Source organism: Notamacropus eugenii, chromosome 5, assembly GCF_028372415.1.
Source record: "Notamacropus eugenii isolate mMacEug1 chromosome 5, mMacEug1.pri_v2, whole genome shotgun sequence".
NCBI lineage: Eukaryota > Metazoa > Chordata > Mammalia > Diprotodontia > Macropodidae > Notamacropus > Notamacropus eugenii.
The window spans coordinates 171305023-171377111 of NC_092876.1; the positions used below are offsets into that span (position 1 = coordinate 171305023).

At 37.1% G+C, this 72089-nt stretch overlaps 3 protein-coding genes and 1 pseudogene across 4 annotated transcripts; 1 reads left to right on the forward strand and 3 right to left on the reverse strand.

Annotated features, from left to right (window-relative positions):
- Positions 1-31336: 31336 nt before the first annotated feature.
- On the forward strand, positions 31337-32260 carry LOC140509040 (olfactory receptor 8G50-like). Its single transcript, XM_072616950.1, has one exon. It carries the CDS (start codon positions 31433-31435, stop codon positions 32258-32260), a length of 828 nt encoding a protein of 275 aa, XP_072473051.1. The 5' UTR covers positions 31337-31432.
- A 9919-nt stretch (positions 32261-42179) lies between these two features.
- On the reverse strand, positions 42180-43145 carry LOC140507753 (olfactory receptor 8B8-like). Its single transcript, XM_072615693.1, has one exon. The coding sequence runs from the start codon at positions 43113-43115 to the stop codon at positions 42180-42182; it is 936 nt and encodes a 311-aa protein (XP_072471794.1). The 5' UTR covers positions 43116-43145.
- Positions 43146-50721: 7576 nt separating this feature from the next.
- Positions 50722-51327, reverse strand: LOC140507754 (olfactory receptor 8B8-like; annotated as a pseudogene).
- Positions 51328-68391: 17064 nt separating this feature from the next.
- On the reverse strand, positions 68392-70100 carry LOC140509041 (olfactory receptor 8B8-like). 2 transcript variants are annotated; one of them, XM_072616951.1, is made up of 2 exons: positions 70087-70100; positions 68392-69325 (listed from the first exon to the last, which is right to left on the reverse strand). In XM_072616951.1, the coding sequence occupies exons 1-2, from the start codon at positions 70098-70100 to the stop codon at positions 68392-68394; spliced, it is 948 nt and encodes a 315-aa protein (XP_072473052.1). The 2 variants fall into 2 exon arrangements, with proteins under 2 accessions (XP_072473052.1, XP_072473053.1); XM_072616952.1 differs by lacking the exon at positions 70087-70100 and having other exon boundaries at positions 68392-69333.
- Positions 70101-72089: the final 1989 nt, after the last annotated feature.

Here is a 72089-nt window from a genome sequence, read left to right on the forward strand (position 1 = left end):
TTGATATTCAGGATTGTTTTTTTTCCATTCCTTTAAACAAAGTAGATTGTCCTCGGTTTGCTTTTACAATACCTCACCCCAATAACGAAGGACCTGCAAAGAGGTATCAGTGGAAGGTATTGCCCCAAGGTATGAGTTGCAGCCCCACCATCTGCCAGTGGTATGTTAATCAAGCCTTAGAAAGCCCCAGACAGCAATACCAATGCAAAATCATCCATTATATGGATGACATCCTTATAGCTGCACCTCAGCTCAAGGAACTGGAGAAGTGTTTCCAAGCAGTAGAAAGGAACCTTTTAGGACTAGGATTAGTTATTGCTCCTGAAAAGATACAGAGAGGACCCAATTACAAATATTTGGGATATCAGATACAGGGCACCATCATTCGGCCGGAACCCCCAAAATGGGATATAAAGATCCAAACACTCAATGATGCTCAGAAACTAGTAGGAGCTATCCAATGGATAAGATCAAAGGTGCCTATACCTTTACCTCTCATGCAACCTTTATATTCACTATTGACAGGAGACTCTGCTTTAAATTCCCCACGAACATTGACTCCTGAAGCAGCCAAGGCCATAGAGGCAATAAAAAAACAATTTTTAGAGTCCACCACATTTCGGTGGGATCCAGGAGGAGATCTGGAGGTATCTATTATCTCCACCACACCTCCCTATGCCGTCATACATCAAAAAGAGAAGCCCCTAGAGTGGGTATATTTAAGTAAAACAGGAAGCAGTTTACTAAACAAGTGGGAATTTCTAGGACGGTTAGCACTAGAGGCAGTAAGAAGAGCCACCCACATATACCAAAAACAGCCAATTCTTTATGCTACACTCACCACTAAGGATGTAGAAGAGTTAGCTCAGAATCATGTTTCTTGGGCCACTATACTCCACTGGGCCCAGATGAAACCAAATTCGACTTTTCTATTCAAAGAATTATTACAGTGGGCCCCAGCACCAGTGAAAAGGTACTCACCAAACCCAGTAGAAGGGCCTAACATTTTTACAGATGCCACGAAACATCACAAGGCATCTATTTATAATTCGGCCTCCCAAGAGATATATATAGTTAACACACCCTACACCTCTACTCAACAGAACGAATTGGAAGCTATAATCCAAGCTCTCCAAATATATAGTGACATACCCATTAATATTATCACTGATAGTCAGTATGCATCTTTATTAATTTCACGGATTGAGGACTCTATTGTAGATTATCGGTCCAATATTTTTTCACAGTGTGAGCGGCTATTGACCACCATTAATAACAGAACACACCCTTTTTATGTTTTACATGTGCGCTCACATACAAATGGCACAGGACCAATTTTTGAAGGAAATCAAATAGCAGACAATTCACTATACCTGGTAGGGCACACTGTGGAACCACAAGAAAGGGCCCAAAAGGCTCATGATAGGTTCCACCTAGCCACAGAAGCCCTCTGCAAATTATATGGGATAACTCAGGAACAGGCCAGAAAAATTGTTAAGAGCTGTCTCCAATGTATCCCATTCCACCCATCTCTAGACCAGGGTGTCAATCCTCGTGGCTTGGCACCCAATGAAATTTGGCAAATGGATGTCACCCATCTTAAGGGCCAGTGCATACATGTGACAGTTGACACATGGTCCGGATTCCTTATGGTGACTTTACAGCCAGGTGAATCAAGTGCTAAAGTAATTCAACATCTTTGGCACTGTTTTTCTGTTTCAGGCTTACCCTTAGAAATAAAGACAGATAACGGCCCTGCCTATACTTCTCAAACCCTTACACACTTCCTCCGCGATCTAGGGATTCGACATGTTACAGGAATCCCCTACAATCCACAAGGCCAGGCCATAGTGGAAAGGGCCAATCTCACCTTGAAGGCGATCCTCGCTAAACAAAGAAGGGGAAAAGGTCGCCTAATACAATCAGAGCTTGATACAGCTGTCTCAGAAAACTCACATACTACTCCAGCTATGAGACATTTTGTGACTTTTCCAAGACAACCCCGCAAGGAAAGTAATACCCAGGCTGGATATAAAGACACATGGGCCATGGTAAAGGATATGGCCTCAGGGAAATGGAAAGGTCCGTATAAGATACTAATATGGGGTCCAGGGTATGTTTGTGTCTCCACAGGAAAAGGTGATGCGTGGATTCCCATTAGAAGGATCCGTAGGTGGGAACCGAGGTCGGAGACGACGGAGACGCAGGAGGCGGAGACCCCGGAGAGCCCAGAGACCCCGGAGAAGGATCATACACCACCTGAGCCTGCTGCTGACAGCTTTAACCTTGCTGCCCAGAGAGGAAGCAGCCCTCATCACAACCGCAGACACTGCTGCTGACAGTTTCCCATCTAGGCATCCTTTTTTCGCCAGCTGAATGAGGACTTTGATATCACAAACCCAGGACACTTGGGTGGGGAGGAGGTGACCAATTTTCCACCTGTATAGATCCATTTGCAAGATTAAGGGAGTGGTGACGTGTAAGGCGCCTACACCAGCTGCTTCTCTTAAAATATGCTTTGGGATTTTAGTTGATTGCACTTCCCCTGTTGTAACTCAGCCATTTAGTTTCATCTTTGTTTTATTTGATGCCTCCCTTTGTCAGTTGTGCTAGCTGCAGATTTCTGTGTGAATGAAGTCTTGTTGTAAGGTACTCATATGCTAAAGGCCTTCCTAATCCACTCAGCCTCCAGCCACTGTTTGCTCTAGAGCCAGGTGCGCTCCGCGCATAACAAAGAAGGGGATATGTTGGGACTGGAAGCTCAATTCCGTGTGGACAGTCTCGGGCAGGTAAAAGTGGGACTTCTAAATCTTAGAGTCTTACGAGGCCCTCCATGAACAGCGGGGGTTCGAGAAGGTCAGACCGAGCTAGCTCGGCTAGCTCGAGTATTTCCGCCTCTCCCCCGAGATACCTGATGGGTGGAGTCTCCCTGCCCTCGAGGTCGTCCCGGATTGGAGCACACCTAGTTACCTAACAGCATGGTATTGAGATGCAAACTGTGTGGCTGAAGATTAAGTAGGATTCAGGAAGCCTAAAAGCGCTCTTAGCACATGTGGAGCCAAAGAGAAAAGTAGGGCTCCGCTTCTTTTCTTTCCTCTCTCCCCTCCCCCTCTCTCCCCGCTTGTACTTCTACTTCCATTCCCTTAAGCTTAGCCTTCTTAGGAAATCTCCCCCTCTTCGTCCTAAGAAAGAAGAGCCCCTGCACTTGTAACCGAAACCCTGTAATAAAGCTCAACCCCTGTTTGACTCTGGAACGTCCTTTCTCTCATACGTGCATCCGGCGTGGCCAGCCGAAGACCTCGGGAGGTGAGGTAAGAAAGACTCGGGTAGCCCAATACAGGCCTCTAGGCTTGGCAAAATAATATTTGTGAAGCACTTAGAGCAGTGCCTTCCACATAGTGAGTGATATATAAACACTACTGCTGCTGTTCTTGTTATTTTATTTCTAATATATGTTTCAACTCTCTGTTCATATTTCTGGTTAGAACTTTTGGTCCCCTGATTTCTTCAATTGCTTTTCAATTCATTATAAATAAAATATATTCTAAATAAAAATATTTCACCTTTAATAGGTATAAGGAACTGTCCTAAGATAGAAAAATCACAAAGTACCCAGCCCTAATGCTTAAGAACCTTGTACTCTACTAATGGGGGCAAGGGAATTGTGAGGAGGAGGAAGAATGTCATTTGTACACATTTTGGCAAAATTCAAAATAGGATATCATAGGAACAAAGGGGTGATGGAGACCGAAGGTGCCAAACATGCCACATGTGACCTGCCAAACTCCCATGTGACAGAAACCAGATGAAAGCGTAGGCGGGAAACATTTTACCAAATAAATATATAATAAAACATAGATTATATTATAATTTGATACTAAGTCAATACACAGCCCATCGGGATCCCTATGCATGAATTAGTGGCTCTATATCGATTTGATTTTGACACAACTGATCTAGAAAATATGCTCTACAAAAATTTAATTGGGGAGAGAACATTGTTAGCTAGAAGAAATAACTGGTATGTTTATTGTACTTATGGAACAGTAACTGCCAACTGTGCTGAGGTCCTCAGGTCCTACCTATAAGCACAAAACTCACTGAAGTGGCAGATAAAGATCACCTTTGTTCTATGCAAGTCTCAGAACAACCTGAAGATTTTCTTCAAATCAGAGATTCTCTGTTTAAAAGAGTGCCCTAGAGGTTCATGCAAAGGCAGAAAATCCCAAACCCTGGAACTACTGACAGCTTCTGGTACATTAAGCTCCAATGCTATAGGGATGAGTAGGGCTATTGGAAGATTCCCATTTGCTTGCACAGATGTCATATCCACCATTATCACATATATAGTATATGTGAAGAGATTCCTGGCAGAATACCTCTTCTAAGGACATTTCTCACAATTGGAAAGGGTTCTCTGCCTGTAACAGCTGTCACTTATGGGGCTGGCATTCCTGCTAACAAGAAATTTTGTGGGGCGATCTGTTCCTATGCACGTGGAATGCAGCTCCATCTTATTGTGGCTTATGAAGTATAGCCACCAGAGCTGGCTCCCCATTGTATAAAATCTGTGCTGAGAAAGGATTGTTTCTGACTGTCATACAGAGAGCATCCTATTCTTGGAATCTCCATTATCATTTTGTTTTAGAAATTATTAGAGAATTTTTAATGGAATGGTAGCACAAACTTTATTTTTAAAAAAAGCCTCAGGCATAAGAACTCAAAGAGCTTTATTTTAAACTCTGGTCATGTTAAGACTTAAAAAAAAAAGAGTTCATGAAACTAGCAGGTGACTTTCTGAGACTGCCAAAAAAAAAAGTGCTCAGCTGTTTTAAAAAATCTAAAGGACAGAAAAAGAAAATACCTTTTCTTTGTATGTGCACTGGCTATGGAGGTAGGCTTTTTCCAGGCCCAATAGGGAAATTTAGCTTCACCTTTCTTTTTTCTCAGACTACTGATTGCGGATATGTTTGAGTTCTGTTAGTCTATCCCTTTCTACCAACTTCATGACTTTCCTGTCTCAAACCTTCTATAGTTGTGTTTTGCACAATTTGTTACTTCAGTTAAAGTGAAATAAAACCACTTATTCTGAGACCTTCACTGTAGCCCTTGTAGGCCTGATGGGATGCTCTAAAAATAGGGATAATATTCTTTTTCTCACAAACATTGTCCATTGCCCATGAGTATCACACAGCTTGACCAGTTACTGCACCTGGTACCACTATCACTGACCCTAATGTCCTGCACTACCATATGAACCTTCCTTTCTGATACTTGATACCTCAATTTGCCCTGAGTGAAATGATGAGGCTGATAAAGGCAGGACAGGATATAGCTGACTTAGATAAGTGCCCCCATCAAGGAATTAGGGAATGTGGAGACTTTAATCTCCAAACCATCAGATGACTACGAATCCATATGGATATAGGCCTAACAATGGTAAAGCTAAGTTAAATGGCATATACTGTTTTGGAACTTTCAATGTACAACTCAAACTGCTTTCCAGGCTGATTGTACCCATGCACTGGTCTACAAACAGAAGATCTGCTTTTTCACAGTCCTTCCAACATTTATTATTTTACTTTTCTGTCATCTTTACAAATCTGACAGGTGTGAATAGAGGCTCAACATTGCTTTATTTTTAATTTCTCTAATTAGTAGTGATTTGCAGCGTTTCTCACACAATTTGAGAAATCCTGGGTTTCTTCTCTTGGCAGCTGACAAATTATACTCGTACATCATTAATCAATTGGGGAATGGTTGCTATTCTTATATAATTTAAATATATATTTATGCATATTCTTGTATGTGTGTTCATAGAAATTTTTAAACATCTTGAAAATGAGACTTTCACTAGAGAAATTTGATACAAAAATTTTTTTCATGTAGTAATCAGCTTGATTGTAGTTGGTTGTACAAAACCTTTTTAATGTTAGATAAACAGCTATTTCGTCTCTGATGTTATCTAAATCTTAATTGTTCAAGAACTTTTCTTAGATCTGATGAGTGTTATTTACCATATTTCCCTAATTTGTTTATGATGTGACTTTTTATATCTAGGTCACCTATCCATATGCCATTATTAGGCCTATGGCTAAAAAAAATATATTTACAGTGTCTCTTTTCATGATGGCAAAAACTAAACTAAACAAATGCCTATCAACTAGGAAATGTCTAAATAAGTTATAGAATATGAATATAATGGAATATTGTTTTGCTATAAGAAGTGAGGAAATAGATGATTTCAAATAGAAATAGACTTAAATGAACCAATGCAGAGTGATATAGACAGAACCAGATGAAAAATTTGCCTTATAACAATTTTATAAAATGAACAATTATGAAGGCCTTCCTAAATTAATGAAGACTTAAATGTGGAGAACCAGAAGAACATTGTATGTAATAATAATAACACTGTAAAAGCAAACAACTTTTACTATAAGAAGTATGATCCAATGACCATTCATGATTCCAGAAAAATTGATGAACATACCATCAACAGAGAAATGATGGATTAAGAGTGCAAAATGAGACACACATACACATACATACATTATATATACTATATGTGTAGATAGTATAAACATACATATGTGTGTATATTTATGCACCCACACATACACATTTAAATATAGCCGATTAGGCAATTTCTGTTATTTCACAGTGAATATTTTTTACAAGAAATTTTATTTTGTTTTTTTCCAGTTGGTTAGAGGTGAAAGAAAGAAAAACAGATTTATGTTAATTAAAAATGATCTGAAAATGTAGAGATGGAGGAACTATAGACATGAGAATGCATGCATTTGCAGCTAATATATTGTTAATTTTGAACAGTTTTAATTTCTTACAGAGACCTCTCATGGAATTGGTGTAATCCAGAAGTGGAAATAATGAAAAAACAAAATTCATCAATAAACTTAAAAACAAAAAGAATCTGTATGCAACACATGTGTAGGTATTGCATGTTCTTCCCTATGAGGAAAGATCACAATGTGGTGTGGGGAAGTTCGGAAATGCTCAGACATTTCCAAATTTGAGGATTCTTCAAGGGCTTGAGCCCACCTGGCAAAGCAAAGAAACATAATCTGCGAACAAGAACTCCATAGCCAATATAGAACCTTCCCTGTGTCTTCACCAGACCTCAAGAGGGGATTCAGGAGTGAGACAATCAACAGGATTTTTGACAGCAGGAGAAGGAAATCTACCCATGTCTCTTTCCAAGGATATTTTTTGGGAAGCTATTTTTCATCTGTGCTTATGGTTGACCCTTTAACAGAAGAATTAATTTCTTCTAGAATTGAACTAACTTTGTTTGAATTAAATTCTTTAGCAAATGAATTCTTCAAATTATAATACAGTGAGAATGGTATAAATTCCTAGCAAAAATGTACAGCACATTATTTAAAAATATGGTTTCAAAATACTTTTAAAGATGAAAGCAATGGTCACCATGATCCAAAATGGATTGCTTTTTTTTTTTTTGAAAAGAAAAATACATGTGAAACAAACTTTTTTTTCTTTTGGAAAGGATTTTTAGATGGTTAAGTACGGGTATTTTCACAAATATAGAATACCTCAATTCAAATGAATCATTTGACATTTCTAGTGGTCTCCAAGTGGAAAAGGAACAAAAATATGGATTAAATGATAGAAAATTAGATGTTTCCAGACTTGGTAAAAAAAATAACTGTTAAACTATGATGATTAATTAATTATGATTTATAAAGCTTTAGTGAAGTTGTATAGAGATCTGTCCTTAGCCCTCTTCTGTTTAACATTTTTTCAATGACAAATATGAAAGCAGAGATGTCATGTTTATGAAATATAAAGTTGACATAAGGTTGGGCTGCATAGCTAATAAGAAAGATGACAGAATTTGCATCCAAAATTTTCTGGAGAGGCTGAAACAGCAGGCAAAATCTAATAAAATGAAACTTACATATATTTTAGTACACCGTTTCTTTTACATAAAAAAGAAACTCCATTTATTCACATATATTGTAGTCTTTTTGTACTTTTAGTATGCATTTTTTCCTAAAAATAAGTTTTTATTAATATTTTGTTTCTTAAATCACCATAGTTATCCCAAGTATCCCTCCCCCTGCCTTTCCCAGAGAGCCATCCTATATAATAAATAGTACTTTTTCAGGGAGAGAAAAAAGTCATCATAGACATGAAAAAGTCCAAAAATATGGGCAACATATAAAACCTGTGGACCTACTATGTCCATGGAGGAGTACGCTGAGGGAGTCATTCTTATTATTTTGGCACAGCCTAGTCAGAAACATTGACGATTCCTCCATTTACTTAAGTTGTTTTTTTCTTTAAGGAGCACTTTGTAATTAAATCTATACAAGTCTTTTGTGTGCTTTGGGAGGTTGAACCCCAGATATTGTAAGCATTTTGTAGTTATTTGGAAAGTAGTATTTCCCTTTATTTATAGCTTCTTTGGTTATTATTGTCAAGAAAGGCTACTAACTTTTGAGGATTTATTTTGTACCCTGCAACTTTGCTGAAGCCATAAATTGTCTCAATTAGTGTCTTTGCTAATTCCTTAAAATTTTCCAAGTAAGTTTTCATATTATCAGCAAATGGAAATAGTCTCATCTCCTCTTTACTTAACGTTTATTCTTTTACTTTCTCTTCTCATTGTTGTTGCTTAATATCTCTACAACTATATCAAACAATAGTCAGGACAGTGGGCATCTTTGCTTCACTCCCATATATATTGGAAAGAGTTCTAGTATATCCCCTCTGCATGTGATGCTTAAGATTTAGATTGATGGTTTCATTGATTTTTTTAAAAGTCCTTCTATCCCTACGTTTTGTCGGACTCAGCTTGTTAGTTTGATTTTTGAGAGCTTTTGTTTGAGGTTCTTCTTTCTTCTATACTTTGTGAAATCTATTCTTCTAGGATCCAGGGTCCATTTTAGGACTTCAAGACTTTCCTCTGCTTGGTTATTACAAAATCTATAACAGAATGTGCACTCTTCTTCCCTCTCACCCTCCACTCACATACATTTTTTAGTTTGTTCTAGGTAGAATTTAAGATTTATCTCTACTATAAACTGGCTCATCATGAGCACTTAGTAAATACTTGGTGGTCTGACAAAAATTCTAAAGTCTTCCTTTATATAATTTGAGAAGTGAAATGAAACTTATAATCAAAGCCAAACTCCTTATTTTACAAATGAGAAAAATGGAATACAAGAAAAATTAGACTAACTAGCTCAAGATCACACAGGAAGATAGAATCAAAGACAGAAAATGGCTCTCAACACATTTAATCTAGTGCCCTTTGGATTCACTTCACTAAATCTTTCTTCAGTTCCCACTGTAGGTAAAACACTCAGATATGGCATTAGAGAAGATGGAAAGTTTTGATAAGACCAGGCCCCTGCCCTCATGTAGCTTACAGACTAGCAGAAGACATAAACATTACAGAACCAAGAAGTGTTATATGAAGTTTGAGGTAGCAAGTTATTACTGTAAAGATAAATTCTACGTATGCTAATGGAGAAAAAACTTCAAAAAGTCACAGCAGGGGTGGCTATTTGTGAAGATACTATAATGGAATTTTACCGGGGAAAAATCAAATTGCAAACAGAAGAAAGCATTTTCAACAATGTTTATATATGTTTCTCTGATAACTGAACTGAGCGTACAAATTACATCTTTTTTAATTTTATTTTTATTTTATGGAATAAACAAGCATGCTCATAACATAGTACAATAAAAAGGTGATTGTACATGAAATTGCAAATCCATTATGCACAACTTGCTATTCCTTTCAATTACACAACAAAAATAACATGTAAACTTGTTTTTCTTCCCTCTCCACCCTAGAGATGGCTACCATTAAACATGAATAAATATGTGTCTCTGTGAAGGTATGTGTGTATGTGTGTGTGCATGCATGTAAAATTATTCTACACACACTTCTGTTTATCAGTTCCTTTCCTATATGCAAATGACATGTTTCTTCATATGTCCTTTATAGTTAATTTGGGTATTTATAGTAGACAAGATAATTATTTGCTCAAAGTCTCTCTTAAAGCAATATTGCTGTTACTGTGTACGGTGGTCTCTTGGTTCTGCTCATTTTGTTCTTTATTATTTCATGTAAGTCTTTCCATATTTTTCTAAAATCATTGAGCTCATCATTTCTTAAAAGTGCATTCATTCTTTTTAAAGTGCATTCATTACATTCCACATCCATACTTTTTTTGGGGGGATTACATTCATCTGTCCCATCATAGTGGACAAACTCATTTTATATTTACATATATATATAAATATATACATATATAAAAAGATGTGTGTTCATATGTATATATATATGTATGTATGTGTGTATATATATGTATGCATATATATAATGTATATATTCAATTTTTACAAGAAAGGAAAACTTCCTTAAGCAAAAGTTGAGAGCTCAAATATGTCTGTTAAGAACCTCACATATTTTTAGTGGTTCACAGATATTACTAGGATTTTTTGGTGTTCTCAAAACAGGAACTTCAGTATATATTGACCATTTAAAATAATTCATCAAATTCAACCCACATTATATTCAATACTATATGTACTGTTGGCTCATGAATGAAGCTGAGCCCAATATCTTTCCATTGCAGAAGACACCTCTAGTCTAATATTTTTTCACTTCAATTTTTTTTTTGCTTCAATTTCCAATACCTGTTTTCCCTATTGAATCAGGACATTCCAGATAATACCTGAGGAACCTTTTCATTAGGGACAAATCTCCAAGTAAGTTTATTACATTTCAAATTAGATCATAATTTAGACAAATTCAAGTTAAAATTAGAATAGATCATCTGAGAAGAATAAATTGCAAAGACATGGAATGAATCAGTCTCACTTTCTATTCTTTGGATGTCAGGAAGAATTATGGCTCAGTTATGTATATGATATACAGACATTTTAGCATAAAATTTTAAAGCCACCTGTTACTACATAGACTTGTAGTTAGTCCCTGTTCCTGTGGTCCCCAAATATCCCATGAACTCCAAGGGAAAAGTTTCTGGGATGATACTAATTTATCTGACTTAAGCAATAGTTTTAGATGCTTTACTTTTCTACTTATTATTTCTTCAGAGGGATGAACAGTGCTACCTCCAAACAAGGAAAAGAAAAAACAAAAAAGCTCCCATGATGCCTCAAGTAACCAATACTTTTCCTCCTTTGTCTATCAATTGCCTTTTCAAAATAGGTGAAGAATACTGTTTACATTACTGATTTGGTACATTACCTTTTTGATTCATTTATAACTACATTCTAATTCAAAATGTCCCTTGCTCAGAATCCATCTTCTGATTTATTTCTTCAATTTCTACTTCCTGCATCAGACCCTGTTCTCATTGAACTCCTGATCATAGTGGAAAAAGGCTCTTTTTAGATCCTGATGTTAGTGCTGCTCTTATCAGTGACAACAGAAAATTTCTACTCCTACATAATCTGTGCAAGATTCTGAGTTCTCTGACATCTAGGATCTAACACCAGAGTTTTACATCAGTATCAACAATTGAACTGACTACCCAGGTTCTTATGTTCTTAAATGTGTTCCTTATGTTCCTATAATGGTTTTTAACGTGATCTTAGATATAAAGAATCCTTTGTCCACACTATTGTTCTGTTCTGATATGAGTGCTAGAAACCTGTAATCCCCCTCATTATAACATAGAAATTTCACCTCAAATAGGAGGAAGTGTTAGGTTGCAAATAATGACCTCCCCACTGTTTAGAGCTTTTCATATTTTTAACATACCATCTAAATCTCACCAGCAGCTTTCCTTATACTTTGCCAAAGATAAACCGAAAAAAATTTCAAATTTTTCTTTACCCTGGCTTCTTGGGAGGGAAAGGTAATATTTAGGGTGGAGCCAAGATGACAGAGAGAAGCAAGGAAGTTTCCTGAGCTCGCCCCAGTTTCTTTCAGAAATATAATTAAATCATGCCTCAAAATTGGATAACTTTCCAGCTTAAGATAACTTAGAAGGACTTCAGGAATGGGCTGTCTCATTTTGGTGAAAAGGGAAGTGATGCCCAGCATAGATGGTATTTGAGCAAGCCAGCAGGATGCTGCAGATCAGCAACCAAGGCCCCTCCGTCCTGGCTCAGCAGTCCAGTGGCACCACAGGCTAGCTGTGAGTCCTCCAGCCCCAGTACAGAAGGCAGACTGCCAGCCACAGGACCCAGCAGAACCAGTGTGACTAGGTTGGGCAATGCCAGTGCAGTGGGCAAGCCACCAACACCTGATATCCCAGCACAGAAAGCCATCAACCAGTCCCTGAGCCCTGTAAGTGCAAGCAAGGTGGGATTTTTATTGTTTGAGGTTTTTTTAGTTTAGTTTCCAGGATCCATGGTCATAACAATCTCAATTTCCCACTTTCATGCTAAATTGTAGATATCTGAAGGATCAATCTCCTTTGAACCCTGGTAATTCACAGCTGTGATACATCAGGTGCTAAGCCATATAGGTTTTCTTACCTCTTGGCTCTGAGACAATCAATACTGACTCAAGTAGACTTTGGTACCTTCTGGCTCTAAGCCTTTTAGTCAAAAGTATATATATTCTGAGGGGAGTTACTGCCTTGAGGCTTGCTCATTAAAGGACAATTAACCATTGTTAAGGGACCCCCAGCTATAAATATGAATCTCAGTCTGCTCGAAGTATTTTCTCCACTTTCAGGATGCTGCTCTTTCCCATGGATAAGTGGATGGTGTTAGCAGAGAGATGAGACCTCTGAGAGAGAGAAGAGAGAACTCTGATAGGGAGAGGAGACCTCCAATACCAATCCTTGTGGGAATACTGGAACTAAATACTAAAGGAAATGCTAAAGGAAAATATTAAAGGAATGTATAAAATACTAAAGGAAAGTATGGGGTTTAGGGAGACTGGGATAGTTACCTGTTATTTTCCATTATTGTGTTATTTTGCTTTGCCCAGAGCCCAGGCTGGAGTGGCCCCCTCCCCATGTGAAGCTGGGGGAAGACAAGATGCCCTGGAGTTGGGGTGGTACGGGCCAGAGACAGAACCTGGGGGCAGGAACACCTGGAGCTGGTTGTGCCTGGACCCATGTAGGAGCCAGGAGAGCTTGGAATGGAGCAGTCCCTTCCCCTGTGAAGTGAGACATGGAACAGGAGAGGAGAACTGCCTGTGTGCACACCCTGGCTCGGCCCCTGTACCTGCAGGAAGAGGAACAACAGAGCTCTGGACTCAGCCCTGGGTCAAGATGAAAACTTTGCAGCAAGGCAGGAGCAGTGAGCATGCTTTCCTGCTACATACCCCTGGGATAGGTTGGGACCCAGGGGGTAGAGATGTATGTGGTGGAATGGGGGCAGTGCCATAATCCCATTGGAAGCACCCTGTTGGCTTTGTTACTGAGCCACCCCTCAGGACTTGGAAATGGGGGCTAGACTAGTGTTAGGACTTGGACTCTTTGGCTCATTGGAACATGTGTGCACCTGAGAGTGCCAGGTTGGTGCCTGCAACAGCAGCATGGGGAGAAGGACACACCCCCAAAAGGACTTTACTTGGACATTCTGTTTGAATGAAGGGGACTGTAACGTACTATGACCTAGTGATGGAGTGCATTGTGCTCTCTGCTACCCCTGAAGATGTGCTGTGCTGAGGATAAACCCTGGCCTGGGACTCCCTGATTGTATAAACAAGTATTTTAGAACAGTACTTGAGTGAGGAGGAACTGGTTGCTCACTCCCCAAAGTGTCCTCTGTGCCAGAGCAGTGGAGCTCAACTTTAAAAGTCATAAAATAGACTGAAAATGAGCACACAACCTTAAAAGAGGACAACAATATCTAAATGCCTACATGTAAAGCCTAAAGGGAGAAGATGAATTGGTCTCAAGTCCAAAAATCCTTCTTAGAACAGTTCAAAAAGATTTTAAAAATCAAATAAAAGAGGCTGAAGAAAAATTGGAAAAAGAAATGAGGGTTATGCAAGAGACAGTCAACAGCCTGGAAAGGAAGAACAAAAAGTGTCTGAAGAAAATAATTCCTTAAAATTTAGAATTGGGCAAATGGAAGCTAATGACTCTATGAGATGTCAAGAATCAGGGGGGTGGAGCCAAGATGGCAGAGTAGAAAGATGCACATACACATAGCTCCAAACCCACAACCCATAGAATATCTGTAAAAAGGAACTCACAGCGAATTCTAGAGCAGCAGAGGCCACAGAACAGTGGAGGGAAGGAGATTTCTGTTCCAGAGGGACCTGCAAACCTCTCGCAAAAGGTCCTTCGCTCCGTGGACTGGGAGCCCAACACAGCCCTGCCGCGGCCACGGCACCAAGAGGAGCAGATCCCAGCAGGCTTCAGGGACAGCATTTCCAGTGGCCACGTGGGTCCCCCACCCACAGGTGACAAGGGTCAGTGACAGGGTCTCTTTGGCAGGTCGAGAGGGGAGTGGGGTGCCCCCATAACTCAGGCCCCCTCGGGAGGCAGCAGTGGAGGCAGGAGCAGACCAGGGCTCCCTAAGCAGGCAGGATCTCAGATCCATTGTTGAAGGTCTCTGCATAAACCCCCCTCCCCCGAGGGAACTGAGCCCGTGAGGCAGCCCTGTCCCCACCTGAGCACCTGAACTTAATCTCACACTGAATAGCAGCCCTGCCCCCGCCCAAAGCCCTGAGGCTGGGGAGCAGCATTTGAATCTCAGACCCCAAGCACTGGCTGGGAGAATCCGGAGGAAAAGTGGGTGTGGAGAGAATATTCAGAAGTCAAGTCACTGGCTGGGAAAATGCCCAGAAAAGGGAAAAGAAATAAGACTATAGAAGGTTACTTTCTTGGTGAACAGGCATTTCCTCCCTTCCTTTCTGATGAGGAAGAATAATGCTTACCATCAGGCAAAGACACAGAAGTCAAGGCTTCTGTATCCCAGCCCAATCAATGGGCTCAGGCCATGGAAGAGCTCAAAAAGAATTTTGAAACTCAAGTTAGAGAGGTGGAGGAAAAGCTGGGAAGAGCAATGAGAGACATGCAGTCAAAGCATGGACAGCAGGTCAGCACCCTGCTAAAGGAGACCCAAAAAAATGCTGAGGAAAATAACACCTTGAAAAATAGGTTAACTCAATTGGCAAAAGAGGTTCAAAAAGCCAATGAGGAGAAGAATGCTTTCAAAAGCAGAATTAGCCAAATGGAAAAGGAGGTTCAAAAGCTCACTGAAGAAAATAGTTCTTTCAAAATTAGAATGGAACAGATGGAGGCTAATGACTTTATGAGAAACCGAGAAATCACAAAACAAAACCAAAAGAATGAAAAAATGGAAGATAATGTGAAATATCTCATTGGAAAAACAACTGACCTGGAAAATAGATCCAGGAGAGACAATTTAAAAATTATGGGACTACCTGAAAGCCATGATCAAAAAAAGAGCCTAGACATCATCTTTCATGAAATTATCAAGGAAAACTGCCCTGAGATTCTAGAACCAGAGGGCAAAATAAGTATTAAGGGAATCCACTGATCCCCTCCTGAAAGAGATTCAAAAAGAGAAACTCCTAGGAACATTGTGGCCAAATTCCAGAGTTCCCAGGTCAAGGAGAAAATATTGCAAGCAGCTAGAAAGAAACAATTCAAGTATTGTGGAAATACAATCAGGATAACACAAGATCTAGCAGCTTCTACATCAAGGGTTTGAAGGGCATGGAATAGGATATTCCAGAAGTCAAAGGAACTAGGACTAAAACCAAGAATCACCTACCCAGCAAAACTGAGTATAATACTTCAGGGGAAAAATTGGTCTTTCAATGAAATAGAGGACTTTCAAGCATTCTTGATGAAAAGACCAGAACTGAAAAGAAAATTTGACTTTCAAACACAAGAATGAAGAGAAGCATGAAAAGGTGAACAGCAAAGAGAAGTCATAAGGGACTTACTAAAGTTGAACTGTTTACATTCCTACATGGAAAGATAATATTTGTAACTCTTGAAACTTTTCAGTATCTGGGTACTGGGTGGGATTACACACACACACATGCACATGCACACACACATAGAGACAGAGTGCACAGAGTGAATTGAAGAGGATAGGATCATATCTTAAAAAAATGAAATCAAGCAGTAAGAGAGAAATATACTGGGAGGAGAAAGGGAGAAATGGAATGGGGCAAATTATCTCTCATAAGAGTCAAGCAAAAGACTTATTAGTGGAGGGATAAAGAGGGGAGGTGGGAGAAAAACATGAAGTTTACTCTCCTCACATTCCACTAAAGGAAGGAATAAAATGCACACTCATTTTGGTATGAAAACCTATCTTACAATACAGGAAAATGGGGGATAAGGGGATAAGCAGGGTGGGGGGGATGATGGAAGGGAGAGCATGGGGAGGAGGGAGCAATTTGAGGTTGAAACTCATGGGGAGGGACAGGATCAAAAGAGAATAGAAGTAATGGGGGACAGGATAGGATGGAGGGAAATATAGTTAGTCTTATACAACACGACCATCATGGAAGTCATTTGCAAAACTACACAGATTTGGTCTATATTGAATTGCTTGCCCTCCAAAGGGAAGGGGTGGGGAGGGAGGGAGGTAAAGAAGTTGGAACTCAAAGTGTTAGGAACAACTGTTGAGCAATGTTCTTGCCACTAGGAAATAAGAAACACAGGTAAAGGGGTATAGAAAGTTATCTGGCCCTACAGGACAAAAGAGAAGACGGAGACAAGGGCAGAGAGGGATGATAGAAGAGAGAGCAGATTGGTCATAGGGGCAATTAGAATGCTTGGTGTTTGGGGGGGGAGGGGACAAAAGGGGAGAAAATTTGGAACCCAAAATTTTGTTAAAATGAATGTTAAAAGTTAAATAAAGAAATAAATTTTAAAAAAATAAAATTAAAAATTAAAAAATAAAATTAAAAAAAAAACTAAGTTGAAGATGTGATTCTGAAGGGATACTTGCTTTTCCCCCATCAGTTAGCACTTCATCCCTCCAACAGTCCCTCCAACTGCTCAGATAAATTTACCTTTATAAGTTTCTCTTGACCCTTGTGTTTATTTTCAAAGTAGGTTTTCAACGTCAGTCTTTTCAACAGAAACACTTTAAAATCCTCTATTCCACTAATAATCAATTTTTCCCCTGTAAGATCATATTCACCTTTTTAAGCACCTGTTCTTTGCACAGTAAGTTATTCTTCATCATAAGCTTTGTCTGTTTTGCCTTTTAGAATACTGCATTCCAGTATCTCTCATTTTTAATAAAAGCTGATAGTTTTTATGTGAAAAAAAAAAAGAATCAGTCAAACAAAATCAAAGAATGAACAAATAGAAGAAAATGTAAAATGCATCAGTGGAAAAACAACTAACATGGAAAACAGGTCCAGGAAAAATAATTTTAAAATTATTGGACTAGCAGAAAGTTATCACCAAAAAAGGGTCTGGACAACATCTTTCAAGAAATTATCAAGGAAAACTGCCTTGATATACTAGAATCAGATGGTAAAAAATAAGAATACACCAATCACCTCCTGAAAGAGATCCCAAAATTACAACTCCAGGGAATATGGTAGCCAAATTCCAGAATTATCGAGTTAAGGAGAAAATACTGCAAGCAACCAGAAAGAAACAATTCAAATACCAAGGAGTCACAGTCAGGATTATATAGAACTGAGTAGCTTCTACAAGGATCAGATGACTTGGAATATGATATCCTGGAAGTCAAAGAAACATGGATTACAATCAACAGTCAACTACTCAGCAAAATTGAGCATAATTTTTCAGGAGAAAAGATAGATATTCAATGAAATAAGGGAGTTTAAAGCTTTCCTGACGAAAAACCAGAGCTGAAAACAAAATTTGATCATCAATCCAAGACTCAGAAGAAGCATAAAAAGGTGAAAAGGAAAGAAAAAAACATGTTATTCAATAAGATTAAACTGTCTGCATACCTACATGGGAAGATGGTACTTGAAACTTGAGAACTGTATTTCTACTAGGGCAGTTAGAATGAGTTTACATAGAGAGAGAGTATGAATATAAGTAGATTTTGAAGTGATGATATGAAAAAATTAAGGGTAAAAAAAAGAATAGTACTTAGAGAAGAAGAAAGGGGGAGGCAGTGTAGGGTAAAATATATCACATGAAGAAATATAAAGTATATCAAAAAAGACCTATTGTAGTAGAGGGAAAGAAGGGAGGGGCTGAGCACTGTTTGAACCTCTTTCTCATCAGATTTGGCTCCAAGAGGGAATAACATATACACTCAGTTGGGTATAGAAATTTATCTTACCCTATGGAAAAGTAGCAGGGGAAAGGGGGAAAAGGGAGTGAAAGGGTTGATAAACACCAGGGTAGCATAGGAGGAGAAAAGAGAAAGAAAAGGGAGGGGTGCTGATAAGAATGGAGGGCATATTGGACAGGGAGTGGTCACAAGCAAAACACTGGTGATGAAGGACAGGATGAAAAGAGAGAGAATTATTAATGGAGGGTGGGAAATAGGATGATGGGAAATACACAGTAATCATGTCTATGAATGTGATTGTGATGAACTGTCCCACAAAACAGAAGCGGATAGCAGAGAGGATTAAAAACCAGACTCCTACAATGTGTTGTTTACAAGTAATACCTTTGAAGCAGAAAGATACACACAAGTAAAGGTAAAAGGTTGGAGCAGAATATATTATGCTTCAGTTGAAGCAAAAAAAAAAAAAAAGCAGAGGTAGCAATCCTGATCTCAGACAAAGCAAAAGCAAAAATAGATCTATTTAAAAGAGATAAGGAAGAAAACTACATCTTGCTAAAAGGTACCATAGACAATGAAGTAATATCAATATTAAACATACATGCACCAAATGGTATACCATCCAGATTCTTAGAGGAGAAGGTAAGTGAATTAAAGGAAGAAAGAGACAATAAAACTATACTAGTGGGGGACATCAACCTCCCCCCCTCTCAGAACTAGATAAATCTAACCACAAAAGAAACAAGAAAAAAGTTAAGGAGGTGAATAGAATTTTAGAAAAGTTAAATATGACAGACCTCTGAAGAAAATTTAATTGGGATAGAAAGGAATATACCTTTTCATCAGCAGTACATGACACCTACATAAAAACTTCACAATCCAATGCAAAAAGGCAGAAATGTTAAATGCATCCTTTTTAGATCAAGATACAATAAAAATTACATGTAGTAAAGGGCCTTGGAAAGATAAACTAAAAGCTAATTGGAAACTAAATAATTTAATCCTAAAGAAAGAATGGGTCAAGCAACAAATCATAGAAATAATCAACAATTTCATCAAAAAGAATGACAATAATGAAAAAACATGCCAAAATGTATGAGATGCCTCCAAAGCAGTTCTAAGGGGAAATTTTATATCACTAATTGCTTATATGAATACAATAAAGAAAGAGAAAATCAATGAATTAGGCACTCAACTAAAAAAGATAGGGGTAAAAATTAACTTAAAATCCCCAATTAAACACCAAATTAGAAATTCTGAAAATCAAAGGAGAGATTAATAGAATTGAAAGTGAGAAGCTATTGAACTTATAAATAAAACTAAGAGCTGGTTGTAAGAAAAAAATTCAATAGATAAATCTTTGGTTAATTTGATTTTTTTAAAAAAGAAAGAAGAAAAGCAAATTACCAGTATCAAAAAATGTAAAGAATGAATTCACCACCAATGAAGAGAAAATTAAAGCAATAATTAGGAATTATTTTGCCCAACTCTATGCCAATAAATCTAACAATTTAAGTGAAATAGATGATTATTAACAAAACTATAAATTGCCTAGAATAACAGAAGAGGAAATGAAATACTTAACCCAATCTTAGAAAAAGAAATTGAACAATCAATGAATTCCCTAAGAAAAAAACCTCCAGGGCCAGATGAATTCACAATTAAATTCTAACAAACACAAGTAAATTCTAACAAAAAAAAGCAATTCATTACAATGATGTATACACTGTTTGGGAAAAAAAGGCAGAGTCCTACCAAATACTTTTTATGATTCAAATATGGTGCTGATACCTAAACCAAGAAGAGCCAAAGCAAAGCAAGAATATTATCAACTAATGAATATTGATGCAAAAAGTTTAATAAAATATTAGCAAAGAGATTACAGCAATTTATCCCACAAGGATAATACACTATGACTAGGTGAGATTTATACCAGGAATGCTGGGCTGATTCAATATTAGGAAAAACTATTAGCGTAATCAACCATATCAATAAAAAAACTAACAGAAATAATATGATTATCTCAATAGATGTAGAAAAAGCTTTTGATAAAATTCAGCACCCATTCTTATTTTTAAAAAAACACTGTAGATCAAAGGAATAAATGGAATTTTCCTTAAAATGAAGCAGTGTCTATCTAAAACCATCAGCAAACATTATATGTGATGGGGAAAAGCTACAAGCTTACCCAGTAAGATCAGAGGTGAAAAAAAGATGCCCATTATCACCACTATTATTCAGTATTGTTCTAGGAATGTTAGCTTCAGCAATAGAGAAGAAAAAGAAATTGTAGGAATTAGAAGATGCAATGAGAAAACAAAACTATTACTCTTTGCAGATGATACAATGGTAAATTTAGAGAATCAACTAACAAACTATTTAAAATAATTAACAACTTTAACAAAATTGCAGGATATAAAATAAACCCACATAAGTCATCAACTTTTCTATATATTGCCATCAAAACCCAGCAGCAAGACATATAGAAATTTCATTTAAAATATTTAAAATATTTGGGAGTCAACCTTTTGCCAAGACAAACCCAGGAACTATATAAACACAATTGCAAAACACTTTTCACACAAATAAAGTCATATCTAAACAACTGGAAAAATATCAGTTCTTCATTGGTAGGCCAAACCAATACAATAAAAATGACAATTCTACCTAAATTAATTTACTTATCCAGTGCCACACCAAAATATCAAAAAATCATTTTACAGAGCTAGAAAAAATAATAACAAAATTCATCTGAAAGAACAAAAAGTCCAGGCTTTGGATACAGCAGTTTTGACTTTGTTGTTTTCTGACTTTGTGTTTTCATCTTCCTTCTCACCATAGTAACTTTCTATAATCAGAATTTTTCTGTGTTTGCCCATTTTTCCAACCTATTTCTTGATTTTTAACTTTATGCTAAAGGTGGGTTCTGCACTCAGGGATGAAGGTGCACTTTCCCAAACTTCAGGGCTTTTGTGCCAGCTTTGAAAACAGTTGCACCTGCTTCCCGGGAAACAGAGCCCTTCAAAGAACACAAAGTCTGTAAACTTTCAGTTTTTCCAAGGTGGCATGATCTAAGGAGAGGTATGTTCGCTACACTCCTGGAATATACTCTGGTCTGTGAGTGACCAAAACACTCTTTTCTGCCCTCGAACGGTAACCAGGACCTTTTCCTGTGCTTGTGTTCCTCCCTGCCATGGGAACTGCGACCCAGATCTGAATATGGCTATGATTATAGTTGTTGTCCTTTGTTCTCCAAGAGGACCAAAATGATATCATTATGATAAAGTCAAGTTCCAATGTGTCCAACTGATCAAACCAAAATGAGCTCAGAATGCTCTACCACAGATTGGGCACAGACAGTCTGTGTGAACATTTGGACTGGATACTCTAAAACTGCACATCCTATGTTTCCTTTGAACTGTTTCAATTCTGCTTTGCTCATATTGCACAGCACCTTCTCCGATGTGCACACCCCATGCTGAGTGGTCCTGTGCCAGTATCTCCAATGTCACACAATCAATTCCAAAGTTCTTGAGAGTATCCTTATATCGCCTCTTCTGACCATCATGTGATCACCTACGCAACATGAGTTCTCCATAAAACAGTCTTTTTAACAAGCCTATGTTTTACATTCGGACATGGCCAGCCCATCAGAGTTGCACTCTCTGAAGCACAGTTTGAATGCTTGGCAGTTTAGTTAGAATAAGGACCTCAGTGTCTTGTACCTTATCCTGCCAGGTGATCTTCAGAATCTTCCTAAGACAATTCAAATGGAAGTGATTCAGTTTCCTGGCATGGCGCTGGTAGACTGTCCATGTTTCACAGGCATACAATAATGAGGTCAGCACAATGGCTCTGTAGACCTTCATTTGGTAGTCAGTCTAATACCCCTTCTCTCCCATATTTTTCTTCAGAGCCTCGCAAACACTGAGCTAACTCTGGCAAAGAGTTTGTCAACTTCATTATCAATGTGTACATCCTGGGAAAGTACACTACCAAGGTAAATCAACTTATCCACAGCATTCAAAACTTCTCCATTTGCTGTAACCCATGGTTCCATGGATGGATGGTGTAGTGGTGGCTGATGGAGCATCTATATTTTCTTGGTGTTAATTAGTAGGCCAAAATTAGCACAAGCAGTAGAAAATCAATCTATACTTTGTGGCATCTCAGCTTCAGAGGCTTCAATGAGTGCACAATCACCTGCAAACAGAAAATCATGCACCAACACTCCCTCCACTTTGATCTTGGCTTGCAGCCTTTTCAAATTGAGGAATTTACCATCAGTGCAGTAGCTGACTTGATGCTGTGTTCATCCTCATTGAAAGTATTTGACAACATGGGAAGGCACGAAAGCATTGTCCACTATCCAGAACCTGGGCAAGCATGCCAGCATGAAATTGATATACAATACTGATGAACTTCTCTGGGCAACCAAATTTTGACATAATTTCCCATAAAATCTCATGACTAACAGTATCAAAAGCCTTGGTCAGATCTACAAATACTGTGTACACATCTCTGTCCTGCTCCTAGTATTTCTCTTGGAGTTGTTGGGCAGCAAACACCATATTGACTGTTCCTTGGCGCTTTATGAACCCACACTGGCTTTCAGGTAGAAAACCATCTTCCAGGTGAAGGATCAGTCTATTAAGAAGGACTCTAGCAAGAATCTTGCTAGCAATAACTAAGAGAGACACCCCTCTGTGATTGTCTCAGGACAAGCTATTTGCTTTACCTTTATAGAGATGGACAATAGAGGCATCCTTGAACTCCTAGAGGATAACCATCTCTTGCCATATAACCTAGAAAATTTCAATCAGATATTGTATGAGCAATGGACCCCATACCTTGTGGATCTCAGCTGGAATAGAATCAGAACCAGGTGCTTTGCCACATGAAAGGAAACTAATGGCACTCAAAACCTCTTCAGTTGGAAGTTCAGCTAAGGAGGGATTGACTTCAATCTGAGGTAAAAGGTCAATGACCACAGCATCGATTGATGATGGTCTATGGAGAACACTATGGAAGTATTTATCCCATTTCTCTATGATCATGTCCTTATCACTAATCAATGTGACTCCATCAGCACTGAGTAGTTGTGATACACCATAGGTTTTTGGTCCACAAATAGCCTTCAGGGAATCATAAAAGTGCTATGGATTGTTACTATCAGCATAAAACTAAATTTCATCTTCCTTCTTACTGAGCCAGGAATCCTACATTTCTCTAAACTTTGCTTGTACTTTACTTTTGATGGAATTAAATTCTGCCTTCTTAGAGATGGATGAACTATCCTACTGGTAAATCCCTGTGGAGTTCTTGTTTTTTATTTAGCAGCTTCTGAATTTCCACATCATTTTTATCAAGCCAGTCTTGGTGTTTACAAGTGTTCTGAACCAGATGGGTAAATGCAGTGCTGCACTCCAAATCACTGAAAGCAGCCCACTCTTTTCTGCTCCACTGTTACCAACTGTGTGTTGGTTCAACTATCCCTCCAAGTTAGCAACAAACTGTTCATGCTCAGAGAAGAGTTCTAATTTGTTGACATTAATTCTTCTGGTAGTCACTTTGCCTTGGGAACGGCACTTTTGATGAATGTGAATATTTAGCTTGGAAAGGATAAGTCTATATCAGTCCAGCACTCTGCACCACACATTGACTTTGTCACTCTCACATCTTGTCTGTCTCTTCTCCTTATAATCACATAGTCTATTAAACACCAATGTTTGGTGCTAGGATCCATCCATAAATGGAAGAGAGTGTTGGTCATGCAATGCACAAGTCTTTAACAGTAAATGACCATTGCTGTTGTTGTTTCCAACTCCATTCCTCCCTAGAACTCCCTGCCGAATCTGGTAGTCTGAGCCTACTCTAGCATTAGTCACTCAGAATTATAAACTTGTTCTCTTTCGGCTCATTGATGATAAGGGTCTCTACGTCTTCGTAAAATTTCTCTTTGACCTCATCAGGGTTGGTCATGGTGGGAGCATGGACACTGATGATGATGGCATGGAGTTTTCCTACAAGTGGCAATCACATTGTCATGAGCCTGTCATTCACTCCTTTTGTCAGGCATACCAACTTGCTGACTAGATTAATTATAATTGCAAAACCTATGTTCCCCTTCACTCTGGCCACTCCAGAAAAATGTGTATCTAGCTCCAACTTCAGTAAGCTGGCCTTCATTTGCCAGCCTTTGCTGATACACATTGCAAGCACTCAGGGCTGCTCTTTGAAAGCAATATCTGTTGAGTTCTCTTGCAATAAAAGCTCTTTGTCTTTCAGATCTACTGGATTTTGTGTTGTCTATAAGGGTGCACATTCTCCATGTGCCAATGGTGAGGGGAATCATGTTTGCAGATATTTTTGTACATTTTGCACATCCCACAGAGTGGGATTTCTTGCCTGCCACAATAATCAGGCCAGGTTTGTGTAAGCAGACAATTTTTAGAGCATCTTTTCTAGCTCCCTTCTTCACACCAGGAGGTGAGCAGTATGATCCTTGAAAGGCTGCTCAGATGCCCAGGAGGCTGCCAAATTCCACTGCTGCTTCCAGTGAGAAATGACCCTATGGCCTGGGCTGCCTGTGTGCAGGGTTGTGACTACACCTCCCAGTGTATGCGCACCTGCTGCTTCATCACTTGCTCGTCACCACAGGACTTTGAGATAGGTATAACAGTAAAATGGTATGGATGATGTCTTTTGATTCATGCATAAATAGGATTTAAGTGAGGAAGATTTGCATGAAGTCATCGACCTCACTCTCTCCTCCAAAGTCATCACAGTCCAGTGAAAGGACAAAATCAAGATGACTGGCAATGGCTCAGGATGCAATGGATGACCTTGGTGTCTTCAATGTCTAACCAAGCTCGAAATGCTCTACATTGCCTGATTCATTTGCCCTCATGGCCATTGGAACAAATTGTTCTAATTCACCTATTCCACCAGAGAAAGTCTTCTCATGTTTGGTGTAGAAATACCCTTAATTCACCAATGGGTTTGAGACTCCTTGGTTACCCTCAACCTTGTTCAACCTGTCCATCAAAATGTTTTACCAGGGTATGGCCCCTGTTCATGCTACAGCTTCTTGGAGCCACAGGTGAGAGTTGGGTGGAACAGGTACAAAACAAAGGTGGAAAGAAGCCCTGAAAATGACTCAGCAATCATCACACCAGAGGTACTAGTCTTCCCTAAACACACTCTATACCCCAAAAATCAAAACATACACTTTAAGGGTCCTTAGGAGCTTCAGTCCCTTTAAGGGACTATTCATTTTATCTGTTTGGTTGTGTTCCACTCTCCATGAACCTATTTTGGGTTTTCTTGGCAATGATATTGAAATGGTTTGCCATTTTCTTCTCCAACTCATTTTACAGATAAGGAAACCGAGGCAAAAAGGGTTAAGTGACTTGCCCAAGGTCACACAGCTAGTAAGTGTCTGAGGCTGGATTTGAACTCACAAAATGAGTCTCCTTGACTCCAGTCCCAGCACTCTATCCTCTGTGCTACCTAGCTGCACAAGCTGAATCTGTCCAATCTGCCCAGATCAGAATATCGGCAATGTAAAAGAGTTCTGACCCCAGTGGCAACAAATGGACTACTATAATCTCTTCCTCACCAGTTGTCTGACTCCCTTACCACCTGTGGGCTAAGAAATCTAGAAGCTGTGGAAGTTGATGATTCAGTCATTCCTAAGGCCTGCACCTTGTTTCCTGGGGCCCATTCTGTACTGGTATAGCCTGTGCTAGACTATATTTCATTCTCACCTGAGTATGCAGACCTTTCCTGCCGACCTTCTAAGTTGTCACATGCTGGAAATTGCTTCATCCCATCATTTTGTGAATTATGCCACTCCAGAATTTGTGTTGAGGTACTATTTTAAAGGTATTTAGAGGAGAATTTGAGAGAGCTCAGGCAAGTCCCTGGCTTTTCTCGACTATCTTTGACTCTTTCTCAATATCAATTTCTTACAAAATTATAGGATATAAAACAATTTCAAGGGAAATAATTTAAAACATGGGAAGGAAAGAGACTAACAATACCTAATCTTAAACTATTCTACAAAGTTGTTGTCCTCAAAACAATGTGGTACTGATTAAAAATAGGTTAATCAAGGGAGTCTTATCAATTGGGGAATGACTGAACAAATTATAGTATGCAGATGTAATGATTCTTCCCTCTTCACATTGCATCATTTTACATAAATCTCAGGTTTTCCTGAAAGCCTACGTTTCATCATCTTACACAATGATATTCCATTACAGTGATATACTGTAATGATTTTTTAACTTGAATGACCTACCCTATCTGTCCTGACAATAAGGTGGTTTCTTTTCCACAAACCTTAAACTCCTTTCAACTGTCAACACTTACTCTGGAATGGTCTCCCTCCTGAGTAGCATACCTCATTTTAGTGCAAGCAATGGGCATTACTAATTTCTGAGCTTCCAGAATGAGTAGTGGCTTATAACTACTTGCCAGAGCTTATTCTGTTCCTGTCACCAGGATTATCTTATTTTCTGCATTCTGAGTGTCCACATTTTACCTACTCTTCAAGGCACAGATCAAATTCTACCTTCTCCATGAAGTCTTCCTTGGATTCTCCCACCTATAGTAAGGTTCTTACACTTTTTAACACTTAAAATAGGATATAATTTTGTGGTATTTTGCTATGTCCCAACCATTTCTTGGCTATGCATTCACCTTATCTCTTTCATAGATTTTATTCTTCTCTTGAACAGAGACCCGATAGCATATTTCTATACAGTCTATCATAATTCTTTGTTGAGCACATAATTCAATCTAAATAAATATTTCTTTATTGATTACTTAATGACTATAAAGTGATAAATGGACAATATAAGAGTACATGTAGCCTCATGGAAAAAGACATTTTAATTATTGAATACCAAGTTCATGAATTAATGGTTCATTTTTCACATTGCCATGTTTAACAAGGAAGCATTACTGCAGTGGATATAGGATATTTGCCCCTCACTGTCCTGGGCCCAGTCATATAGTTCTATACTGACTTAATTACTAGAAGAACTATATGTAAAATTCCAAGTAAAGGAATTAAGTTCCCTTTTAACTCATTATTCACTGGCTCATCAAAATACAACACTGGAGAAAAATGATCATTGCAGTAATGGCTTTGACTGAGGAGATTAAGGGATTCCTCAAAAGCATAATGAAAAAGAATACTCAATATATGAAATAAATCAGGTATGGGAAGGTTGTTTATTCTATACAGAGAGAAAAGATGCTAACCATGGAAAGATCACATTGTTCATTAGTATTCTTAATAGCATCAACATTGATTCAGTAATAATCTATAACTGGCTACAGCTGGGATGATAATATTTAAAGAGTCACAAGATCATACAGCAATTATAAAATACTGCTTACTAGGTATGTTGATTTTGCCTCTGCATTAGGCACGCTTTGATCAAACAGCTAAGCTATTGACTTCTCTTTCTAAAGCATATGCTTCCCTGGCAATTAGCCACTGTTTCTATGGTGGATGCCATTACAACAGCCATTTGACTCTGTCAATGGAATATTTAATGGTACCTCCAGATTTTTTGAATTCTCAAGGACTTCAAGGCAAGTTGATCTCAGGGTACTCATTGACCTAAGCTCAGGAGAAAACAAACACAAAAGTTCAAAGGTCACCATGGATCCTGTGTACAAGACAGCCTAATTGAGGCCACACCTCACATGGTGAGCAGCAGCAAGGTCATCATGATTTTAGGGTAGAGAAGGACCAACCTTCTCCATTCTTAATTGGAATCCCATTACCTAGAAAGATGCAATCAAGAAACCTCAGACCAAAATTTTCTCTTCTTTTTGAAGGTCATCAGACCTTAAAATTCAGCAGTCATTTAGGGGGTTCTTTGTCACCTCTCAGGCGAAGACCATGTGAATGACCAGAACTAAACCACTCATCTTCAATGACTAGAAGCAAGCAGTTGCAACCTGCACATGCTCTGTACAATCCACTAGAAATAATCAATTTCAGTGTGCAGCATGTTCCTTGTCCCTGCTACATATGTAAAATGCAGAATTTATTTGTTGTCTTTCTTTCTATGTCCCTGCTCACAATCAAGTTAGCTACTTCCTATTCACATGCTTAGAAAGGGTATCTTCTTTGAAGATTCCAAAAAATGTGTTAAAACATTTTTGGGGGGTTTTTTGCCCTCAACTTTTTTTTCTATAGCAACTTGATAATGAGAGGACAGACAAAAATTCAATAATGTTTTTCTTCTTTCATCTTCGTAGTGGTGCTGTCTCTACTCAAGTGTCTGTTTCCTTCTCACAAGTAAATAAGAGTAAAGATTCCACAGCATCATTGCTACAGAGGTAGAAGAAGGTCTTTCAGAGGAAGTCCAGAAGGATTAGGAGACTTGCCCAAAATTATACATGTTTTAATTGTCACGTATGCTACTGGAACCCAGGTCGTCTGAAGTTCCCGAGTCATTTGTTGAAAAAACATTTGAAGATAAATTATATATGTCTATATCATTAAATCATTGCATTTCAACTCTTAGTTATCATTTAATTTAACTACTTTGAAAATCAATATAACAAGCACAACTTTCAGCAGGATATAATGGATAGAGAGCTGGTCTGAGTCTGGAAACTTGAGTTCTAGTTTTGACTCCAATACATAATCAACTTGTGTTCCTGGGCAAATTACTTAACCTCTCAGTATATCCAGAAATTCTCTAAGATGAGGATGAAGGAAAACAGATTTATTAGATAATTACTATGTGCTAGGCACTGTGCCAAATTACTGGGGATACAGATATGAAAAGTAATTGTGCTTACACTTAAGTTACATTCAAATCAGGGATATGATATATATGTATAGGGGAGTAGTGCCCAGGAAAGGAAATTTCATCTTAGAAAATAAGAGGGATGGTGAGTGGAGTCAGAGGGTTCAAATGATCCACCCGTTCCAGAAGCAATGGTAACTTTGATTTGATTTCTGTTCCCAGAATAGGATTTAGAAAGCAGGATTTGGGGAAGTGTTCATGGACTCAGTGGCATGGTAGGAAGATGGTATTGTCTGATATAGGGAGTCTGCTAGATGCAATGAGCTGTCATAAATCAGCATGAACCCAAGGTCAGAACTGGAAGTCCAGTTGGGAAGAGCTATGTCAAGAGTGGCAGCCCTCTATAACAGTGGCATCATATTCAAATAGAAATAAAGCCCACTAAACCATACAAGAGGATTCCTGTGAGCATATATTGATGTAGAAAACCACATGCTAACATTGTGATGTTCTATTATAAATATTTTTACTTTTTCATGAAATATTTTCCAGTTACATTTTCATACAGTTCCTGTGCACTAAGGAGTGGTTGGAGTTTTATGTTTCACACTTCTGCTATACATCAATCATAGCAAGAAAATGAGAAGTTGAGTGATTAAAGCTGATTCTGTATAGTTGACTGTCTCCATTTAATGAGCTACGGGTCAGGATCTGGAGGTCTGGTTGGAAAGGCTGTAGAACAAGTTCTTTACTGTAAGGTAAAGGTTGTTATCCTACTTGGAGCTCCTTATACCAATGGGATCAAAGATATAGTAAATAAAAATAGTAAATAAAATTGTAAATACTGTGAGCAACTAAGGTATAAATGAATCATTTATTTATTGAAATTAATACTGAGTTTAAATTTGTAAGAGCTTAAACAAAACAGCATAGCAAATGTTTTAATTTTTCTCGAAAAAGAGAACTAGGGTTTTTTAAAAATTCTCATTGTTTCAAAATCTGCAGAAATGTAAAATTTCTAGGAACCATCTAGTTATAAACTCAGTCTGGTAGTTGAGTATCTGATCTGTTTGATTCTCACCCCCAAAACTTAAGAGCATGTGAGAAAAAGGCTATTCCATAAGGAAACCTACTAAATAGCCAAAGAGCTAATAGAGTTCCCTGGTTAGGGGTAAGCTGTTGGATGGTGAGAGGAAGGATGACTATGAAACATGGTGGAAAACAACAATGAGTTATTCCCAGAAGAGCCTGGATCCCTGATGAGATAAGACCTTGGGCAAATTCTGCGAGTTTCTAACAAGGTCCCTGGAAACTCTCCATTAATAATAACAGACTTACAGTGAGGTTCAGAGATGATATTTTCTATCCTAAAGTTAGAGAGAACCACTGAGTTAAAGTAATAATTAAAATTTCATCTCTTGGAACTTTTAGGGCAGCTAAGAAATCAAAGACAATGCTTGCATTATAATAGAACAAAATGAAGTAAAAGAGTCTATAAAGATTATCATTCCTGACTTCATTGCTACACATTCCAAAGATTCTTTCAACAATGATCCAGCAGTGGAAGGTGAGTGCCTTAATTCAACTGTCCTGATCCTTTCTTCCAAACTTATCACTATGGTAGCCCAGTTCTTGGTGAAATCTAACTTCCTTATATTTATTGGCCCATTGCTAACCTTGAGAAGCATAGAGCTAGAAATGTATCTGTGAGGAAGAGAGAAATATCCAGACATGCTGGGAATCACAGAGGCTTCAATACCCCCTGGGATAACTGCTTCAACAGAGAAGGCTCTTGTGTTTTCACTAAATGACTAATGATGGTAACTGACTCTACAACAATTTGTTTTCTTTTCTCTGAAAAAATGACTGATGTCATGGTTCCCATTCTGATGCAGACTAGTTATCTTTAAAGTCCATCAAAATTTGGTTTTGTGGAGAGTTTCAGAAACATAAACAAAAACTAAATAGATGAGGACCCCAATGAGTAGACAAATAGAGAGCTGGAAGTCATCACTTTCCTTCATCCCTGAGCTCTCCTTGTTGTCAGCAGATTCAAATGGCTGTACCAAGAATATATTCATCCCTTGGGTAGAGTAAGGCAAAGTTGGATATGACTCTTTTCCAACAGTTCTGTTCACATGTCCCATACTGTAATACCATAAATGCTACTCTCACACGGTGACCAGGGACACTGGCCATAGGCCACTAGGACCAAAACAGTCCAAGATTCCAGGACTCAGAGTTGTCTATTGTGTGTAAACATCCTTTGTATGTATAGGGAGGGAGTGGAGAAATTCTCCCTAATGTTTTCTTCTTTTTCAATCCCATAGGTGCATCATCCAGAGAAGGAAAATCACTCTGCAGTGACTGAGCTTATCATTGTAGGCTTAACAGACCGACCAGAGCTCCAGGTTCCACTTTTCTTCTTGTTCCTAGGGATCTATATGGTCACCATGGTAGGGAACCTGGGAATGATCACCTTAATCGGGCTCAGTTCCCACCTTCACACCCCCATGTACTATTTCCTCAGTTGTCTATCCTTCATTGATGTCTGTCAATCCACTGTCATCACCCCCAAAATGCTTGTGAACTTTGTGTCAGAGAAGAATATCATCTCTTACCCTGAGTGCATGACTCAGCTCTATTTTTTCATCATATTTATAATTGCTGAATGCTATATGTTGGCAGTGATGGCATATGACCGCTATGTTGCCATCTGTAGCCCTCTATTATATAATGTCATCATGTCTTATCAATTGTGCTCCTGGTTGGTGGGTGGGGTGGGTACAATGGCTATGATTTGTGCCACAGTTCACACAGGCTGCATGCTTAGAGTTTATTTTTGCAAAGACTATATTGTCAATAATTTCTTTTGTGATCTTCTTCCCCTTCTGAAGCTCTCCTGCTCCAGCACCTACATCAATGAAGTAGTGCTTCTGGTTTTTAGTTCATTTAATCTTTTTGTCCCAACCCTAACTATTCTTAGCTCTTATATTTTCATCCTCATAAGCATCCTTCGCATCCAATCCACTGCAGGCAGGTCTAAAGCCTTCAGCACTTGCAGCTCCCACATCATGGCTGTTTCCCTATTCTTTGGCTCAACTGCATTCATGTATCTGCAGCCTTCTACCAACTCCATGGACCAGGGGAAAGTGTCTTCTGTGTTCTATACCATAGTGATCCCCATGCTGAACCCTTTGATCTACAGCCTCAGAAATAAAGATGTTAAGGTTTCCCTGAAGAAAATTCTAGAGAAAAGGATGTCATCATGAAAACTAGAAAGGTAATTGGTGATGTGCATCAAAGGTTTACTAATGCTATTTTTTATTTAAAGGGACAAGTCATAAAGCTTTCACAAGTGGCAAGATCTGCTCACATACCCCTTCTCACAAACCCTCTCTTCCATCACCCCTGCTTCTTGGTTCTCTTCTTATGCAAACTTGTGGCGAACCACAATTAGAAGCCCTATTAACAATGAGTGTCACATATTAAAGAGATGAAGTACTGACCCTTTAGGATAAAAGAACAGGGAAGCTATGAAGCTACCCCATCAGTCTGCAATTTTGCTTTGGTGGTGTAATCAGTTGCTTTTCTGGGTTTGGAAGAGGATAATAAATATAGGGCAGGAAAGGATAGCACTTTAAAGTTTACAAAAAATTTAAGAATATTATTTTACTTTATTTGGACAACCACCCTGTCAGGGGAGGAACATTAATATTCCCATTTTACGAATGAGGAATGGAGGCACACAGAGGCCATGACCTGCTGAGGGTGATATAATTTGTAAGTGCTGGGCTGGATTTGAACTTATCTTCCTGATTTGAGGACCAGTGTTCTATCTGATATGCCATTGACCTGTCTCCTGATCCAAAGCCCTCATTTTACAAATGAAGAAGTTTAGACCCTGATTCCTGAGTTAGATCTTTCCCTTATATCACACTGCTGACCAGGATTTTGTCACTCACTTTGACCTATTGGTTGTTGTGGAAAGCAGGAAGACCTGGGTTGAAGTTGCACTTCTGATCTGTCTTGGCTGTGTGACTCTGGACAAGTAACTTAACAAGTCAGTGCTCTTGTTAGTACGCTAAGTTGCTTAGAAGGTGTTGACCTGCATTGAGAGAGGGAATTTCCTCACCTGGGAGCTCCTTATATCAATGAAATCACAAGTCCAGTCCCTCTCCCTATTTACCCATGGTATGATTTTAGAAAAAAGCAAAGGTGACCTTGTGGCAGCCAGGCAATGCAGAGGAGAGAGTGCTGACCCTCGAGTCAGGAAGATCTGAGTTAAGATGTGAGTTTCAATTTGGCCTCACAAATTTACCAGGTGTGTGACCTTGGGTAAGTCACTTTTTCTGTCTGCCACAGTTTTCTCCACTTTAAAATGGGTATAAGAATAATGGTCACTGTGAGGATGAAATGAAATAATATTTGTGAAGCACTTAGCGCAGTGCCTACCACACAGTGAGGGATGTATAAACGCTACTGTTGTTCTTGTTGTTATTTTGTTTCTAATGTATGTTTCAACTCTCTGTTCATTTTTATGGTCAGACATTTTGGTCCCCTTATTTCTTCAATTGGTTTCCAATTACATGTAAATAAAATCAAATCAAATCTAAATAGAAATATTTAGCCCTTAATAGGTAAAAGGAATTCTTGTCCTAGGATAGTAAAATCACAACTACCCAGCCCTAGTGCTTAAGGACCTTGTACTATTCTTGTGGGGTGCGGGAGTGGTGAGGAGGAGGAAGAATGTCATGTGTACACAGTATGGCAAAATTCAAAACAGGATATCACAGGAGCAAAGGGTTGATGGAGACCGCAGGTGCCAAACATGCCACAGGTGACTTACAACACTCCCATGTGGCAGTAACCAGAAGAAAGGGTAGGTGGGAAACATTTTACCAAATAAATATATAATAAAACATAGATTACATTATAATTTGATACTAAGTGAATACATAGCCCATTGGGATCCCTGTATGAATTAGTGGCTCCACATCTATTTGATTTTGACACAACTGATCTAGGAAGTATGCTCTAGGAAAATTTAATTGGGGAAAGAACACTGCTAGCTAGAAGAAATAACTGGTATACTTATTGTACTTATGGAACAGTAACTCTGCCAACTGTGCTAAGATCCTCAGGTACTACCTATAAGCACAAAGCTCATTGAATTGGTAGACAAAGTCCTCAGAATAACCTGCAGATTTGCTTCAAATCAGAGATTCTCTGCTTAAAAGAGTACTCTAGAGGTTATGCAAAGTCAGGAATCCCCAAACTCCAGGACTGCTGACAGCTTCTGGTACATTAAGCTCTAATGCTACAGGAATGAGTAGGGCTATTGAAAGATTTGCATTTGCTTGCACAGATGTCATATCCACCATTATCACCTATATAGTATGTATGAAGAGATTCCTGGCAGAATAGCTCTTCTAAGGACGTTTCTCACAGTTGGAAAGAGTTCTCTGCCTGTAACAGCTGTCACTTATGGGGCTGGCATTCCTGCTAACAAGAAATTTTGTGGGAAGATCTATTCTTATGCACATGGAATGTAGCTCCATCTTATTGTGGCTTATGAAGTATAGCCACCAGAGCTGGCTCCCCATTGTATAAAATCTGTGCTGAGAAGGGATTTTTTCTGGCTGTCATACAGAGGGCATCCTATTGTTGGAATCCCCATTATCATTTTGTTTGAGAAATTATTAGAGAATTTTTAAGAGAATGGTACAATAAACTCTATTTTTTTTAAAAAAAAAAAGACCTCAGGCATAAGAACTCAAAGAGGTTTATTTTAAATTCTGGCCATATTAAGACTTAAAAAAAAGAGTTCCTGAAAATAGGTGACTTTCTGAGATTGCCAAAAAAAAATGCGCTCAGATGTTTTGAAAAATCTAAAGAACAGAAAAAGAAAAGTATCTCTTCCCTGCATGTACATGGGCTATGGAGGCAGACTTTTTCCAGGCCCTATGGGGAAATCTAGCTTCACATTTCTGTTTTCTAAGACTACTGATTCCCAGTATGTTTGAGTTCTGTTAGCCTATCCCTTCTACCAACTCCATGAGTTTCTTCAAACCTTTTTCAGTTGTGTTTTGCACAATTGTTATTTCACCTAAAGTGAAATAAAACCACTTATTTTGAGACCTTCACTGTAGCCCTTGTAGGACTAATGGGGTGCTCTAAAAATAGGGATAGTATTCTTTCTCTCACAAACACTGTCCAGTATCAGTCAGCTTGACCAGTTACTGCACCTGGTACCACTGACCCTAATGTCCTACACTACCATATGAACCTTCCTTTCTGATACCTGATACCTCAATCTGCCCTGAGTGAAATGATGAAGCTGATAAAGGCAGGACTGGACATAGTTGTGTTAGATAAGGGCCCATCAAGGAATTAGGGAATGTGTTGACCTTAATCTCCAAACCATCAGATGACTACGAATCCATATGGGTATGGGCCTAACAATGGTAAACCTAACTTAAATGGCATATACTCTTTTCGAACTTTTGATGTATAACTCAAACTGCTTTCCAGATTGGTTGTACCCATGCACCGGTCTACAAACAGAGAATCAAAGTGTCTGCTTTCTCACAGTCCTTCCAAAATTTATTATTTTACTTTTCACTCATCTTTACAAATCTGACAGGTATGAATAGAGGCTCAACATTGCTTTACTTTGCATTTCTCCAATTAGTGGTGATTTGTAGCATTTGTCATATAATTTTAGAAATCCTGGGTTTCTTCACTTAATGGCTGACCAATTATACTCCTACAACATTTGTCAGTTGGAAAAGGGTTATTATTCTTATTTATTTTAAATATACTTTTATATATTTTCCTGTATGTGTGATCATAGAAATTTTTAAATGTCTTGAAAATGAGACTTTCACCAGAGAAATTTGATACAAAGATTTTTTCACACAGTAATCAGCTTGATTGGAGTTGGTTGTACAAAGCTTTTTTAATTTTAGATAATCAAACATCCATTTCTTCTGTGATGTTATCTAAATCTTAATTTTTCAAGAACTTTTCTTAGATCTGATGAGTGCTATTCTTCATATTTCCCTGATTTGTTTATGATGTGACTTTTTATATCTAGGTCACCTATCTGTATGCCATTATTAGGCCTATAGCTAAAGAAATGTATTTATAGTATCTCTTTTTGTGATGGCAAAAACTATAAACTAAACAAATGCCCATCAATTGGGAAATGTCTAAATAAGTTATAGAATATGAATGTAATGGAATATTGTTATAAGAAATGACAAAATAGATGATTTCAAATGAACTGATGCAGAGTGATGAGGACAGAACTAGAGGAAAAAATTGCATTATAACAATTTTATAAAGTGAACAATTATGAAGACCTTCCCATACTAATGAAAAATGAAATGTGGAGAACCAAAAGAACATTGTATACAATAATAATAATAACACTGTAAAAAAAGACAACTTTTACTATAGGAACTATGATCCAATGACCATCCATGATTCCAGAAAAATTGATGAGGAAACATGCTATCAACCTACTAAGAAAGGAATGATGAATTAAGAATACAAAATGAGGCACACATATACAAAAATGCATACATTAGGTATGTTATATGTGTATGTAACTTAAGCATACATATGTGTGTGTACCCGCATGCACACACACACACACACACACACACACACACACACACACACACACACACACACACATGCATTTATATATAAAACCAATTAGGGCATTTCTGTTGTTTGACAGTGAACATTTTTTGCAAGAAATTTTCTTTTGTTTCTTTTTTTTCCAGTCAGTTGGAGGTGAGAGAAAGAAAAATAGAATTATGTTAATTAAAAATGATCTAAAAATGTAGAGATGGAGGTACTGCAGATGTGAGAATGATGCACCCATTTTCAGATGAGATCAATATATTGTTAATTTTGCTTAACAGTTTTAATTTGTTTCAGAAACCTCTCATGGAGTGGGTGTAATCCAAAAATGGTAGCAATGAAAAAAACAAAATTTACATTTAAACTTAAAAGCAAAAAGAATCTGTATTCAACACATATGTAGGTATTGCATATTCCTCTCTGTGAGGAAAGATAACAGAATGTGATCAGTGGAAGTTAAGAAATGCCCAGACAATTTCGAATTTGAGGATTCTTCAAGAACTAAAGCCAATGTAGCATTTTTTAGCATTTTTGCCCACCTGGCAAAGAAACATGGTCTGTGATCAAGAACTCCATAGCCAATGTGGAACCTTCCCTGTGCCTTCACCAGATCTCATGAGGGGATTCTAAAATGAGACAATCAATAAGCTTTTTGACCGCAGGAGAAGCAGATCTAGCCATGTCTCTTTCCAAGGATATTTTTAGGGGAACTAGTTTTCATCTGTGCTTATGGCTAACCCTTTAACAGAAGAATTAATTTCTTCTAGAATTGATTTTTATTGAATTTTATTTGAATTAAATTCTTTAGCAAATGAATTCCTCAAATTATAATACAGTGTGAAAGGCACCAATTCCTAGCAAAAAATGTACAGCATGTAATTTAAAAAGATGGTTTCAAAGTACTTTAAAAAAGAAAGCCATGGTCACTATGATCCAAAATGGATTTATTTTTTTTTAATGAAAAATACACATGAAACAAACTTTTTTTCTTTTGAAAAAGATTTTTAGATGGGTAAGTATGGGTATTTTCACAAATATAGAATATCTCAATTCAAGTGAATCATTTGTCATTTCTAGTGGTCTCCAAGTAGAAAAGGAACAAAAATATGGATTAAATGATAGCGCAATTAAATGTGTCCAGGCTTGGTAAAAATAACTATGAAATGATGATGATTAATGCAATTATGATTATAAGGTTTTAGCAAAGTTCTATACAGATCTATCCTTAATCCTGTTTAACATTTTATCAATGACAAATATGAAAGCACAGATGTCACGCTTATGAATATAAAGGTGACATAATGCTGAGCTGAAGACTGAGCTGCATCAGAAAGATGACAGAATTTGCATCCAAAATTTTCTGGAGAAGCTGAAACAGCAGACAAAATCTAATAAGATGAAATTTACATATATTTTTAGTACACCTTTTACATGAAGAACAAACTCCACTTATTCACAAATATTGTGATCTTTTCGTGCTATTAGTATCTATTTTTCTTTTTCTACAAATAAATTTTTATTGACATTTTGTTTCTTAAATCACCATAGTTATCCCAAGTATCCCTCTCCCTGCCTTTCCCAGAGAGCCATCCTATATAATAAATAGTACTTTTTCAGGGAGAGAAAAAAAGTCATCATAGACATGAAAAAGTCCAAAAATATGGGCAACATGTAAAACCTGTGGACCTGTGGTCTTCATGAAGGGGATAGGTTGAGGGAGTCATTTTTATTATATTGGCACAGCCTAGTCAGGAATACTGACTTCCTCCATTTATTTAAGTTGTTCCTTATTTCTTTAAGGAGCACTTTGTAATTAAATCTATACAAGTCTTTTGAGTGCTTTGGGAGGTTGAACCCCAGATATTTTAAGCATTTTGTAGTTATTTGGAAAGTAGTATTTCCCTTTATTTTATAGCTTCTTTGGCTATTATTGTAAAGAAAGGCTATTAATTTTTGAGCATTTATTTTGTACTCTGCAACTTTGCTGAAGCTGTAAATTGTCTCAATTAGTATCTTTGATGATTCCTTAAGATTTTCCAAGTAAATTTTCATATTGTCAGCATATGGGAATAGTCTCATTCCCTCTTTACTTACCTTTATTCTTTTACTTTCTCTTCTCATTGCTGCTGCTAACATTTCTAGAACTATATCAAATAATAATGGGGGCAGTGGGTATCTTTGCTTCACTCCCATATGTATTGGAAAGAGTTCTAGTATATCCCCTCTGCATGTGATGATTCCTTGAGATTTAGATAGATGCTTTCAGTAAATTTTTTAAGTCCTTCTATCCCTATACTTTGTAGGAGTTAGATTATTAGTTTGATTTTTGAGAGCTTTTGTTTGAGGTTCTTTTTTTCTACATCCTGTGAAATCTATTCTTCTAGGATCTAGGATCCATTTTAAGACTTTAGGACTTTCCTCTGCTTGGTTATTACAAATTCTATAACAGAATGTTCACTCATCTTCCCTCTTGCCCTCCACTCACATACATCTTTTAGTTTTTTCTAGGTAGAATTTAAGATTTATCTCTACTATAAACTTAATAGATCAAATATTCTATGTAAAATGTTTATATTTAAATGTTTATAATGTTTATATGTAAATGTTTATGTTTTATTCCATTTCACTTGATGTGATTTGCTTTTGGGGTCTATTGATCATGGCATTTATTCCATTTAAAAATTGACAATATGGATTTTACCAATTTGGATTTAACAAATCAAACTGAAGTTTGGAAAGTATTTTAATTATTTGCCTATTTACAAATTGTTCTTCAGTAGAACATGCTTGTAGGAAAAAATTGTCTCCCAAGAACCCAATTTAAAAGTAAAAATGAAAGACTGTCTAATTCTTTATGGTAATTGGAGTATGATAAATATATCACATCATATATTGAAGTAGGATAAAGCTATTTTAGTATATCCTGATAATGATTTAAATCTTAGAAAATATGGCAGCATTTTGTTACACAAATATTTATTGGAATATATATTGATATTTCAGATGTATAAAGTTTAGTGAATTAATTTCATGTAATTGGAGTTTATTATTTAAATTCAATATTAACATGCTCATCATGAGCTTGTCTGAAGTGTCTTTTCCTTCTAAAACTAATCTTGCTTCCTTAAATTTTCCCAGAGCACTTACCTCCCATGCCTAGAATGGACTCCCTCTTCACCTCTATCTCTTGAAATCCTTAGTTTCTTTCAAAGGTTAGTTTAAGTGCTGCCTCTTTCACAATAGTCTTGCTAGTCACTTCTACTGTCAGTACTCCTCCTTGAAACTACTTTGGTTATTTTGGTACATGTTTTGTATTTACTTACTTGTACATACATTATTTTCTCCCAGAATCCTTGCTCCTTGAGGGCAGGGATTATTTTCATGTTTTTCTTTGAATGCCCAGTAACCAACTTAATACAGTGCCTGGTACATTGTGGATATTTAATAAATACTTGTTACTGAATATATTTGCATTTTATCCTCTATCTTTAAAATGCTTTTTGCTGTATGGGATGATGCTGTATGGGAAAAGGAGGGAGAAGCTATGATCAAAAAATAAATAAATAAAAAATTTATTTTTTTTAAATTGCTAGAAGGATTTCTCTTTCCCTAAAGTCCCTTCCCCTGAGTGATGCATCCTCTAACCTAACACCACAGTTTTCATTCTTGTGCTCAAAAGGAAAGGCAGCAATGATACTTTCAAAGGATATGAACATATAATTTCTGCATAATTAATGCTGAAGTCACATGAAAAAATGCTCTAAATCACTATTGATCAGAGAAATGCAAATCAAAACAATTCTGAGGTACTGCCTCACACATATCAGAATGAGTAATAAGGCAGTAAAGGAAAATGATAGATGTTGGAGAAGATATGAGAAAATTGGGACACTAATGCATTGTTGGTGGAGTTGTGAAGTGATCCAACCATTCTGGAGAACAATTTGGAACTGTTCCCAAAGGGCTATAAAACTGCTCATTCCCTTTGATCCAGCAATACCACTACGAGATCTGTATCCCAACGAAATCATAAAAAAGGAGAAAGGACCCACATGTATAAAAATATTTATAGCAGTACCTTTTGTGGTGCTCAAGAACTGGAAATTGAGGGGATGCCCATCAGTTGGGGAATGGTTGAACAAGTTGTGGTATATGAATGTAATGTAACACTATTGCGCTATGAGAAGTGATGATTAAGTGGATTTCAGAAACCTGGAAAGACTTACACAAACTGATGCTGACTGAAGTGAGCCGAACCAGGAGAACATTGCATATGGTAAAAGCAACATTGTGTGATGATCAACTGTGATAGACTTTTTGCTCTTCTCTGCAATACAATGATCCAAGACAATTTCAAAAGATTCATGATGGAAAGTGCTATCCACATCCAGAGATCAGGAGACTGAATGCAGATCGAAGCATGCCATTTTTACTTTTTTGTTTTTTAATTTTTTTCTTTCTTGTGGTTTTTCCCTTTTCTTCTGATTCTTCTTTCACAACATGACTAATGTGGAAATATGCTTAACATGATTGTACATGTATAACCTATATCAGATTTCTCACTGTTTTGGGGAGGTTGGAGGAGAAAGAGGGAAAAATATTTGGAACTCTAAATCTTACAGAAAGGAATGTTGAAAACTATATTTATATGCAATTAGAAAAATAAAATTCTATTAAGTGGGAGAAGAGCAAAGAAAAAAAGTAAGATTTTCCCACCTACAGAAATGTCTGAAGAAATACATCAGATTATTATGAATAGCAGCCAATTAACTGTGCTGCAAATGCATCATTTTTTTAAAAAAGCATTTCAAGGGAATCTTTTTTTCTTTTGCATTTTTGGTGAGATAGCATGGTACAATACAGAATGAAGCTCAGTGTCTGATTCAAGATCTGGATTCAAGTCCCACCTCTGGCACCCAATGTCTTTATGTTCCTAAGCAACTCATTTAATCTCTCTAGGCTTCAGCTTTCCATCTATAAATTAGCTGACCTCTATGGTCCTTCCTAGCTCTCAATTTATGGCACTATTAATTTAATTTTAGTGAGAACTTCTCTATGACAAACTGACCTACTTGAGAAGGGTAAAAATTCCCATCTCCTACAGAGAAAAAAAGACCCTCTAAAAAAATTAACAGATTACATAATCTCTTTATTGATATCAGCACTCTACCTGGTTTGCCCACAGTAGTTGCACTTAGCCAAGAGAAACATAATGTGCTGTAAGCTTTGTACCACCTACCTCCTTGCAAATTTTTTTCTAATTTTTCTTGAATACCAGTCTACGAAAAGTTATACAAAATGTCTAGGACTAGTCATAATTAAATTTTCTAAAGAAGCATACTTCTTAAAAGATCTTTCCCAGGAAAGTTTTGGGAAATAAGTTCTTCTGTAAGACATAAATAAGCTGTTTCAGAAGATTGGTTAAATATTCCTATGATGGGTAGAAAGCATTTAAGTCAGTATCCCTTCAACAAGATATTCCAATAAAGCCAACAGAAATTTGAGTACTCTTGTTGACACTGACCCTAGATCTCATCAGGGGATCATTCTTTGTCTCATGGTTTTCCTCATGGCCAATTTGACATCCTTATTTCTCAAACTGTAGATCAAGGGGTTTAGCATAGGCACTACAATGGTGTAGAACACAGAGGACACTTTTCCTTGGTCCATAGACCCAACAGAAGAAGGTTTGAGGTACATGAAAACTCCTGAACCAAAGAAAAGAGAAACAGTGATTATATGGGAGCTACAAGTACTGAAAGCTTTAGACCTGCCACCAGAGGAGCTGATGCGGAGGATAGTGGAGAAGATGAAAGCATAAGATGTGAAAATGGTAGCACTGATCACTCCAATGTCAACGCTGGCAACAATGAAAGTCACTAACTCATTGATATAGGTGCTTGTGCAGGAAAGCTCCAGAATGGGAAGTATGTCACACATGTAATGGTTGATGATATTATTGTCACAAAAGGACAGTCTCAGCATGCATCCAGTGTGGGCCATGGCACCAGCAAACCCCAACATATATACACCAGACAATAATAGAAAACAAACCTGAGAGGACATCCTGACAACATAAAGTAATGGGTTACAGATAGCAATGAAACGATCATAGGCCATGGCCGACAAAAGCAAGGATTCAGAAAGTCCAAAGAAACAAAAGAAATACAGTTGAGCCATGCACCCTGAATAGGAGATGACATTTTTCTCTGACACAAAGTTCATTAACATTTTAGGGGTGATGACAGAGGAGTAACAGAGATCTATGAAAGACAGATTAAAGAGGAAATAGTACATGGGAGTGTGAAGATGGGAATTCAGTCTAATCAGAGTGATCAAACCAAGATTCCCTACCACAGTGACCACATAAATCCCTAAAAACAGGAAAAAAAGAAGGAGCTGGAGCTCTGGTTGGTCCGTTAAACCTGCGAGAAAAAATTCTGTCACTAAGGAGTCATTTCCTGTGGCCATTCTTCTCTGGGAAGAATCTGTGGGGACAGGAAAGAAGCATATAAGAAGGGAAAACACTTCCCTACCCTGTTAACAAAGTGAGCATGCACACTTGGAGACTCTAAATCCATTCCCTTCCTGTCCTCATCAAGCCTGTCCCTGTTGCCAATAGAAAAGAAAATGGAGCTGGCTGTTGTCTATAATAGTCTCTGAAACAAACTGTTGCCAAAAAAAAAAAATCTTTTGATCTTATCTCCAAAATAAAACCTGGAGGAGTTGGAAGACCAAGAGGGTGAGGGAGAAGCAATAGTTCCCTTCCTAATCCAGTAACTACTGTGCAGGGAAACTACCTAGAATTCTTCAGCTCCCCATGTAGGAATTTGTCAGGATGGGGACCATAACCAATAGCCACATTTTAGGAATAAGGAAATGAGTTTTCAGATACTTGCAGAGTGAGAATTCCTATGACCCATGGCTGCTATCAAGGTGCCCTCCCCCTATGGCACATACTTAGGTAAAGCTCTATATGCCTATAAAGTTAATTGTCTCTCTACATTCTCCATGGAACACTCACCAATCTGCTTTGATGAGCCTCTTAGGGAAGGTGATTTCGACAAAACTCTGTGATCCCATAATCGTGGGTTTAGAAAGAGGAATCAGAAAAGATTCTTCTAACATTCATCCTCATTCTGGCTCACACTATCAGTAGTGGGCTTTCCTGCCTCATTCCCTGGGTTCTTGGGTAAAATAGCTTTGGTGAAGTTGATAGTGATGTACTTACAGCTAATAATCCAATTACTCAAACATGGAGCTCAGTCTCTGACACTCTCTAGAAGAAATTCTGAGCTAAGAAGCACAATTCCAAAGTGAGGTTTTACTAGCTAGTTCTTTTTTTTATTATTCCCATATGACAAATGACAGAAAACAAGAGACTTATTCTGGATCTAGAGATTCAAAACTCCCCTAGGGTCCACAAAGAGAACAGGCTCTTCAGGGAGGAGAAAGTAATAAATCTGCCTTCTGCCCTTAGGACTGTCAACCCTTACTTTGGCTCCATAGAGAACTAATCTTCTACTTAAATTCTGATTGCATAGTTACCAGTGAAAACCAGGAAATAGGCTTCTCTAATTCCCTCTTTTTTTTTTCCTGGAGGCTAGACTTAACCTTAGGATTGATCCCATTCCTATTCTAGATACAGAAGGACTATCATAAATCACCTAATCCAGTAACTATTAGCAGAAGAACCTCACTCATTCTATAACAATATCAATATGGGGTGATCTGGCCTGTGATTAAGCACTTCCTGTAATGGGAAATTCATTGCCCAAGACAATCACTTATTCTGTGTTTACGGGATGGCTCTAATGGTGAAGAGGTTTTCTCCTAAAAATTAACACAAAACATGACTTCAACCCACTAGCTCTAGTTCTACACTCTGGAGCCACATAGAGTAAGATTAATTCCTCCTTGACACAATCCTCAAACATTTGAGCAAAGTGTTCTTGAACTTACATGAACCTAAAAGAGTCCTCAGATTAAACAATCTCTGTTCCTTTAACTCAATTCAATAAATGTTTATTAAGCACCTTTTACATAAAAGACACTGTGCTAAACCTTGGGGATCAATATGGCACAGACTTCGTCCTCAATAAGCTTACAATATAATTGAGAGAAGACAAGTAAATGAATAACTGATATGTCAGCCTCCAAGGAAAAGGGTGGCAACAAAATGGGGCAGCACTATGCCAAGGACAGTACTAAACAGCTCAAAACTGAGATTATTCATACCACTAATTGATATACATGAGAGTAGTATTTTGGGGAAAGGTGAAAAGAGGAGAAGTAAGTAGTAACAGTGCTATTACCATTTACACACCACTGCCAACAGCTAAGTAAAGCCAAGAATGATAGCATTCAAGGACAGTATCATTGGCTTGCCTCCTACTTGTATGTCTTAGTATGTCTTGATAGATCTATATCCATGACACACTTGGGTATCCTCCAAGACTATCCTGAGACTTCTCTTTTCCATCTGTACTATCTCACTTGAGGATCTCATTAGTTTCTATGGGTACAGTTATCTCTATGCAAATGACTCCTAAACCTAGATCATCCTGACTCCAGGCCCTGAATTCTATCCTTTACCTGGAGTTCAGATCCCTCCTCAGACACTTACTATTTATGTAACCATGGACAAATCACTCAATCTCTCTCGGTCTTAATGTTCTCACCTCTAAAATGGGGATAATAATAGTACCTACTTTATAGGGTTTTGTGAGAAGGCTATGAGATTGAAGTTTGAGATCAAATAAACCAATGGGTCAAATCAATACTGATAAATTCTTTGATCTTCTCCTGGTAAGACACATCATACATAAATTACTGTGGAAAAAGCTAGCATCCTAAAGTCAAATTTTAACAGAAAACTACATTTAAAGACGTTAACACTGATGCAATACCTGTCAATGTACACTTACAGCACAATAAAATGACAATGGATCTAAATGGTGTCCACACATAAATTCATGCAATATTAAGGGATGCTAAAGACTTATGACAACTATAGAACTAGGACCTTGAGGCCACTATAGAAATACTAGCACATTCTCGTCAAAAAACAGAAAGATAACTAGATATTTTGAGAGTATATAATAAATCTATTAAAATGTAGGGAAATACTTTTAGGACAAATAGACTTCATTTAAAAAAATGCAGTGAAAGCTAATAACAGGCGTATACCAGTGGATTTGGCAAATTTAACCAAAAGTAGTTTATCTCTAGATGGAACCAAGGAAATGGCTAAAATCCAATATAGAAATCAAAAGGAGCATTATGTGTGACTTCCACATACATTTAACTAACAACGTTAAAGAAGTTCCAAATTCCTGAGCTATAGATTTATTTATAGAAATAAAGAATTTTGTAAGAGTTTTTCAGGATCAAGTCAGTACAAACAAAATTTATAGAAAGATTATCCTTAAGAAGACCATGCTTATTGACTAATGCAGATCAAGCGATAAATTCATGGAATGTGTGCTATTGCAGATTCAGCAATTAAATATTAGTATTTAGAATTATGCATCAGCAATCCACTTTCTTTCATAAAATAATAGATTAATCATACTCACACTACAGGTATAAACCTCAAAATGTCCTAGAGAAATCAACAAATAAACTGTCCTGGCACTAGAGCATTATCACAAACATAATTACTATACACAATCCACCCGATATGACTTATATCCATTAAAAACTCAACAATAGATGTTATCATACAAAATGCTCATAGGCTACAAACTACATAGGACAAAAATGTTTTCAAACTACAGACCTAGAAGAAGAATTAAAGCAGGTTGGAATAACATTCTACTGAAGTTGTCCCAATGATGCTTTCAATGGATCAATGGAAGATAAGTTTGCATCCCAATTCTCTTACTCGATCACCAAAAGCAGTTAATTCATCCATCTAAACAACGGTAAACAGGATCTTAAACATAAAAGGATAATAGCAAGAAAGTGGCTCATCTTATGACTATTCCTGGGTAAGGAGGGATTGGTTATAAAATCTATTGGCAATTCTGGATCAAGTCAGTATCACTAGAAATTCCATAAAGGTAAGGATCTCAAGCTTATTTGTTGATGGATATTACACAAGGAAATGGTTAGCAAAACAAAACAACTAAAGTACATATGCAGGCTACAAAAATTTAACACCTATTGAATACTTTCCATGTAACAGCTTAGTGGGTAAAAGTATACACCAGAAGCTCACTAATTTTCATAAGTTAAATGACAGTAAATCCCTGTACTACATATATAAACTTCAAAACATCCTTAATGATTCAACAAATACACTATACTCGTACTTGAGCATTACCAGGGATAAAACTGTTGCCCATAATCACTCAGACATAACACTGACCTATAAAAATTGAAGAATAATATTTTAATAGATGTTGTCTTTCCTGAATGGTCATAAACTCCAAGCTATGTGGAATGAAAAGCTTTTGAAATATCAGTAACTATGAAGGGGGAGGAAAAATGGCAAAGTCACAGGAAGCAGTATAGCAAGCTCCATGCTGTCCCAAACTACTCCAAACAAATCTAGGAAAGGCACCAGACCAAACCCTGATGGGAAATTCCAATAAAAATATATAATGTGTCACTTTTCAAGATCAGCTTGACAAAAGGAAACAGAGAGATCTGGGTTTCACCAGGAGCAGCTAGTTTCCTCTTTACTATAATAAAGTACTTCAGAATATTAACAATTTCCAAATATTTTTCTTTTTTTCATTTTTTAACAATTAAGCTCATAATATATACAATATTATACATAACAGTAATGTAGCAACATCTAGATTAGAAAGTAGTTGTGATTCCACAATATCATAAACAATATTATGTATTTGAAACATAAAATAAAACCCATTTCTAGTTAAGGTACCACATTTCAGTGGAATGCATTTCTAAATTACACAGAAACATTCTGAAGAAATTTACTTACATAACTTACACAAACTAATCTATGATCTTCCTACATATAACCCTGTGAAATATCCTATCAGATAAAAACAAAAACAAATTTAATTCATTAAAATTCACATAAAATAAAATACTCTCTAACACTGAAGTTACGAGCTAACAATATTCAAATTACAAAACAATCAATTTTTCTATGTTGATGTTACCAAGTTTCGCAATATAATAAACAGTTTCAAATTTAAAATACTAGTAAATACACAAGGTTTTACAAATAGTTTGAATTCACATCTGTTATCATTAAAGGATAAATTATTGCATTTAGAATGTCTTAACCTAAGATTCTGCATTACTGATTTTTGGCCCAAGAAGAAAGCTCTAAGTAGTTGCTGACAGGGTGTGACCAGTTTCTTCAGATGGAAACTTTTGTGTTTTCACAGAGAGTTAAATAATTCTCAATTTGAGCAATACAAGGAAAATTTAAGGTCCAAATAACAGTTGCAGATCATAATAACCAATATTTTTGCCATATCCAATGTAGTATTATGTTTATTATATAGGCTGTCTACAGACTATCCCAAAAGGGAAGTGGACATGACTTACAGATGTTTATCTAACTTTACTTGTAAACCAAAGCTGCAGAAATTTTTAAAACTTTTATTGTCCAAAGGCTAGAGACTATTTTTTTCTCTATAGGAATAAGAATCTTTTTCATTGCAATTTCTCGTTCTTAACTAAAATCAAATCACTATGCTTTATCCTGAGTATGTGGTGAGATCTTGAAGTCTTAAAATACTGACACCCTACTCGGGTGCCACCCTGCCACAAAAGCAAACATGCAATGTTACTTTAAACTATCAGCAAGTCTACTAAGATTTTATAATTCTACCTTTCACAGATGAGGATGCTTTAAGGGGTCCTTGTTATGCCAAATATAAAGAAAACCATTATAACCATCTCCTATATTTTTAAAGTTTTTAATAACATATTTGCATCATTCTTTTAATAATTAATATTAAGCATTATCTTTAACACATTACAAATCATCATAACTAGGTGAATTTGGCTTAAAATCACACAGCTAACAAATTTTCTGATCCATGTAGTATTTGATAATAATAATAATAAATATCACTTATAATGAGACCAGAATAAGTTCAATTACACCTAGATCCATTTTCCAAAAAGTATCATATAGAACTTTAATTTATAATTTCAATTATTTAATATTATATTTTATATAAGGGCTATTTATTTCAAGAATTTCATATATAGGATTCACTATTTCCAGCTAATCCACTGCAAAAGATTTTAAAAGTAACAATATTCTACCCCAATTACTATACTTAGGAACACCTTGCTTGTCAAATTTCTGCTAACCTTCTACATATGTCTTGTCTGTATTGGCTTTTTGTAGCTAATTACTTACACAAAAGTCAAACTTGCCCATCTGAAGCTGGCAAATGAACTCCCAAAACAACCATCCAGGGAAAAGTGGAGCTTGGAACACATAGCCTTGATGTATGCCGGGTGCGTCCCTCATTTGTTCCCAAACTTTATCTTCTATATTTTCCCTCCAGTCTTTATTTCTCTTTCCAAATCTTTCAAACCAATTACACAGACTACACAACTTTCCTTTACATTTCAACCGTCTCCCAGACTGCACATACTGTTATTAAACCTTCCCAGGCTGTGAGTTAATTTCAACCCAGGTAATTATCTTCCTTCATGTACTTATCACAATCATAACCTATCACTTAATTAGCTGCAATTCAGGTTTTATCTACTAGATCAACAAGCTCCAAACCTTTCTCATTGTTCCAAAAGGAGATAGAAACCTGTGCTGCCTATTCCTAGTCCCAGAAGAAGTTGGTGGGACAAACTTCTGTTTTTAAAAATCCATTAAGATATTTTTAGTAATTATAAAATATCTTAGGAGGCCTGTTGAAGCCCAGGAGTGGGATCCTGGATTCTCTAAGCTCCATTAAGAGCTTACAAAAAGCTTTATTGCCCAATTAACAATAAAGTTGTGCTGTGCCCAGAATTCAACTCAAAGCAGTTTCCCAAATTAAATCATATTCATTTCTCTTTTCTGCTTACTCTTCACTTTTTTAGAATCTGGAGAGTGTTAATACTTAACAATTCATAAATCAAGAGAGTTGTATTTCTCTCACAATTTTTACCAATATTGCTTACACAAACAGCTTTTACAATGGTAATATACATTTTAAATGTAAATTGTTGAAATTCTAGTGATTGCATTTAAGTCTATGATAGAAAAATCTTGATCAAAGTATCTTAAAATACAAAAACTTATATTGCAATTTTAAGCACAGTAACCCTTAAAAACATTTCCCTTTTGACTTCTATTTTCTCTTGAAAAGGGTTTTGAGTAATGTGATTTTTTTTTCTTCCACAATAGAAACACTTAATGGCCAGATTCTCACAGCCATGTTGTCTATGGGCAGCTTGGCTTGAGATCTCATCAGCTTATAACTAAATACAAGCAGCTGCTGTACCACACCCAGAAAAAAAAAGTGGCTGGATTTTTACTTCAAGGAAGTGCTCAAAAGAAAAATTTCTTCTCTAATTCTACTTTCAAATCTTCAAACTTTTATAAATTGGAGGAAAGTTGCCCTTTTTCTCTCTGTCTCTTGATTTTGGCTGCAATCAAAAGACAAAGATATTTTTTACATTTTCTCCTTAAATTACCCTTAAATTTCAAATATAGATAGCCTAAGGGAGTCTTACTGTCCTGGCTAATTAAGACTTCACCCTACTTCTCAGTTCTTCTAACTGGCAAATACAGCCTAATTCTGAAAATCCCAAACAGAGACACAAAACGCAGATGAGAATACAGTCTTGATGACCAGAAATTAAAGTTTCAATGTAAAAGTGACTTCCTCACTTGTCTTGCTTACCTCATTTACCTCTGCTACTTAGTCTGCTGAAGCCAATTTTTTTTTTACTCAGACCCAATTACTTACCTGAAAACCAGACTGCAAGAATCTTTTTAGAAAAATTGTATCTCCTTCCTTATTTTACCTAGCTTCTTATTCTGCTCACAGCATTTTTTTTTCTCACTCAGAATGCAGAGGATAGTGGAAAAGATTAACATATAAGAAGGGAAAATGGTGGAGTTAATCCCTCAGAGGTCTATGCTTGTTATAATGAAAACCACCAACTGGTTGATGTAGGTGCTAGTGCAGGAGAGTTCCAGGATGGGGGGAGGAGGTGGGGCAATGTCACACATATAATGGCTAGTGATGTTAGTATCACAGAAGGACAGTCTGTAAACTCCATCACATACACACCAGACACTAGATGGGAGCAAACCTGAGAGGACGTGATGCTATTATAAAGCAATAGAATACAGATGGCAACACATTAGTTATAGGCCAAGGTTGACAAAAGAAAGGACTCAGAATTTACAAAGAAACAGAAGGAAGACAGCTGAGCCATGCACCAAGAATAGGAGATGATGTTTTTCTCCACACAAAGTTCATTAGCATTTGGGGGTTGATGACAGAGAAATAACAGAGATCTATGAAAAACATATTGAAAAGAAAATAATACATGAGGGGATGAAGGTATGGATTACACCTGTTTAAAGTCATCAAGCCTAAATTCCCAACCATAGTTACCACATAGATCCCTAGGAATAGGAAAAAAAGAGAAGGAGCTAGAGCTCTGGTTGGTCACTTAGACCTGACAAGATAAATTCATTCACAGGGGAATCATGTCTTGTGGTCATTCTCTTGTGAGCAGAATCTGTGGGGACTGGAAAGAATAGTCAAATTAGAGAGGAATTAACTCTTCACATCCTGTTCTCTAGTGACAAGGTATTATCCACAGTGCCTGGCACATAGCGGGTAATTAATAAATGTTTCTTGAATAAATTAATGAATGAAACAAACTTGAAGATCCTTAACCCAGTGCCTTCCTGAATCCACTGCTGCCACAAGGGTGCCCAAGAACTCTGATTACTCTCTAAAAGTTTACATAAGCCAAACAGTTGCCATAAATAGCTTTTGAATCGGTCTTCAAAATTAAGCAAGGGCAAGTAGGCAAGAAGAAAACAAGGGAGAGAGAAAGGAGGAAACAAGCATCTACTGTGGCCAGGCACTGTGCTAAGTCTTACAAATATAATTCATTTAATTCTCACTGCAATCTTGGGAAGTAGGTGCTAATGTTATCCCTGTTTTATGATTGAGAAAACTGAGGCAAAGAGGTTAAGTGACACCCAGGGTCATAAAACTGATTAGCCTGAGGCTAGATTTGAAATTAGATCTTCCTGACTACAAGCCCAGCACTTTGTCCACTGCACCAGCTGGCTGTCTCTAAGACTGCTCTAAGACAGTAGACGAAGAGGCAATGATGCCCTTCCTAATCTATAACCTGCTATGCAGTGAGATTACACATAGCTTCTCAATTCCCTTCTAGATTCTGTTAGAGAAAGGACCATAAACAATTGTCCCATCTTAAAGATACTGAAGTAGCAGCTCTGAGATTATAGGATCACAGATTGAGAGCTAGAAAGGACCTTAAAGACCATCTATTCCAACTCCTTTTTGGGGGGTAAGGGGGAATTGGAAACTGCATCTTCTTTCACCCAGGGTGAAGTACAGCAGCCTCTCAGGGTCCAGTCCCACTATTAGTCACCACACAAGCTTTGACCTGCCTACTTTGTTTTTCTAATCTAGGCCAATTTGCTTCTCCTTAGTCAACCTGGTGTCCCCCTATTCCTGGGAATTCCCCATATATGTGCCAGACAATGCAGAAACCCAAATGGACTTTAGCCCCACCACAAAACAGAACTCCTGCATTCAAGTCATCCACCAGCCTCATCCTCACCTGTCACAGGGACTACAGGCACATGCCACTGAGGCAGCCAGCCCCTTCCCTTTACAGATGAGAAAATTCAGTCTCAGTGAGATTACATGACTTACCCAATACCATATAGAGAAAAAGTCTCAGAGATAAGATTTTGAATCTAGGACTTCCAGACTTTGGGTCCACCAGACTAGCTTCTTTCTTTATAAGGCTTCCTTTTTGTTCACACAGAAAGATTGCCTGGAAACCAGAATTGCCATTGAGGCTTCCCCCTTGTGGAAAATTATATAGAGGCTGAAGCAGTATTTACCTGCGAAGTATTGGAATCCCATGGATGGGGGTTTGTGGCACAGTGGATAGAGTGCTGGTCTTGGAAACAATAAGACCAGAGTTCAAACATGGCCTCGGAAAATTTACCAGCTGTGTGACCATGGGCAAGTCATTTTAACCTTTGTTTATCTCAGTTTCTTCATCTATAAAATGAGGATAACAATAGCACCTACTTCCCAGGGTTATGAGGATCAAATGAGATAATAATTTTAAAGTGCTTAACAGTGCTTGGCACATAGTAAGCATTATATAAATGTTAGCTATTATTATATCATTATGAATACTCACCCTCCTTCTGTCAAATAAGGCATCCGGGTCTTATTGTTTCTTCACTCTAAGAGATCTGGAAGGGAAGTAACTATGGTAATATAAATAGTAACAGATTTGTTCTGATTTAAGCTAAAGTTGCACGAAAATGGAGCTCCTCTGAGCTATTTCAGAAGAAATTTTTAGCCAAGAATTGCAATTTCTGACTATGACTTAGCCATAGAAGGTCCTCTCCCATTAATGTTACCACAGATAGGAGGTGACAGAAGACAGTGGGATTTATTGTCTTGAATAAATCAAGACTTGAATCAGAACATAAAGGCAGATGCTCTCACAGGATCTCTCAAACATTAGATTCTGCAGGGAATCTATATTTTATACTCTAGACTGTGAAATTCACATTATCTCCCTTTTTCTTACTCAGACTCTTAACTGCACACCAAAAATTATAAACATACTAGAAGATTGTAAATGTACAGAAGAAGGAGCAATTTCCTCTGATGCTTTCCTTTATTTTCTCCTGGAACCAAAGTTTGATCTAAGGGAGAGGTAGGCAGGAGATCCCATTTCTAGTTTCTTATACATAATATTTTATTTTTTCTGTAATTACATGTTAAAATAATTTTTTAACTTTTTTAAGTTTTGAGTTCCAAATTTTATCCCTCCTACCTCCCTGGGACAGTAAGCAATCCAATATAGTTCACATGTACAATAATGTAAAACATTTTCATATTAGTCATTTTGTACAAGAAGACTCAATTTTTTAAAAACAGAATGAAAGAAAGCAAAGCATAGTATGCTTCAATCCGTATTCAGAGAGTATTAGTTATTACTCTGGAAGCAAAGAGTATGTTTTATTGTTAGTCCTTTGGGATTGTCTTAGATCATTGTATTGCTGAGAAGAACTAAGTCATTCACAGTTCTTCATGGTACAATATTGCTGTTACTATGCACAAAGTTCTGATTCTGCTCACTTTGCTCTGTATCAATTCAAGTAAGTCTTTTCAGGTTTTTATGAAATCATCCTGCTTGTCATTTCTTAAAGCACAATAGTATTCCATTACAATCATAAGCCACAGCTTGTTTGACCATTCCCCCAATTGATGGGCATTCACTTGATTTCCAATACTTGGTCAACACAAAAAGAGCTGTTATATTTTTGTACAAATAGTTCCTTTTCCTTTTGTAAAAAATTTCTTTGGGATATAGATCTAGCAGTGGTATTGCTGGATCAAAAAGTATGCACAGTTTCATAGCCCTTTGGGCATAGTTCCAAATTGCTCTCCAGAATGACTGGATCAGTTCACTTTCCACCAATAATACATTAGTGTCCCAGTTTTCTCACATCCCCTCCACCATTTATCATCTTCCTTTTTTGCCATATTAGCCAATCGATAGGTATGAGGTGATACCTCTGAGCTGTTTTAATTTGCATTATTCTAATCAATAGTTATTTAGAGAATAATTTCTTCATCTGAAAACTGCCTGTTCATATCCTTTGACAATTTATCAGTTGGGGAATGACTTACATGTTTTTATAAATTTTACACAGTTCTCTATACATTTGAGAAATGAAGCCCTGATCAGAGATTTTTGTTACAAATTTTTTCCAGTTTGCTGCTTTCCTTGTAATTTTGGTTACATTGGTTTGGTATGTACAAAATTTTTTTTAATTTTACATAATCAAAATTATTTATTTTGCATTTTGTAATGCTCTCTATATTTTCTTGGTTCTAAATTCTTCCCTTCTCCATAGATCTGACAAACTATTCCATGCTCTCCTAATTTGCTTATGGTATCACCCTATACATGTAAATCAAGTATCCATACCGACCTTCTCTTGGTATGGTGTGAAATGGTAGTCTATGCCTAGTTTCTGCCATACCATTTTCCAGTTTTCCCAGCAATTTTTGTGAAATAATGAGTTTTTGTCCCAAAACAAAAGATAAATCTTTAGATTTATCATATACTAGATTACTATGGTCATTTACTATAATGTGATGTGCACCTAATCTATTCACTGATCCACCGCTCTATTTCTTAGACAGTACCAAATTGTTTTTATAATGAGCACTTTATAATACAGTTTGAGATCTGATACTGCTAAAATACCTTCATTCACATTTTTTTCATTGAGTCCCTTGGTATCCTTGACCTTTTGTTCCTCAAGATAAATTGTTGTTATTTTTTCTAGATCTATAAAATAAATTTTGGTAGTCTGGAGCACTGAATAAAGAGATTAATTTAGGTAGAAATGTTAATTTACTCATAAGCAATTAATACTTTTCCAGTTGTTTAGATCTGACTTTATTTTTGTGAAAAGTATTTTGTACGTATATTCATATAGTTCCTGGGTTTGTCTTGGCAGGTGGACTCCCACGTATTTTATATTGTCTATACTTCTTTTAAATAGAATTTCTCTTGCTGCTGGAATTTGTTGACAATATTTTAAAATGCTGTTGATTTATGTGGGTTTATTTTGTATCCTTCAATTTGCTAAAATTATTTCAAGCAGTTTTTTTATTGATTCTCTACGTATACCATCATATCATTTGCAAAGAGTGACAGTTTTGTTTCCTCCCTGCCAATTCTAATTTATTTTTCTTCTCTTATTGCTATAGCTAACATTTCTAGCACAATTTTGAAAAACAGAGGTGATAATGAGCATTTTTCCTTGACCCCTGTTCTTATTGGGAAGGCTTCTAGCTTATCCCCATTACAGATAATGCAAGTTGATGGTTTTAGATAAATATTGCTTAACATTTTAAGGAAAGCTCCCTTTATTCCTATGCTCTTTAACATTCTTAATAGAAATGGGTGTTGTATTTCATCAAACGCTTTTTCTGCATCTATTAAGATAATAGTTTCTATTGGTTTTATTATTATTATAGTCAATTATGCTGATAGTTTTCCTAATATTGAACCAGCATCGCATTTTTGGTATAAATCCCACCTGGTCGTAGTGTATGATCCTTCTGATATGTTGCTGTAATCTCCTAGCTAATGTTCTATTTAAAGTTTTTGTATCAACATTCATTAGGTGAATTGGTCTATTATTTTCTTTCTCTGTTTTGGCTCTTCCTGATTTTGATATCAGCACCATATTTGTAACATAAAAGGAATTTAGTAGCACTCTTTTGTCTATTTTCTCAAATAGTTTATATGGTATTGCAATTAATTTTGCTTTAAATGTTTGGTAGAATTCACTTGTAAATTCATCTGACCTTGGGGGGATTTTCTTAGAAATTTATTGATGATTTTTCAATTTCTTTCTCTAAGATTGGGTTATTTAAGTGTTCTATTTCTTCTTCTATTTAATCTGGGTAATTTGTATTTTTGTAGCCATTCATCCATTTCATTTAGATTGTCAAATTTATTGGCATGTAATTGGGCAAAATAGTTCCTAACAATTGTTTCCCTTACCTCTTCATTGGGGGTGAATTTACTCCTTTTATTTTTGATACTAGCAATTTGGTTTTCTTCTTTCCTTTTTTAAAATGAATTAAGCAATAGTTTATTTAATTTTTTTCATAAAATCAGCTTTTAGTTTTTATTCATCTCTCCTTTGATTTTCAGGATTTCCAATTTGGTGTTTAATTGGGGATTTTTAATTTGTTATTTTTATGGTTTTTTTTTTTAAATTACATACCCAACTCATTGATCTGTTCTTTCACTATTTCATTGATATAAGCACTTAAAGGGATAATTTTCCCCTAAGTACTGCTTTAGCTGCATCCCATAAATGTTGGTATTGCTGTCTTTTTAAATGAAATTACCAGTAGTTTCTTTGATTTGTTTTTTGACCTACTTATTTTTTAGGATTAGATTATTTAGCTTCCAATTAATTTTAATCTATCTTCCTATTGCCCATCACTGAATGTAATTTTAAAAGGATATATTTACAATTTCTACTTTTCAGCATTTGGTTGTGAGGTTTTTATGTCCTAATACATGGTCAGGTTTTTTTTGTAAGTGCCTTTTACTCCTGAGAAAATAGTATATTCCTTTCTATCCCCATTCAGTTTTCTTCACAGATCTAGCATATCTAACTTCTAGAATTTTATTCACCTCCTTGACTTCTTTCTTTTTTATTTTTTGTTGGATTTATCTAGTTCTAAGAGGGGATAGTTGAGGGCCCCCACTAGTTTTATATAGTTTTATTATCTATTTCCTTCTGTAACTCAATCAACTTCTCCTTCTCTACTTAAATACCTCCAGTGATGGAAAACTGGTTAAAAATGAATCCTTCAATTCTATTTTAATAGCTCTAATGAATAGGATATTTTCCTCATATCAAGGCAAAAAAATTCCACCCTTTGGCCCTAATTCTGCCTTCTGGAACCATGTAGAATAATACTAATTTCCCAATTAACATAGTCCCTCAAATATTAATCAACTATATGGTGCCTTAGATAAAGTGCTGGGCCTGGAATCAAGAAGTCCTGAGTTCAAATCTAGCTGCAGATTCTTATTAATTATGTGACCCTGAGTAAGTAACAACTTCTTTCTGCCTCAGTTTTCTCATTTGTAAAATGAGAATAATAGCATCCACCTCCAAGGGTTGATGTAAGCATCAAATGAAATGTTATTTATAAAGTGCTTTTCAAATCTTAAATGTTATATAAATGCTAGTTATTGTTACTTGAAGTCTTGGTTATAAACCCATTCATCAAATGGATCTATCTCACTCAAAGTGAGAATGCTCTAAGACCTTAGCCTGAAAGGGCCAAGGTCTCCCATTGCATCCTGGGCCACCTCCAGCCATTCTAATGAATATCAGGCCACTGGACACAGATGACTCAGGAGAAGAAAGTGAGGTTGGTGACCTTGCACAGTCCTCCCTCACTCAAATCAAAGTCAACTGCAAGCCATGTCTTCATCCTTAATTGCTACAAGCAGTGATGATATGTTACATCATCATCTGCCAGTCCCCTAATTATCCTGGTCACAGTCCACTATATACACTCCAGCTTATCAATTTCCTACCCAAATGCAGAACCTGAAATTGAAGCATATGTTATTCAATATGTTATTTGACAAGAAGAAAGTATATCAGGACTATCTAAAAACTATGGCTTTCTCAATGAAATCTGGAATATTAGCCTTTTGACCTCCCATTTCATTCCACTGACACATATTAGGGTCTCCAACTCACTTTTTAAAAAAGACTTAATCTTTCTCATTTTTTCAAACACCACTTTGCATTAGCCGGATGGAACTTGGGTTCAAATTACAAGGAGTTGGCAATGTCTCTATGAGAACAACAGTTATTACAACAGAGATATTTATTGAAAGATATATAGTTACGAAAGTAATGGAAATATTACTGTGCTGTAAGAATATATGAATATGATGAATACAGAGAAAATGAATTGATACAAAGTGAAGTAAATAGATCCAATAAAATTACATACACAGTTACTATGATCAAGTGGGAAAAAAACCACCACCATGCAATAATAAAAAATTAATATTACAAAATTACTAAGAATAAGCTTAGCCTCAAAGAAGAAATATGAGAAGGTACCTCCCGACCCCATTCAATTGCAGAAGTGAAGATCCACAGGTATGAACTATTGTATATAATGCCCAATTTTTGACATATTGATCAATTTTGCTGAGTGTTTTTTTCTTCTTCCTCTTTTTTTTTTAAATATTTGTTGTAATGAATGCTTTTCCAGGAGGGACAGGGGCACATGAGGGAAATCTAGGTGATATAAAAACAAAAAATTCAATAAAATTTAAAAAAAAAAAAAAGAAACACACAGGGTCAGTTGAAATTTGGCCTCCCTGTTGCCCAGTGCTACTAGTACTGAGGCAATTAGGCAGTACAATGGATAGAGTTCCAGGTCTGGAGTCAGGAAGACTCGTTTCTCTGAGTTCAAATCTGGCCTCAGATATTTACTAGCTGTGTGATTCTGGGTAAGTCACTTAACTCTGTTTTCTTCAGTTCTTCATCTGTAAAATGAGCTGGAAAAAGAAATGGTAAACCACTCCAGTATCTTTGCCAAGAAAATTTCAAATGGGTTCACAAATAGGCAGGCATGACTGAGCAACCCTAGTAAATGAACGTTATCAGCAACACTGGCATCTACTTTCTGCACTCTGAAATATGTTAAAGGAACAGCGACCAAGGTGTGAAGCAACAAGGAAGATACAGTCCCAGTTCTGAACTGACCTGCTTTCCTTTGTTACTTCTTGCTAGTATATTATCATTCAATGAAAGGCGCCTCAAGGCCAACAATACACAATCCATATCACTTGCTTCAGGGATACTTGACAATTTCCAAGAAGTAACTGTCTCACACCAAATAGTGTATCCTGTGCTGATTCCATATTTGTCCTGCAATTTGACACACAAGATAAACCTTAAGTCAACGGGGTGTGAGTTTCTCCCCATTTTGTTCAGATGAGTCAAGTAAATAAATCAACAAATGTTGCTTTAAGTAACAGGAAGCAAGTTCTATCTAAATCTAACCACCAGGAGGAGTTTGTGAGCAAGTTCAGACACCAGTAGTGTTGCTAGTTTGCTATGGTACAATCACTGTGGAAACTAGGCAGTTAAAAATGATGCCCTCCAGCCGGGCTACTGAGTCTGCCCAGAGTCCTCTGTCCCAAAACCCACCACTCTCTACCTTCACAACCAGTTGTGAAATTCAGGGAGCAAACTTACTAGCCCAAGCTTCTCTGAGTCAGTGGCAACTTTTCCCCCACATCATGGTGCTACTGGTTTTCTTTTGTTTTTAAATGGAAATAAAATAGGCCTGAGAAATCCTTCTATATTTGTCCTCAGACAGCTCTGTAAGGCTTGTAGGAGATGATCCTGGCTCAATATCTTTGTCCATATGGCTGCAGTCCCAAGACCAGCCTTGGGGGGGGGGGGGGGGAGGAGGATGGTTTTCAATTCTGCAAAGAAAAGGGAAATTTTTTTTTTTTTTTACTAATAGCTATCTGCTTATTGATACATCCCCTTCTGGATCACTACCTTGTTGTGGTAACGGGCTTGCATAGTTAAACGAAACTATGAGCTGTGCGTGCAATGTTACTCAAGAAAAGGCCTATCCCACCAGTGACTTAGAAAAATTACTAAATGGCAAAGCAATGTTTCTCCTTATGTGTTTTTCCTGTCGATGTCCCTGAATAAACTGTTTACAAAAGAATTGTAAAGAATAGACAACAATTATCCCAATTATCTCCAGGATCAAGTATAAACTCTTCTATCACTTAAAGCTTTTCACAATCTTACCCTCTCCTACCTTTCCAACCTTATTATATATCATTCCCTTCTACATACTCCATAATCTAGCCAAACTGGCCATCTTGCTGTTTCTCATACATCACACTCCATCTCCTTTTACCTTGCCTTCATTGTCCCTCATACATAGCATTATCCAGCTGAAAGATTTCTACTTTATTTCTAGCTTTTTATGACTATAAAAGTCCTGCTATAGCTATTTTGATGTATATAAGATATTTTCTTATATCTTTGACCTTCTTGGGGCATATGCTTAGCAGTTGGAACCCTGGATCATTTTCATCACTTTCTTAATATAAATTCCAAATGGGTGGAACAATTTATAACGCCAGCAATATTGCCTATATTCCTACAATTCTACCTATATTGGTAGGTATACCACTTCACTTATACCTCCTGGAATCCCTGTTTTCCTTTAAGCACCAACTTCTACATGAGATCTTTCCTGGTCCCTCCAGCTATTAATGCTGAAAGATTCCCTATTTCACTTTTGTCTTGGTATCCCTAGCATTTAGCTTATTACCTGACACATAGTATATACTTAATAAATACTCACAGACTGATTAATCCAAACATATCAAAATTGTGCCTAATCACTAGTAGTATGAGAAATGTAAATTTAAAAAACCAAGGTTTCATCTCATACTCAGAAAATTGGGAAAGATGTAAAAAGTGGAAATAGTCGATATAGGTAATAATAATGTAAATAATAAGAATGATGAAAAATAAACTGAATTTTGTGTAATTATAATGGTCAATTATAATAGTCATTTATAATGGTCAATGTACTGACAAATAGAATAAAAATGCAGCTCCTTTATTTACAGAAGTGGAGGACTATGGGTGTGGAACATTGCATGCATTGTCAAAATGGATTTTAGTTCAGCTTAAATAATTTTTTTCTCTTTTATTTTTCATTACAAAAGATAGTTCTCTGGAGAGGGAAAAACCGAGAGATATATTTGGAAATGAAGACCACATGAAAACAAAACATATCAATAAAAATTTTTCAAGGTCATTGGTAACCTTGGAGAAAGTATTTCCAAACTAACAGTAAGGTCAGAATACAGATTGCAAGGAGCTAGAAATAGAGTAGGAGGTGAAGAAGTAGAAACAAGAAGAGGTAAATTGTTCTGAGTTTAACTCTGAAAGAAAGGAAATAGGATGATATCTTATGGAACAGTTAGGAATTTTTAAGGATAGAAGACACTCAGGCATGTTTGTAGGCAGAAGAAGGAATCATTGGATAAAAGACTGATAGTAAGAGAAAGGAGACGATTGAAAGAGCAAGTTCTCAGAAAATATTGAAGAAGATATAACTGTAAGAAATTTTATTGGAAAAAATTAACTACACGTAATATGATTAGATCATCTTGAAAGCATTCCTCTTAGAAGGAACTTGGTTTTTCATCCTTGGTATACTCAGAATTTAATATTATCACAATTACTTAAAAGTTCTTTTAAGTTCTTGAAACTATCATCGCTCTTTTGAATGGTTTGCTACTATCTTGTTCAAAATATAATAATTTCTAAAAGCAAATGATACTGAAGATTTCTGTAGAAGAACTATAGCTCTTATCCCCACAGTAAAGAGATTAGCCTCTCCACTGGAGAAGGGCCATCTCTTTGTTAGAGAGTAGAGGAACAAAAGGGAGAAGGGGATATGCTGTAATTCTGAATTGTATAATAGAGAGAAAACTTAACCTCATGCTAAATAGTCCACAATACATCTGAGGTAAGTTTCTCTGCATAGAGCAAAGAGGGAGGAGTCAGATAGGAGACTTGAGGAAAGAAAAGGTTTAGAAAGGAAACTGTATGGAACGTGATAAAGAATTAAATCAAGGAAGAAAAAAGAGAATACTCTGTAGAAATGGAAGCCTACTGAGATTAAATAATAGCAATTCATAAAGAAACCTTTCATGGTGTTTGATTCCTCTAGTGGTATTCACCAGCACGTAGAAGAAACTGAGGAAAGGAATGGTCGAAGAAACAACATGGCAAAAGCATATGTGTGTTCATCCTTCGCTGCCAAAGAAGACCATGCCATCAGAGAAATAATGACATGACTTGCACTTGACTTTGTTTTGAGTGAGGGAGGGCTGTGCAGGTCACCAGCCTCACTTCTCCTCCAGAGCCACCTGAATCCAGTGACCAGATATTCATCAAGATGACTGGAGATAACCCAGGATGAGGCAATTGGGGTTAAATGACTTGCCCAAGGTCACACAGCTAGTGACTGTCAAATGTCTGAGGTGAGATTTGAACTCAGGTCTTCCTGACTCCTGCACTGGTGCTCTATCCACTGCACCACCTAGCTGCCCCTATGACAAAAAGCAGTGATAAGACAAGGGGGCAGGTTAGAAAACCTTAAAGCTTCACCTTTATTTTTAAAATAAATTGAAGTAAAATTGGAAAATGAATTGACTAAGATGCAGTGAATTTCTTTGGTACAGTATAACAGCAGTATCCTCTACCGAATTTGCTGTGAAGGAATGATCACTGCCACCCAACAGAGTCTAGACCTCAGGTATCTAGAGAGCATTCCTCGTATTTTTTTTCTTGAGAGATAATATATTATAATGTAGTGGGGACAAGGAATATACAAGGAAACAATAGATTCAGATCCTTATCCTATATTTACTAAGAACTGCCAAACAATTACTTGACCTTGAACAGGCCACTTCATCTCTTTGATCTCAGCATTGTCATCCGTAAAATTATAGGAGTTGAGTTAGATTATCTTCTTTTTCTAATATTACAAAACAGAGAATGGTGAGTTCCCAGAGAATTAGAGCCTATCTCTCTAGCCTGGCAGTAATCTAGGTGAAATGGTGACAGCAACAAATTCTTCTTCATATTTTCTCTCATAGATCACAAGGGCACCAATGCAAACTGAATCCCAACACCCACTGGAGTCCCATAATTGCCCAAAGTAGATATGCAAAGTGGTCTCTAATAAGGACCCACATTTTGCAAGATCACTGGGGAAGCATTTTATTAAGTGGTAGAAAAAGTGGAAGGAAAGAAGAGAGAAGGAATAGAAGGAACATAAATCACCCACAAGAAAATTTTTCCAGGAACAACAATTGTGCACACCCCTAATAAAAGGGGTTATAGATTTATACTTATCTGTGGTTCTCCTCATCATTCTTGTCAATCTGGTACCTTGAACCAAGAAAAACTATTTCATGAGCAATAGCTAAATGACTGATACATTAGTAACTGAAATAAAGTAAGATTATTTAATGAATACACAAGTCAAAATAAATATCTATCCTAAATTATTTATTACACAAATGAAAAGAAACTGCAAGAAGTAGCTTAACTCTGGAGTTTCATTTCGTACTCAGTAAATTGGCAACAGTGGAAAAATGTGAAAATAGTAAATGTTAGAGAAAGCCACAACACGACAGAAACAATAACACACTATTAGTGGAACTGTAAATTGGTCTAACCATTCAGGAAAGCAATTTGGAATTATGCTCTTAAGTATTAAAAATGTCCATACTTTGAACTTAGAGATCTCACTGCTAAGGCATAAACCATGAGGAAGTCAAAGACAAAGGTCCCACGAACATCAAAATATACATAGCAGCAATTTTTGCATAGCAAATAAAAAAGTAGGTGCCATTGTTTGTAAAATAGCTAAACAAATTATGACACACAAATGTAACAGGAAAGTATTGAGCCATAAGAATACACATATGAAGTGTTCATAAAAATATAGGAAGACATATGAACTGACGTAGAGTTAAGTAAGCAGATCTAGGAAAAATATATAAAACCACAGCAATAGAAAAAGGAAAAGAAACTAAACACTGTAATTATACTAATCAAAAATCTTGCCCCTGAAAAAGAGTTAAGAAACTGCATTTCCTTCCCTTCTTTGAAGATGTGGGAGATGATGGGTATAGAATATCCACATACTGTTATCCTTAGTTCATGCGTATATAACTTGTTGGACTACTTTTTTTCTTTTGTTAATTCTTTTTTGTTACAAGGAAAGGCTTACTGAATAGGAGATGGGAAAAGGATATATTCTGTAATGTATGTACTCTTTTAAAAATAACTTTAATTTTTAAAGAAGCTAATTTAAAACTGCCATAATTCTAGTATAGAAGTATTATTATCCCATTCATATTGGTTAATCTATATGAAAACACTAATAATCTGTGATTCCATCATGTGAGAATTTCCTCCAATGATGCAGATTGAAGTCTGTCCATTCATGCTTACACAGCTTTTGGGGCTCTTGACCATATCTTTTCACAAATCATTTCATAGAAAGTGACCCCAGTCAATCGCTCAAGAATTATTTATCCTGCACCTGTTATATACCAGGCACTGCACTCAGTGCTAGAGCTAGAAAGACAAAAAAACTGTTCTAGTACCTGTTCTCAACGTATTGAAGGCCTCCTCATTCTCTTAAAATTATAAGAATACAATGCATGCACGCTGGCCTCCGATTATCCCATTTCTCTCCCTCTGCGATCGCCCCATCTCTGTTTTTTCCCCAGTAATACATTTCTGTAACTTGCTTCTTCTGAATAATGCCTCATTTGTAGCATGTTATAGAATTCTCACAGCTACCATATACTCTCCATTGTCTTTTTGGTAATTTATTGTAAGAACATAGTATTTCCTAACTCATAGCTATACAATATCACCAGAATAATATTGGTGTTAAAAGAAGAGCCTATATTTTGAGAGAATCTTGGGATGAATAAAAGAACTGTGAAATTTTCCAATAGAAATCTAGCCTGTTTTCCTTTTTCTCCAGTTCTGGGCCCAACTCATAGAAAGCTGTCTGTGGAGATGACATTTCCAGGAAATTAAAAAGATCAAAGACTACACCAAATAAGAAAAAACTAATCATGCTCCTGACAAGGACATAATCTCACCAGGCCTTAGAACAATACATTATGACCAAAGATGCAAGGATTCCACCCTGTTTGAGATAGTGTCTGAGATATTAAGCTATGGCAAAAGATGATCCCACGCACAGGCTGAGAATAGTATATCACACCATAGAAGGAGAGAGAAGTCTCAAATAAGGCTTTGATTGCACCAGCCTTGAATAGTTCCTTATGGGAACTATTAAAAAACATATAGAGTGAAATGGAGTTCTAGGAAAATTGCAACCTGCACATATCAAAAGCTCTTTGCTATACCCTGATGCCTACAGTAAAGAAGTATTATTGTCCCATTCGTATTTGTTAGTCTATATGAAAACACTAATAATCTGTGATTTCATCATGTGAGAATTTCACTTTCCCTAGAAATAGGAGAGAGAGAATAAACTCAGCAGGTATACTTCATATAGACAGCTTTTGCTTATTCGTTCGTTTAACCCACTGTGAATACTTTCACTCACCACAATAAAGACATAGGGGAAAAAAAGACTCAGGACCCCATATGGTGACATAATCTGATGAATCAATGACAGACATAAGGGAAAGACAGAAGGAGCAGCTGCTACATACTATATCCCATTCATAATTAGCCTCTCTACCTACATTCACACCACTGTCTCTTGTCATACACTCCTCTGAGAGAGACAAAGACAGAGACACTGGTCTGATTGATGCTATACTAGCCCCAATCCCACTATCTGACTTCCCTAAATACCATAACAGAAATACCAGTGCAATCAGCTGCCATTCATTCAATTCAGTTGCTTCCAGCAGCTCTTGTCACAGTAGCATCCCATGAGGACATCCCATCTGCAGCACAAGACACCACCTGCTCTCTTTGTACCCCACAATGCCCCATTCTCCTTACTTTTCTGACACTATTGAAAGCTCTCTAATTCCCTCATTTCTCCGATGTCTCCAAGATTTACTCTCATCTCCACCCTCCATATCAAGTCACCATATGAATGAATGAGCATCTTAAAAGTGTAAATGAGTAGCTGATGTTTCACTTTTTATTAGTGTATGTGAGAACTAATGAACCTTCTTAGATCACAAAACCTTACACAGTTAATCAATCTTTGAACATCTAATTCCATATCCCTTGGCAATTTGTCCTAATTACTCCCTCCTTGAATCACATATGCTGAGTAGGATTACCTAACTTGGAGCATCACCAGTTTGAGAGCTCTGCCTACTGATTGTCATTTGAGGGGCAAGATCTTTTGATAGGCAAGTGAAGGACATAAAGGGAGGAGGGAATATAAGATAGAGGCACAGGTTTGGGGGAAGGATATGACAAGTGCCAATTCTTATCCCTAGACCACCGCACCTTTTTAGTAGGAGAGGTGGTAGTTATTGGGTTCAAAGACAACACCCTATTGAGGGCCTACTCTTATATTACCACAGTAATGAACCTCCGAGCCCCCTCCCCTCTAATTTCATTTGTTTTTCATCATTTGTTCCTATACCACTTCATCAGTCAAGTGCCCTGCATGCTGCTCTTCTTACAATTTCCTATATAGGGAGATATTTTTTCAAGAGTTATTAAAATTGAAAAATCTTGGTACATCTTAAGAACTGGAATCAGTCATTCAACAAAGTAGAGCACTTACAACATGCCTGCCACTATACTAGGTACTGAAGATACAAAGACGATAAAAGAAAAACCCCTGATCTGAAAGGGCTCATAGGGTATCACTGGAGACAGCACACAAATACACAAGTACAAACAAAATAAATACGAGACAAATGGAGGGAAGAAGACACTGGCAGCTGGAAGGATCAGGTACTCAGCTTTGCGCTGGACATAGAAATGCAAAGAGTGAAACAATCCCTACTCACAAGAAGCTTCCATTCTAATGGGAGGGACAAACATATATCAATGCATACAGAATAAACACAAAGTGAATCTTCACATATATGCAAGCATATACAAAGCAGTTCCATACAAGATAGTCTGAGAGAAAGAACATCAGCCATTGGAGAATCAAGAGAGACTGCAGAAGATAGTTCTTGAGCTCCATTTTAAAGGAAAAGATGGATGCTTGAAAGCAGAGGTAAGAAAGGAGTGCATACTAGGTATGTTGTGCAGCCAGTGGAAAGGTATAGAGATGGACAGTGGAGTGGCATGTGTGTAGAAGGGAGAGAAGGCCAGTTTCAAGCAGCTAGGGGGTGAGGAGGCATATTGACACTGCGAAGTGTCACAATGACACTGAAAAGATAGGCTGGGGCTAGCCTGTTTAGGGCTTGAAAAGCTAAACAGAGGAATATATATTTTATCCTAGGACTGGTAGGAAGCCATTTACTAGCAATGTGACTCTGAGAAAGTCACTTAACCCAGTTTGCCTCAGTTTTCTCATCTGTAAAATAAGCTGGAGAAGGAAATGATAAACCACTACAGGATCTTTACCAAGAAAACCCAAAATAGAGTCACAAAGAGCCAGACACAATTGAAAACCAACAAAACAACAACAAGTAAACTAAGATAGTGTATGTATAAGTGGAAAGAGGGTCAATTACAGGAGATGTTGTGGAGGAAGACACAACAAGATTTGACAAATGATTTGAGTAAGAGAGAATAAGGAGTTGAGGAAAAAGTCAAGCTTACAAACCTGAGATACAGAAAGAAGGGAGTTGTCTTCAATAAAGAGAAAGAAACCCAAAGAAAAACTTCTAATGAATGAGAATTTTTCTCCCATGGGCTTCTTTCTAGAGAATTGTATGCATTTTTGTGACTAAAATAAGAATTCAAACCATTCAAGAAGCCCATTACTTAAAAGAATATTCTCAGGAAATCCTTTGATAAAACAAGAACTTAATTTGGGCAGCTATGTGTTGCAGTAGACAAAGTGCTGGGTCAGCAGTCAGGAATAACTGAGTTCAAATTCAGCTTCAGACACTCACTAGTGGTGTGACCCTGGGAAAGTCACTTAAACCGCTCTTTGCCTCAATTTAATTAACTCTAAAATGGGGATAATAATAAGAGCTACCTCCCAAAATTGTCAATAGGATTAAATGAGATAACATTTGTAAAGATTTTACCACAGTTTCTGGCATATAGTAAGTGCTATACAAATGTTAGCTATTACTATTATTAATTTTTAAGATGCTACCTTCCTCTGTAAAGGAAAAGCATTTGGGTTAAGAGAACATAATGAAGAAATTCCAGTAAATAAAATGGAACCTTGAGTCCAATTGTTCACACTAATCCTCATACTGTTCAAAATATTCTTCTGCTCAGGATTTTCCTGATTGCCAATTTGACATCCTTGTTCCTTAGGCTGTAGATCAAGGGGTTCAGCATGGGCACCACAATGGTGTAGAACACAGAGGACACTTTCCCTTGACTCAAGGAGAGAAGAGAAGAAGGTTTGAGGTACATAAAAGCCCCAGACCCAAAGAAAAGAGAAACAACCATTAAGTGGGAGCTGCAGGTGCTGAAGGCTTTGGACCTGCCCTCTCTGGAGTTGATATGGAGGATGCTAGAGAGGATTAAAGCATAAGAGATAAAGATAGTGACAGTGGGGACTCCAATGACAATGCCCACAACAATGAAAACAACCAACTCGTTGACATAAGTGCTGGTGCAGGAGAGCTCCAAGAGGGGGAGGATGTCACACATACAGTGATTGATGATGTTGTCGCTACAAAAGGAGAGTGTCAGTATATTTCCTGTATGGGACATGGCACCAGAAAACCCCATTACATAGGCACTAAATGCTAGCAGACAGCAGACCTGATAGGATATAGTGATGTTGTAAAGCAGTGGCTTACAGATAGCAACATAACGATCATATGCCATGGCTGACAGAAGGAAGGACTCTGAAATGACAAAGAAACAGAAGAAATATAGCTGAGCCATGCACCCTGAATAGGAGATGATGTTTTTCTCTGACATGAAATTCACAAGCATCTTAGGGATAATACATGAGCAATAACAGAGATCTACAAAGGACAGATTAAAGAGGAAATAGTACATGGGGGTATGAAGATGAGAATTAAGACCAATCAAAAGGATCAAGCCTAGGTTCCCCACCACAGTGACCACGTAGATCCCAAGGAACAGAAAGAAGAGAGGGACCTGGAGCTCTGCTTGGTCTGTTAAACCAACAAGGATAAACTCAGACACAGAGGTGTCATTTCCAGGGTGCATTCTCCTCATAGAAGAATCTGTAGACACAGGAGAAAAGAATCATATTAGAAGGTTACCTAGTTCTCTCTCACTCTATTGTCCATTGATGAGAAGGAAAATTAATCTTTGAATGGGTTTTTGGTGGAGTCAGTTTGAACCAGCTCACCAAAACTGATTGTTAAATTTTCATTATGAACATTAACACATCAGAAATGGGCAAATGATAGAAATCAAGAATTGATTCATTTTGTTGTTGGTTGTCTAGACACAAGAAAATGATGGTGAAAGGATTAATCATGCAGATTAAACCTTAAAATGTGTCCCATGTAGTTTTTTTTCAGGGAGCTAGTGGTTAAACTTATACCAGCTTACCACTGTTCAGAAAGCATACCCCTGCTCCACTGGGTCTACTATGGCTACCACCAAGATAACCAGTGACTCTAATTGTTCTTTGTAACAGTATTTTTTTGAGACAAATTGTTCAGAAAAGTGGGGTGGGGGGGGGAGAGATAAGCCTGAGTCCAGAATGAGACCTTAGGATGCTAGATTGCTAATTGAAGAGACAAAGGTACCCTTCCATCCAGTTCCTGTTAAGTGGTGAAACTCTACCCAGAGCTCACCACCTCTCTTGTACTTTAATAAAGTGGGGACCAAAAACCACAGCCCAGTTCTGAAGAGAAGAAAACAGTATACAGTATATGTGAGTCATTCACTAAGCAAAACTCCATGGAAGTCAAAAAGGGAAGCTTGGCTTTGTCTCCATAGAAAGGCTCACAGCTGCACCTACCATAATCCATTAAAAACATCTTCTAACCAGGTCTCCTGGCTTTTCTCAATGCTCTAGGATCCCACAGTATGGGCTTGGAAGAAAAATGTAGAGGAGCTAGACTGAAACTCACCTTACTTCTACCTGAAGATGTCAATATTGGGCGTTTTTGAATTTGTATTCACAGAGTCCTAGAGTAGAAATGGTTTTTATGGTTTTGATGGACAGAATATTATACTCTGTTTCTGGATGAGGTCTCTAGACCTTCAACCTCAGTCAACCACTTCTAGGAGAAATTCGAAAAGAATAGTCACAATTTCAGACTAGACCAAGGCACAGAAGGCACAAAAGAAACAAAATGAGTCACATTCCTACAACCAACAACTGATAGGATGGAAAGAAATTTAATTGGAGTATGGAGATCTCAGAACTCAAAAATGCACTAACAGACACTCCCCAAGGATACCCAGATTAAAGCATGGGGACCGAGATTACTGATAATGTTGACACTTTGAACTATAAAGCTCCTTTGAGGTTTAAACGTGTACTCAAACTTTTTACTCATGAGATTGCACATCCCCCAGTAAAAAAGAGGTGAAAGCATCCTTTGGCCTTCTCCTCCATTTTCTCCATAAGTCTATCCTGACAAAAAAAAAAATCGTCCCTACAAGATTTGCTTATACTTACTCCATTTCCAGTGAATTACTGCTTGACTGCCTTAGCTGAGCTCCCAGGAGGACAGGAAGTATGTCTATCCTACATTTACTCCTGGCAATATGGTAGAGAAGCCAGGCCCAAAATGATTCTGCTTCTGCTCAGAGGAAAAAAGGAATACTATTCTCCTCCCTCCTGTTTAGACCTGCAGGTCTCTGATGGTTTCAAGAAGAGTTAGCATGTCTGTCCTCCATAGTTTTAGACCTTAACATTTCATCTACACAAATACTCAAACTGGAGATGTAAATTCATTCCAGAAATGATTGAGTGCAAGTCATCTGCAGATCACACACCTGCTACTCCTACCATATACTCCAATAAATTTTTTAGGAAACTTACAAATCTAATATTTAGAGAATTATAGAATCCCAGAGTAAGACAAAGCTTTAGAAATCATCTCATGGAGTGACTGTTCATCACATGAAGTCATTTAAAATATCTCCAGAAATCTATCATTCCAGGTTCTGCTCAAAGACCTCCAGTGATGAGGAGCTCATTACAGAATAAACAAATCCATTCCATTTTTAGACAGCTCTAATCACTAGGAATTCTTTCCTTATGTATGGAACCACAATATATCTCTGTATAACTTCTACCCATTGTTCTGCCCTCTGACATCATACAAAATAAATTTAATTTTTTTTCACATAACTCCAAATTCTGATTAACTTGATCATGACTAACCTTTCTTTTCTCCCCTCTGTTCACCTAAAAAGACTTCTATTTTTTTCTCAAATTTATTTGTTTTCAATTTTCAACAATCACTTCCATAAGTTTTGACTTTTCTCTCCCTCTTTACTTTCTTCCTTCTCAAGACAGTATGAAATCTTACATGGGCTCTACACATACAGTGTTACTAAACACATTTTCACGTTAATCATGTTGCATAGAAGAATGAACACAAATGGGAGAAAGCATGAATAAAACTAAACAAAACCAAATATAACAAAAGACAAAATAGTCTGCTTCATTCTGTGTCCTAACTGCACAGTTTTTTCTCTGGTTGTGGATGTCATTTTGCATCATGACTCTTTTGGAAATGTTTTAGGTCCTTCCCTTGCTGTGGAGGACTGAGTCTATCAAAAACAGTCCTTGCATACTGTGACTGTTACTGTGTATAATATTCTCCCTGGTTCTGCTCACTTCACTCAGCATCAATTCATATAAGTTTTTCCAGGTATTTTTGAAGTCTACCTGTTCGTCATTTCTTATAGCACACTAGTATTCCATTACACTCACATACCCTAACTTGCTCAGTCATTCCCCAAATGAAGGGAATTCCCTTGATTTCCAGTTCTTGGCGACC

Bases quoted from the DNA above. Each gene is read 5' to 3' on its own strand.
- LOC140509040 (XM_072616950.1), top strand. From the start codon at position 31,433: ATGGTCACCATGGTAGGGAACCTGGGAATGATCACCTTAATCGGGCTC.
- LOC140507753 (XM_072615693.1), bottom strand. From the start codon at position 43,115: ATGGCCACAGGAAATGACTCCTTAGTGACAGAATTTTTTCTCGCAGGT.